At 48.3% G+C, this 60,948-nt stretch overlaps 6 protein-coding genes across 9 annotated transcripts in view; 5 read left to right on the forward strand and 1 right to left on the reverse strand.

Moving 5' to 3' along the window:
- The window catches only part of LOC308486321 (acrosin-like), a 14,814-nt gene extending 12,851 nt beyond the window's left edge, over positions 1 to 1,963 (forward strand). Inside the window, exon 5 of the mRNA XM_081023069.1 lies at positions 1,025 to 1,963. Coding sequence (XP_080879195.1) covers positions 1,025 to 1,807 — 783 coding nt within the window. The 3' untranslated portion in view covers positions 1,808 to 1,963. The remainder of the gene's footprint in view (positions 1 to 1,024) is intronic.
- Positions 1,964 to 5,765: 3,802 nt separating this feature from the next.
- On the forward strand, positions 5,766 to 14,353 carry LOC308457345 (acrosin-like). Its single transcript, XM_080971093.1, has 5 exons — positions 5,766 to 5,904; positions 8,717 to 8,920; positions 10,679 to 10,944; positions 11,401 to 11,549; positions 13,151 to 14,353. The coding sequence occupies exons 1-5, from the start codon at positions 5,780 to 5,782 to the stop codon at positions 13,859 to 13,861; spliced, it is 1,455 nt and encodes a 484-aa protein (XP_080827219.1). The 5' UTR covers positions 5,766 to 5,779; the 3' UTR covers positions 13,862 to 14,353.
- Positions 14,354 to 17,144: 2,791 nt separating this feature from the next.
- Positions 17,145 to 25,487, forward strand: LOC308486422 (acrosin-like). Its single transcript, XM_081023262.1, has 5 exons — positions 17,145 to 17,272; positions 21,172 to 21,375; positions 23,340 to 23,614; positions 24,582 to 24,721; positions 24,959 to 25,487. The coding sequence occupies exons 1-5, from the start codon at positions 17,196 to 17,198 to the stop codon at positions 25,472 to 25,474; spliced, it is 1,212 nt and encodes a 403-aa protein (XP_080879388.1). The 5' UTR covers positions 17,145 to 17,195; the 3' UTR covers positions 25,475 to 25,487.
- A 6,184-nt stretch (positions 25,488 to 31,671) lies between these two features.
- LOC308486353 (acrosin-like) lies at positions 31,672 to 41,220 on the reverse strand. Of its 3 annotated transcripts, none has more exons than XM_081023136.1 (5): positions 41,051 to 41,220; positions 36,960 to 37,163; positions 35,004 to 35,278; positions 33,542 to 33,681; positions 31,672 to 32,310 (listed from the first exon to the last, which is right to left on the reverse strand). In XM_081023136.1, the coding sequence occupies exons 2-5, from the start codon at positions 37,139 to 37,141 to the stop codon at positions 31,786 to 31,788; spliced, it is 1,122 nt and encodes a 373-aa protein (XP_080879262.1). In that variant the 5' UTR covers positions 37,142 to 37,163; positions 41,051 to 41,220; the 3' UTR covers positions 31,672 to 31,785. The 3 variants fall into 3 exon arrangements, with proteins under 3 accessions (XP_080879262.1, XP_080879261.1, XP_080879263.1); XM_081023135.1 differs by lacking the exon at positions 41,051 to 41,220 and adding an exon at positions 37,719 to 37,866; XM_081023137.1 differs by lacking the exon at positions 41,051 to 41,220 and adding an exon at positions 37,250 to 37,311.
- A 105-nt stretch (positions 41,221 to 41,325) lies between these two features.
- Positions 41,326 to 48,280, forward strand: LOC308486345 (acrosin-like). The gene is made up of 5 exons (XM_081023122.1): positions 41,326 to 41,480; positions 42,623 to 42,826; positions 43,507 to 43,766; positions 45,350 to 45,498; positions 47,530 to 48,280. Exons 1-5 carry the CDS (start codon positions 41,371 to 41,373, stop codon positions 48,070 to 48,072), a joined length of 1,266 nt encoding a protein of 421 aa, XP_080879248.1. The 5' UTR covers positions 41,326 to 41,370; the 3' UTR covers positions 48,073 to 48,280.
- A 1,289-nt stretch (positions 48,281 to 49,569) lies between these two features.
- LOC308486340 (acrosin-like) lies at positions 49,570 to 59,595 on the forward strand. 2 transcript variants are annotated; one of them, XR_013991026.1, is made up of 7 exons: positions 49,570 to 49,746; positions 49,785 to 50,015; positions 50,605 to 50,805; positions 52,903 to 53,177; positions 53,952 to 54,097; positions 54,358 to 54,485; positions 58,772 to 58,883. XR_013991026.1 is itself a non-coding variant. In XM_081023109.1 (5 exons), the coding sequence occupies exons 1-5, from the start codon at positions 49,906 to 49,908 to the stop codon at positions 59,327 to 59,329; spliced, it is 1,290 nt and encodes a 429-aa protein (XP_080879235.1). In that variant the 5' UTR covers positions 49,877 to 49,905; the 3' UTR covers positions 59,330 to 59,595. The 2 variants fall into 2 exon arrangements, 1 of the variants encoding a protein (XP_080879235.1); XM_081023109.1 differs by lacking the exons at positions 49,570 to 49,746; positions 54,358 to 54,485 and having other exon boundaries at positions 49,877 to 50,015; positions 58,772 to 59,595.
- Positions 59,596 to 60,948: the final 1,353 nt, after the last annotated feature.

Consider the following 60,948-nt stretch of genomic DNA (forward strand, 5'->3'; position numbering starts at 1 on the left):
GCCCCTTCGCCATGGCAAGGCAGTGATCCATGAAGGGGACTTATAATTATTACCTTACATTTAATATACTTTCTAATACTTTCTTACAACCTAGCACAGAGGGAAGATGAGGGACTTTCCTGGAGGTTTTTAAGCAGAGGTTGGGTAGCCATCTACCATGGATGCTTTAGCTGAGATTCCTGCATCATGAGGCTTGGACTAGATGACCCTTGGGCCCCTTCCAACTCGATAATTTGATGATTTGATGATTCATTGACATTTTTATTATATTAAAACAGGCATAGACAAACTCGGCCCTCCAGATGTTTTGGGACTACAACTCCCATCATTCCTAGCTAACAGGACCAGTAGTCAAGGATGATGGGAATTGTAGTCCCAAAACATCTGGAGGGCCGAGTTTGCCTATGCCTGTATTAAAGCATATTATTATTAAAACTAATATAATGTAATATATAAAAATAATATATTGAGGTAATATTGTTATATAAAAATAATAAGAACAGCATTTTTTTCTATGACTTCTTATTTTGTTATATACTTCCTTTCCTGCTGCATATCTAGGCACTGAACCACACTTTAAAGTGCCATGTCCAAGTGGGTTGTTTTAATTCCTGCTCCTTTCCTCAGGAAAAGCTGCTCTTTACCGCTGAATTGAAGAAAACAGCAATCTGCAGAAAAACCCAAACTGCTTTTTGTTCCGATTGAACACGAAAGAATGTGTTTTCCTGGGGAAAGTGGCAGGACAAACAAACGAAAAGCACTCAGACCTTGAGCTTGGAAGCGCAGACCTGTGTCTAGAAAGGTCAGTGTGGATGAGCCCTGAGTCAGACCACTGGCCATCAGTACTGTCTACACTGACCGGCAGCCATGGCCCTCCAGGTTTCTGGCAGGAGTCCCCCTGTCCACCTGGAGATGCCACTGGGGACTGAACCTGGGACCTTCCTCTGGCAGGGCAGGGGCTCTCTTCACTGAGCGGTTGGCCTTCCCCTTCCTCACACGGCTGTCCTCTCCCTTCCCACTGCAGGGTGACAGCGGCGGGCCCCTCATGTGCCGGGAGGATCGCTCCGAGCGCTACTGGGTGGTGGGGATCACCAGCTGGGGACTGGGCTGCGCCAGAGCCCAAAAGCCTGGCGTCTACACCTCCACGCAGCACTTCTTCGACTGGATCCAGAGCTACACAAGGCCAAACTCACAACCGCCCCCGGCGCCGACCGAGGAGGAAGAGCAGGCGCCTGAAGAAACTGAGCCGCCTCCGCCACTCGAGCCAAATCTGCACATGTCTGAGTCGGACTGGTCAGAGATATTAGCCCCGCCGCAAACAGAAACAGCACCCGAACCAAATCCTCAGCCGCCACCCCAGGAACCCAAACGACCGAGATTGCTTCGGTTTCCACAGCTGCCGCCCACATCTGAAGCACCACCCCAAAGGGCAGAGCCTGTAACAGACACCACAACCACGACCATGACCACCACTACCACCACTACCACCACTACCACCACCACTACCACCACTACCACCACCACTACCACCACGACACCCACCACTACCACCACTACCACCACCACGACACCCACCACTACCACAACACCCACCACTACTACCACAACACCCACCACTACTACCACAACACCCACAACTACTACCACAACACCCACAACTACTACCACAACACCCACAACAACGACCCCGTATGATTTCAGACCATTTATTCCAAAACGCAAAAAGAACAGAGAAATGATCACCAGCGTCAGCTACGGCGGCAGTTGGGGTAACTGGCCTGGCAAACGGGCGCCATTGCAAGCCTGACGTCGGCGTTTGTGACGCAGCCCGTCCTTTTATTAACTTTATAAGCGTTCAGTTACGCAAGCAAAGTGTTCCACAATGGAGCGTGTCGGTATATCCAATGTGTTGAAATCGTTGTGCTTAAAAATAAAGACATGCCACGCTTTGCTTGTGTTCGAATGGCGATTGCTCAGAGTCCCAATATTGCAAGCTTTGAAATTTCGGAATTGATGTTGCCTTCGCTGCTGTCAGCGTTGCTGCGGAAAAACCCACTGCCGTTTGCTCCGACTCAGCAGTAAAATGCAGGCTCTCCCAGAGAAAGTAGCAGGGCAGAAAATAAAAGCCACTGGGGCACAGACCTGGAATCCCTAGAAAGTGCAGTATGAAAGGGAGTGTGGATGAACCCCAAGAGAGGATTACTGGCCTATCTGCTTTTTGTCTGCATCTCCTCCCTCCACTTTTCCAGGCATGCTTTTGACCTCAGGCTTCATGGTCCATCATATTGGCAAAACCTATTGGTGTTTCGCAACTTTCTGACTAGTTGCAGGACCTTAGACAGACCTAGCAGAGTAAACGCAGAATCCATGGAAGCAATTGGCTGCAGACAGGATGGACGAAGCAGGAACCAGGAACTTGTAGTTAGGTGTTTATTATATACAGTGGACTATTTACAGGAACAGAACACAGATCTTTTGCTAGCTCTCTCTGACACGACTCCAGTTAGTAGGCCATCACTCCCTTGAGAGAGCTTGACCAATCATGGAGCTGTCCCCAAGCCTCTGTTATCACCAGGCAGACTTACTCCTTCACATAACCTTTTGGCTGTCTGCCAAACCTTAATTGACTCTGTGTGAGTAGCTGCATGTACACAGTTTCCCAACACATCTTTCCATTTATCTATAGGTATTTATGATATTTCTAGGCCATTATTCCAAAATGACTTGACCACATACAGGTCTTGTCAAATAACATACTTATTTATGAGAGCAGCCACAATTACAGACATATCAGGAGTCCAAGTTCCCAGCTTGATAACACAGTAAGCGTAGATAATTAAAAAGGAGGATTTATTGCAAAAACAAACAGCTCCGGATGGCTCTAACAAAGCCTCCACCATCATTACTCAAGGTGACTCTTCTGAAGACTCCTTCCGGTGTCGACAGAAGACATTGAACTTAGGAACTTTACGTCTCTTGTTTTGCTTCCTATCTAGCAGCCCTCCCATTCGCTGACTCTTCTGACTTAGTGGATCAGCTCCAACCTCTTCCTTTTCTGAGAGGCTATCTCTGAGTCTATTCGTGCCTATTTGTGCTTCCTGCGAGCTTTGGCTGTGTTCTAGCCTTCTCTCAACTACTGCCTTATCATCCTGCCTGTCAAGGTCAGGAAGAGCCGAAGTCTGCAGCTGCCAGCTCTCCCCTGCCTGACTAACATCTAAGCCTGTCTGTTACTGGCTGCTTTCTGCAGTTGGCTGCAAACCTTTGCTTGGAGCTGGCTCATTCCTGACAAGGCATCCCAAAACTTTTCCTCTCTTTTGTGACAAACTCAGATGCTTCAACTCCTACCAGCTGAAAAACAGGTATACAATTTCTCCTTCATGGAGCAGGATGATTGACACAACTCACTGCAATATTTTACAAAATTTAATTTCAAAATAGACAAACCCGTATTGCACAATTTCAGTACCACAAGCCTTTCTCTTTCTCTTTGGCATGTTCTTTTCTGGTAGTATTTAGGAATGCTTGGTTTTAATTACTCTGCTGTTGATTATAAAATCTAGAGGGTAGAACACAAAACAAGGAATTCCATCCACCTTTTCGTCTTGCACAGAACGCGGGTACAACATGATGAACATTTCGGGGTGGGGTATTGGGTGTTGCAGTCTCTTTTGACCAATAGTTCAGACATGGAAAGAACACACCAGATTCATGTTTGGCTCAGCTCAGTTTATTTAATTTATGCCCTCCTTTTCTACATGGGTTTCTAAAGCAGCTTAAAAACGGAGGAAACACAAGATAAAATAAAACCCACATTAAATCAACCAACAATCTGATAGTCTGAGATCTTGCCCACAATTCTGCTTGTCTTGCTGCTTTCACTGGGAAAAATCCATTGTTTACCACTGAATCAGAATAAACACAAATTGGGTTTTCTGTGGAGTGGCGTTCGTTCTGATTCAACACTGGGTTTTCCCAGGCAAAGAGCAGGGCAAATGAAAACCTCTTGGACCTGGACCTTGAAAACACAGGACAGGCCGAAGTGTGGATGAGGCCTCAGAGAGTTCCATGTTTTTGACAGAAGCGCTGCAACAAGATGTTCCTTGGACTTGGCCCTGATGTCTCACCAGAGGCTGTGCCAGAGAAAGGAGTACTCCTGGCAGAAGCAAACTGCCGTGTGACCCCATAACCCGTGCCATGGGCTGGCAGGACAGGGCTAGGATCTCATAGCTTAAGGATTATGATGATAATTAATAATAATAATTTATTATTTATAGCCCACCCATCTGGCTGGGTTTCCCCAGCCACTCTGAGCAGCTCCCAACAGAATATTAAAAACACAATAAAACATCAAACATTAAAAACTTCCCTAAACAGGGCTGCCTTCAGATGTCTTCTAAAAGTTAGGTAGTTTTTTATCTCCATGACATCTGGTGGGAGGGCGTTCCACAAGGCGGGCGCCACCACCAAGAAGGCCCTCTGCCTGGTTCCCTGTAGTTTCACTTCTCGCAGTGAGGGAACCACCAGAAGGCCCTTGGAGCTGGACCTCAGTGTCCAGGCTGAGTGATGGGGGTGGAGACGCTCCTTCAGGTCTACAGGGCCAAGGCCATTTAGGGCTTTAAAGGTCAGCATCAACACTTTGAATTCTGCTCGGAAACGTACTGGGGGCCACTGTAGGTCTTTCAGGACCGGTGTTATATGGTCCCGGCGGCCGCTTCCTGTTATCCTGGATTAGTTGTGATCCTGGATTAGATCCTGCTACATTCTGGATTAGTTGCAGTTTCCGGGTCACCTTCAAAGGTAGCTCCACATAAAGCACATGGCAGTAGTCCAAGTGGGAGATAACCACAGCATGCACCACTCTGGCGAGACAGTCTGCGGGCAGGTAGGGTCTCATCCTGCGTACCAGGTGGAGTTGGTAGACAGCTGCCCTGGATGCAGAACTGACCTGCGCCTCCATGGACAGCTGTGAGTCCAAAATGACTCCCAGGCTGTGCACCTGGTCCTTCAGGGGCACAGTTGCCCCATTCAGGACCAGGGAGTCCCCCACACCAGCCTGTCCCCTGTTCCCCAAAACAGTACTTCTATCTTGTCAGGATTCAGCCTCAATCTGTTAGCCGCCATCCGTCCTCTAACTACCTCCAGATTGCAAAGGAGTAACAGAGACTGGAGACTGCAGCAAATGGGGTGACAATGGGATAAGTGTTGCTACACCTCTTTGTAGCTCTTGCCCACCACATGAGCAGACAAAAAGCTATGTGCAAACTTGCTAAGCTTTGCAGATGGTCTAGAGTTGCCCTCATTGGCTTTGGCCACAGGAGACCCATGGAAAACCAATAAAAATTATTTCAAACACCAGAAACAACCCCTGTTGGATGAGGATTCCCACCCCCTGCCCAACCCATGATTTGAACAGAATATGTGGCACATACAGAACTGCCTTATACCTAGTCGGGCCAACGGTCCACCTAGTTTAGTATTGTCTGCACAGACTGGCAGCAGCTCTCCACATCTGGAGATGGCAGTGGGGATTGAACCTGGAGTCTTCTGCTCCTGAGCCCCATCCCTTCTTGAGGACAATACTCTTGGGTTACAACGGCTATCCTGCAAGAGGAGAGCCAGGGGTTGTTCTGCTGCGTTGCCCGGCCAACCCTGCCTCAGGCTGGCCCCTCACAGAACTTCCATGGGAGACCCTCTTCCATTCCGCTGAAAGAGAATGGCAGGCTCTTCCGCCTCGTGCTGATTGGCCGGGGCTCCAGAAGCGCATGGTTTGTGATGTCACATGAGCAAAGGGAGCAGGCGGCGGAAGCTGCCACCTGTCGAGACATGTAGGATGAAGTGGCTTCCTCTTCCTCTTTTGGTCCTTTCCGTATTCTTCTCTGAACATGCTCTAGGTGAACCTTGCAGGTAAGTGGCATCAGAATCCTGTGGGAAGGAGGGAGGGAGATGAGAGCCCCAGCCCTCCTGCTCAGACGGGCACCTGTTGTGGTGGACACCAACCCCTGCCTTTGGCTTTCGTATCAGGTCACACATATTGCAGCCACTGCAGCCACTTTCTCCCCTGCCTCTGTCCCTGGCTGGTCTTTCCTGGCCTCCTTAAATTTAGGGTTCACCCACACTTCCACTTTCCCCATGCCTAAAATGTAGGGGTCCAAGCAGTCTTCCTCCTCTCCCACTCCTTTCCCATGGAAAACCCGCTCTTTAGTGATAGATTGGAACAAATGGCAACCAGGGTGGAATCTGAATCACTCTTATTGCAGTTATTCGTATTGCACATAGGAAAGTAATTGGATGACTACAACACACTCTTCTTTGACTAAAAATTGCCCAGTCCAAAAATATGGTTCATAAGCTTTACTAATAGAACTTCTTCCAAAACAGACACAAAAACAAAGTAAGTTACATCCAAATAGTTTCATGATATCACATGCTTGACCAAGCACAGGCACAGCATCTTGGAACTATAAAATTACTTCTTCCAGAGCGGAAAACAAAGCCATGTCTCTCCCACAGCCCCCATTACAGCTGGAGGTTGTGTTTTCCTAGAGAGAACCACCTCCTCACGTCTTTTCTTCCAAGGTGCTTGAGAGAGAACAAGGATCCAACTCCCACGAAATGTAGGTTTGCAAGTGAATACTAATTGCATACACCCCGTGGGATCCAAAGGTTAAACACCTTTTGACAGAGTAGCAGAGATACATTCCAAGTTAATTATCAACCTGTTGGGTTCTCTGCAACTCCTTTGTTTAGCTGCAGTGGAAGTTTCCGTGCTCTGCATTTAGCAGCACGCATACAGAGTTATTTTCCATTTTAATGGAAATTTAATTAAACAATTTAATTAAACAACTATACTCAACGTACCTCTCCTCCGACTGTGTGCTCAAGAGCACCTTTCCCTAGGAAAAAGCAGTGTGACAAGAGTAAAGCCTCTTAGCCCCATGTTTTCTAATCATGGCAGAAGCGGAAGTGTGGATTAGTCCAGAGCAATCGGCAACCATCTTTTTTGTGAGTTGCCTTTTACCCCATGGGTTTCCCTGGGGGAAGGAGCAGGGCAAACAGAAGTGTGAATGAGCCCTAAGTAAGACATTTAAAGGTAAAGGTAAAGGGACCCCTGACCATTAGGTCCGCTCGTGGCCGACTCTGGGGTTGCAGCGCTCATCTTGCTTTACTGGCCGAGGGAGCCGCCGTACAGCTTCCGGGTCATGTGGCCAGCATGTCTAAGCCGCTTATGGCGAACCAGAGCAGCGCACGGAAACGCCGTTTACCTTCCCGCCGGAGCAGTACCTATTTATCTACTTGCACTTTGACGTGCTTTCGAACTGCTAGGTGGGCAGGAGCAGGGACCGAGCAACGGGAGCTCATTCCGTCGTGGGGATTCGAACCGCCGACCTTCTGATCGGCAAGTCCTAGGCTCTGTGGTTTAACCCATAGCGCCACCCACGTCAGACGTTTAGATCACTTTAAATGAAGTGAATCCCCTTTTTGACATCCTTCCTGTTGTTCCGCCAACCCCTGTGCCTTTCAGCTGTGTTCCAGCCAAGAACATGCCTGTAATCCTAACCACACTTACTTGGAAGTAAGCCCCATTGAACTCAATGGGACTTACTACTGAGTAGGTGTGATTAGACATGGGCTGCAGGGCACCAGGCAAACACATCTAGGGAGGTAGTTCCATAACTGAATCCTGCTTTCTGCTTTCCCACGGGCGTTTGGCCGGCCACCGTGAGAACATGATGCTGGACTGGAAGGGCCATTGGCCTGATCCTGCAGGCTCATCTTATGTTGCCACGTTCTTACAACTTGGGTGAGTTAGGGGCTTCCTCTGCATGTGAAGACAGATTCCAGCAGATGGAGCAGAAGAAACCAAGAGATGGAAGTGAGGGGCAGGTGGGGCTCATCCACCTGGGAAGGGAGCCCATAGAGGAGAAGAAAAACTCTGGTCCTAAACCAAAAGGCTCAGGAGTAAACCCTATACAAATCTGGAGTGGAGTTCCTAAGGTGGTTGGATGGCATCTTGTATGCCTCCTTCCGGCAACTCCTGCAGCCTATCTGGTGCCAAACATCTTGCTCTGCTCTCCTTTGGACCACATCAATGAGGCCAAAAGAGGGGTCTTGTCATCTGGGCAGCCCAGGACCTCCAGACACATTGCCCAGGCTTGATCCCTGGGAGGTCACTCCAAGCCAGTGTGGTGTAGTGGTTAAGAGCGTGGACTCATAATCTGGTGAACCAGGTTTGCTTCCCCACTCCTCCACATGCAGCTGCTGGGTGACCTTGGGCTAGGCACACTTCTCTGAAGTCTCTCGGCCTCACTCACCTCACAGAGTGTTTGTTGTGGGGGAGGAAGAGAAAGGAGATTGTGAGCCACTTTGAGACTCCTTCATGTAGTGATAAAGTGGGATATAAAATCCAAAACTCTTCCTCTTCTTCTTTGGTCCTGCTAAAGCAGAGGTGCACCCCATTGTCTCTTGAGACAGACCAATGTCAACAACAACTCAGGCGCCATTACAGAGAAGTCCTTTTCCCACAAAGTTGCCTGCCTCACATCCCAAGGTGGGGTTGCTTGGGAAAGGGCCTCTGGCGAAGGCTTGGCTTGGGCGGGTTCCTGTGGCAGAAGGCGGACTTTTCAGGGAGGGCCGCTCTGCTTTCCTGAGTCTTGTGTGCCTCTCACCTGTCACACATGGCATGTGTGGGCTGCCCGCGCTTTGTGTCCCTTTCCAGTGGAGTCTGCGGGAGACGTCCCTTGGCGCCCAGCCATGGTGGCTCAGTTCGGATTATCGGAGGCACGCAGGCTCTCCCCGGGACGTGGCCTTGGCTCGTCAGCATCCAGGTCCCATCCAACCAGGGCTACAGGCACACCTGCGGAGGCTCCCTCATCAGCTCTCGCTGGGTCCTTACTGCAGCGCACTGCTTCTTAGACAGAAGGTGAGCAGGGTACCAGGGGGCAGCTGCATGTGGCAAGGGTGGGGGACTTTGCTGTAGAGTCTCCAGATGTGCTGTCCCTGCAGATCATTCAGCCTGGCAGTTGTAATGCCGGCTGAGCTGTGGAGCTCATGTCAGGAACATGGCCCCCCAGAGTGCAGCGGAAGAGTCGGCCTCAGAAATTGAACTAAGTGAGCAAGGGGCTATCTCTGCAGATGAGAGCTGGCTGTCAGAGTCCAGAAAGGGCAGTCCGGCCCCCCTCCTTCCCAGGGAAGAGGCTGTTTGCTCTCAAGAAGAGGGAGAGTTGGAAGGCGGCCAGAGCGTTGCCAGGCAGCCAGCAGATAAGCCAGAGTCTGAGGCTGCATCATCTGGGAGTGGGGAGGAGGCAGTACTAGCAGTCCCTGTACTAGGAGACTGGAGGGGCTTAGAGAACAATGGAAGGGAAGGAGAAGAAAGGCAGGATTTTGGTGTCTTTCCTGTTGGGAGAGGGACGGTGATTCAGACTGATCAACTACTATTAATATGAACAGGTGGGAAGCCATGCTCTGGATGTGTTTTTCTTGTAAATAAACCTACATAATGTCAGAGAGACATTGTTGCTTATCAGGCTGCTTGCCTACCAGAGATTATTATAGCTCATTTCATCCTTTAAAAGATTTTTGCCCCTCACCACAGCCAAAAAAAGGGGGTCGGGGAGGCAACAAGCAGCAGAAAGATGGCTCCCTCCTGGCACAAAAGGAAAGGGGGTTGGGATGGAGGAGGAAAAAAGAAACGCAGGTTTCTAGCTACGAAGTTCTAGAATTTAAAAATTGGTACAGTGAGGTGTGTGCCAGAAAGCCCCAAGTTTATGACCTTCCTCAGCCAGGAATTAATGGGTGTTTCAGGATAGTTGTAGTCCAAAACATTTGGATGGCACCAGAGTGGCAAGTGCTGACACGATACAGATTTTGTCACCTCATTACAGTTCCCAGGGGAGGTGAAATTAGCATTAACCTAGTTTAAGTCTATGGGGTACCTAAGCTTAGTCTGAACCCTGTGGTTTTATGAACTGTTTTGTATCATTAATTCCACATGGGTATGGTGCATTGCAGTGATTGCTTATGATCTATTCTGCTAGCCACCCTGAAAGCATAGTTGCCCTACATGCACTGCTTGTACAGAGGTTAATAACCATAATAACAGCTAAAGTGATGGTCATTGTTATCGCTGGCATTATTATTTGGGTGCCACGCTCATGGTACTTATATCTCTCCATAAAATGCCCTGAAGAGTGCTGCAGGCAGCCAGGAATTTCCTTGTTCAAATCACAGAATCATAGAACTTGGAAAGGACCAGGAGGATCATCTAGTCCAAGCCCTGCAATGCAGGAATTGTTCATCCTCAAAACCATGATGCTGAGATTACGAGTCTCATGCTCTACTGACTGAGATAATAAATAGCACATACATTATATTATATAACAATTATATATGACATTATATTATATGAATATTTCCCCAGCTACCTAGAGGGCGGCAACACGAGAACAGGGCCTTTTCTGTGGTGGCTCCCCACTTGTGGGATGCTCTCCCCAGGGAGGCTCGCCTGGCGCCCTCACACCATCCTTGGAAACTCAGAGACACCTGCAATACCATTCAGTCTAACCGCTTTTCATGGGGTTCCTGAATCTCTCCCCAAAATCATATATGAATGGCACACGGTTTGAAGAGAACCTCTTTCTTCCCCCTTGGTGGGCCAGTTTTCCATCTTTCTCTGCTACAGGTTTCTCGATCAATGGAAGCTGGTGATGGGAGCCAACCAGCTTTCTGACCCTGGCCCCAATGCCCAGGCACGCACCATCAAGGACCTGATTGTACACCCGCAGTATATCCAACGGATAAACCTCAATGACATCGCCTTGATGGAGATGAGCGCGCCGTTCAACTGCAGCGACTACATCCAGCCGGCCTGCTTGCCTGACATGGACGTGGATGTGATGTCTCTGACGCATTGCTATGTCAGCGGCTGGGGAGTGACAGATGTGTCAAGTGAGAGTCCGGGGATGGGATGGACATCAAAGAGGGTCTCACAGGGGAAGCGTTGCCTGGCAACGCCTGGTGGGAGGACACCACATCTGCTACCCTATGTGTACATAACCAGAGACCAGCCACCTCTTGGATGTACTGGGAGTCCCTAAACTAAAAAAAATGTGATTCACCCAGCTCCTGGACCGGGTAGGGTGGGTGGGTGGCTATATTCCTACCTACCAAGGGATGCATCGAGATGGCCAAAGATGGCAGGACTGGGAAGTGGATATTGCTTCTCCAGAGGCTGTAGGACCTCCCAGCTGATAAGAGGGGCCAGTGGGAATCATAGCCCAAAACCACCTGGAGGGCACCGGGTTGGTGAGAGCTGGTTCAGAAAGTTCCCGGATCAGTTGTTTTGACTTGGAAGCCAGGTTGCGTCCCGAGGCGAGACGCTAAAGAGAGACTTCCTGCTTGCAGAGCCAGGCGTGACCTCGGACGTCCTGCAAGAGGCCAAAGTCAACCTCATCCCTTCCCACATCTGCAACAGCACCGGCTGGTACAATAAGCGCATCCACCTCAACAACATCTGCGCTGGGCACGAGCAAGGGGGCATTGACAGCTGCCAGGTATGCAGTGACGCAAAGCCAGAGGCTGCTTCTCCAGGGAGGGAGGCAAGTGGGGGGGAGGGGCAGGACGAGGGAAGCCCCCTCCTCTTGGAGGAATGGCCTAACTCTGTCCCACCCAGGAAAATCCCCTTTCCATCCCATATTCAGACAGCCCCCGTGGTTATCAATATGTTATTATCTTCCTACCTTTCCCTCCAAGGAGATCCAGGTGGCATACGTGGTTCTCTCCCTCCTCATTTAATCCCCACGACAACCCTGTAAGGTAGGTTGGGCCGAGAGGCAGTGACGGCCCCCTAAGCTCACCCAGTGAACTTCCTGGCTGAGTGGGGATTTGAACCCCGGTCTCTCCCAGGTCCTAGTCTGACCACTATGCCACACTGCAGCTCTCAGCAAGGAGGGCAAGGCAGGCAAATTATCTCATTCAGGGCTCTCTCTCACCTGCTCCAGAAGACGTGCTTGGCTGTCCCTCAGAATTCCCCATCCTTCAAGGTTTGCCTGTCCCAGCACAGAGTCCTCTTGCTCCCAGATTATTCATCTTTTTGGCATTGGGAACATAGGAAGCTGCCTTATCCCGAGTCAGAATATTGGTCCAGCGAATCTCCATTACATGCAGAAGGTCTCAGGTTTGGGCATCTCCAGCCAGCTTCTCTGCCTGGGAACTTATCCACAATTACCTTTCTTCAGCTCTTTCCAGGCACAGGTCTGTGCTTTAAAGCTCTGTGTCTGATCACCCCCTTTTGTTTATTTTTTTGCTCCAAAGCCCCATTCTGGAAAGCACAGCGAAAGCAAACACAATCCTTGGAAAACCCAAATTGATGTTTGCTTCAATAGAGTGCTAAAGAGCAGGTTTTCATGGGGCAAAAAAGACACTTAGGCTGGATCTACACTGACCCGTTTAACGTTCTTAGAACGTTATTAGATATGTCATTCTAAAATATCACAAGGCATACTTGTTAATTAAAGTGGTGGTTTTTTTACCTTGGTCTTTTTCATCAAAATGCAGTCTGCTGGTTCCTCTGCTGTGCCCTTTGGTGCCACACCTTAATAACACATTATGAATGTTAAAAGCGGAACATCATGGGTCCATATACATTATCAGAGTCATTCCTTAACCCTTCCTTAACATTTGAAACCATGAGTGTAGATCCACCCTCAGATTCAGAGCTTTAAAACATGGAAAGAGTGCCTGGAAAGAGCGGGGCAGAAAGGAAGAGTGAATGAGACCTCAGACCCTGGAAAGGTGCTGCCAATCAACATAGACAGTTCTGAGCTAATTGGAGCAACAGGCTGATTTAGTGTAAGGTGGCTTCCAGCGGTCGTATGGCTCTCTTTTGCTCTGCCCTTCCCAGAATTTCACCTCACTGCTGAAATAGAGCTGAGGCATGAGTGAAACAACCCCAGCGCGATATTCTCTGCCCATCCGCAGAAGCCCTGCTTTTTGTGTGACCCCGTCTCTCTTGCATGTGAGATGAGGGATGCCTCCATCCTTTGTGGTCGTCATGAGAGCTCCTTGGTGGTGCTGCTGGCGGATGTGCAACCCAGTTCTCCTGAGTGCAGCTGCACCCTCTTCACTCGTCTCCCGTCTTTTCCTCCTGCCTCAGGGTGACAGCGGAGGCCCCCTCATGTGCCGGGAAATGAGGTCTGAGCGCTTCTGGGTCATCGGAGTCACCAGCTGGGGGACGGGCTGTGCCAAGGCACAGAAGCCAGGCATCTACACGTCCACACAGCACTTCCTCGACTGGATAAAGTGGTCGACCAAGGAGGACTTCTTCCAGGGCGGCTTTGTGGGGAAACCTACAACGATGGCCCCACCCCCGCCCCCGCCACAGAGCTCAACGTCCCAGGTGTGGTGGCCCACGGGCCCCTACATCCACATGCCGCTTGAAACCTTTGCCAATCCTTGGAAGAAAACCACCAGGCAGCGGCCAGCCTCCCCCAATGAAATCCAGCAGTTTGAGAACTGGGCTTACACCCAGCCTGTCGTGACGACCCCCCCTCCCCTTTGGCAGCAACCGCCAGCCGAGACCGAACCCCCCCTGCAGCCCGTGCAAACCCAGCCGCCCTGGGGGTCCTACGGCTGGACCCAGACGTGGACCGTGGCTCCGACCCGGCCAGCATGGAATATGTGGGTGCTGACTAGGCCGCCCCCCAGAACCTACCCACCATTCACTGTGCAGCAATACCCTTCGTGGAACATACAGGTGACCCGGCCTCCCCCCAGGACCAGGCTCACGCAGAAGTGGACCTTTGGTAAGCCTTCTTGGGTGGCGACTTACTACTGGAACATTAGGAAGAACAGGCCAGTCAAGTAGCCGGACAGTCCATCCCGGCCCCTGGCCACTCAGCTGCCCTGCCCTCCCCTTTTCAAACTAACCCTGTACAAGCTGCTGCAGCCGTCAGCTCGGTTCCCCTTCCCTTACTGCACATGAAATCAGATCTCACAAGCCATCTTCCCGGGACAAAATAGTTATCTTTTAAGTACATAGAGATACAGACACACACACACACACACACATATGCGCTTTTTTTGGCCATGGAAATTGCTGGAGGGATGGGGCAGCAAAGGGATATAGGGGCAAAGCTTGTTTCTGAGATCAATCTGCTCCAGAGGAGCCAACGCCGCTGCCTGGACTCTGCCCCCCTGGGGCTCACTAGAGGGCCAAGGGGGTTCCCAAATGTACCCTTTCAGTGCCCTTGTGCATCCACACCAAAGCCTTTGTGGGAAGACCTTGTGGTTCCAGCTGTCTCCCGGCAGCTGTTCTGTAATGTGCAGGGCACATCTGCAATAAATTGGTGCTTTCTCAGCTTGCTCTCCCTGCTTATTCTATTGCTTGGTATGGGATTATGAGTGGGAGGAGCTGTCCGTTTCATTCCCTCATTTTTGCAGTCTCACATTCCTTTTTTTTTTTAAGTAATATTTATTGAAATTTTTCAAACATTAAAAAGTTTCAAAATTTAAACTTAAAAAATAAGAACAAAGAATAACCCTAATAAAAGAAAGAAGAACTACAAAAATACAAAAACAAAACACATGAAAAATACAAAATAGAAAACAGTTAACAAGAAGAAAAGAAGAAATCAATAATTTCATATCTTATACTTCATTTACTAGTTTCCTGACCTCCTCACACCTCCCTTTTTGTATTCCAGTTCAGATATTTAATTCAGCAAGTCCTTACCCTCTATCATTTGTCCTTGCTCAGCATCTTAACCTATTATAAATATATATTTTCCACCATTGTCAAACCATATTTACATATTCTTGTTAATCTTTTTACCAATACCGCTTGTTTTCAATCCAACATCCCTTTAACATTCATTGATTTTACAGTATTTCTGCAAGTAGTCTTTAAATTTTTTCCATTCTTCTTCCACCGCCTCTTCTCCCTGATCTCGGATTCTGCCAGTCATTTCTGCCAATTCCATGTACTCTATCACCTTCATCTGTTCCTTTCTCCACATGTCCATCTCAGTTTGAGAATTCTTCATTCGTGGCGGGTGGGGACACACACACACACACACAGCATTTTAGTGTGAATTTAATGTATATGTTGGCGCGGTTGCAGTGGGTCGTATATGGGGAGTTCAAGGGTCGTGGGGTGGCAGGTAACACTATGGCAATACGAGAAGTTTCTGAGCCAAGATGGGTGAGCTGGAGGTTTTCTGTCATCTCTCTTGGATGCTTTAGTTGAGATGGCAGCAGGAGCTTGGACTTAATGACCCTTCCAATCAGTGCTTTTTTCCTAGACATGGTACTCACCATGAAGTTGTTACCGCAAGTGCCACACTTTTTAGCAACAACAAGAAAGAGGTGCAGGCACGCACTGCATGCCCTTGAATTTTAAGTTATTATAAGTTTAGGTCAAGTCTGCTGCAACTGGATTTCTTATGGACAGTGGCAATCCTGATTCTATTGGATTTGTGAACATTATGCTCATTTGCCTTCAGTAGCAGTAAAGCTCTGCTGAGTGAAATACAATTGCCTCTGGTCTTTAATATATATATATATATGTGTGTGTGTGTGTGTGTGTGTGTGTGTGTGTGTGTGTGTATGTATATATATAAATCCTGCAAAATGTTAAAGTTGTTACTCTGCTAACTATACATTGGAATCTGCTCTGGATCCCTAAAGGTAAAGGTAAAGGGACCCCTGACCATTAGGTCCAGTCGTGGCCGACTCTGGGGTTGCGGTGCTCATCTCGCTTTATTGGCCAAGGGAGCCAGCGTAGAGCTTCCAGGTCATGTGGCCAGCATGACTAAGCCGCTTCTGGCGAACCAGAGCAGCGCACGGAAACGCCGTTTACCTTCCCGCTGGAGCGGTACCTATTTATCTACTTGCACTTTGACATGCTTTCAAATTGCTAGGTTGGCAGGAACAGGGACTGAGCAACGGGAGCTCACCCCGTTGTGGGGATTCGAACCACTGACCTTCTGATCGGCAAGTCCTAGGCTCTGTGGTTTAACCCACAGTGCTACCCGCATCCCTGCTCTGGATGAATACTAAGTAGAATTTCAATGGCAGTTTCTGAGCATCGTTTCTAACCTCAAGATACAAAGGTCTTTCAGATACTGTATATACTGTATATACAGTGATCTTGAGGTGGAAAATGCAATCAAAGAGAAGATGTTCTAGACTGGCTGCATATTTCTTCTAAACACAGCAAAGAGCTAACATTTATAGATACACTTAATGACTGTCCTAAAACAATTAGTAATGGAATTGACCAGAAGAACATAAACTCTGGGTTTTACCTTAAGTGACAGCCAGGATCTGGTTAGAGATGAAAGTGTTGCTGAACTAATTGGGAAGAGTGACCACAGTGCTGTCAAATTCAATTTATATATGTACTGGACAATTGCAAAGTAAGTTCATTGTAGTCACCTTTGACTTCAAAGAAAGGGACTTCCCAAAAATGAGGGATCTGGTAGAAAGGAAGGTGAAAGGCAAAAACCCTGCAGAACCCTTAGGGGTTCTTCAAAACCACAACAAGAGGACCTCAACTATAATGTATATTGCACTTGAGGAAAAAATACCACCCGGGCCAAGAGGATGCCAGTATGGCTAAAGAGCAGAGTCCAGGAATCAGGGAACGAGGCAGAGGGCCTTCTCGGTGGTGGCACCCTCCCTATGGAACACCCTCCCTTCATATGTCAAGGAGATAAAGAACTATACAGCTTTTAGAACACATCTGAAGGCAGCCCTGTATTGGGAAGCTTTTAATGTTTGCTGCTTTATTATGTTTTATATATTTTGTAAGTTGCCCAGAGTTGCTGGGGAAACCCAGCCAGATGGGTGGGGTATAAATAATAAAGTTGTTGTTGTTGTTAGGAAGCTATTAGGAAGCTATTACAGGCAGGAAGGCTTCCTTGAGGAGAAAACAAAGGAATGCAAACTTTGGCAAAAAAAGTGCAAGCTGAAAAGAAGGAATATTTAAAAATTGGTGCATCCTTATTTGGGCATCTTGCCCTGGTGCTTCTGTTAATATTAATTAAAAAAGAGAGAGAAGGAGGAGCATAAAGCAGCAATTATGTCAGGCTGCCCACATGCTCTCTGGACAGAACCTGGATTCATGTGTTTTATGATGTCATGAATTCTAAGACAAGGTGGTGGTGGTGGACCCCGTAGCCTTGGGAGCTGCCCAAAGGATGAGATGGTTGGTCCTCTCTGTTCTGGTCCTTGCTACATTCCAGACCACTCATAACGCCACTGTCAGCAACTGCGAGTAAGAGGCCAAAGGTGGCATTTTGTAAGGAAAGACAAAAGAGGGAAGAAGTTTTTTTATTGGTCTTCTGTCTGCCTGTCCATCTACCGGGGTTGCTCTCCTTCCATTTTGTCTTGAGGATCTTGTGATATTTGAGATTTCATCCAACCCTCTGGAGTAGACCCACTGAAAGCAACAAACACATTAATTTTGGTGAATTAATTGTGGTGTTTACCACCTATAGCCACGGCATCCAGAGAGATCTCCCAAGGTTATGTCATGTTGGAGGCAACCAAAATCTTGATCAAAGATTGGACTGTAGAGCAGTCCAAAGGGGAAGGTCCTAAAACACAAACTATTGCACATACGGTATTTATGTTGCGCCACTTGAAGCAACTGGATGCATACAAAACTGGCTACTTTTGGTATAAAACATTGTCCAGGCCCATATGTTTGATTCAGCGCTTTACTTGCAGAACTTTATTCAAAACAGGACAGAAACATCAGCAATGCATCTAAATAAATTTACAATTTCTTGTGCATGTCCAGCACAGGCTCAGCATCTTATAAGAAATAACTTTACTTCTTCCAGAAATCAAAACTGTGTCTCTCCCACTCTGACTGGGAACAAAGGACCAAAGACCAACTCCCCAAGATGGTGATTTCACATTGAATACCTTACTCATGTGACCTAAGGTTAAACACCCATGCACTAGCTAGCAGAGATCAATAGCAGTTAATTATCAACCCATTGAGGTGCTTGGATAGCGCTTCTTGCTCTTCAGTGGAATCTTCCTGTTAAACCCTTTCAGCATTCTCCATCTCAGTGTGAATTAAGCAATTCTACTTAACATAAACAGCCCTGGTCTTCTGCAAGGGTGTTTGCAGGTGGCCAGCCCTGGAGGGCACCATGTTGTCCAAAGTTCACTTAGCTCATGGGCAGTGAATGGGATCTCTGGAGCACAGGGATCTGGTCCCTTGGGTGTCTCCAGCTTTGTACCTCACTCTGCCAAGGAGGTCAAGAAAGAGATGCTTGTCTGCTGCAAGAAAGCATTTTGGGGAGAGGTATGGAAGTCAAGCGTGTCCGAGTCTCTTATGCCAGCTGCACAATCCACCCACGTCATGCACATAGAATCATAGAATCATAGAGTTGGAAGAGACCACAAGGGCCATCGAGTCCAACCCCCTGCCAAGCAGGAAACACCATCAGAGCACTGCTGACATATGGTTGTCAAGCCTCGGCTTAAAGACCTCCAAAGAAGGAGACTCCACCACACTCCTTGGCAGCAAATTCCACTGTCGGACAGCTCTTACTGTCAGGAAGTTCTTCCTAATGTTTAGGTGGAATCTTCTTGTAGTTTGGATCCATTGCTCCATGTCTGCTTCTCTGGAGCAGCAGAAAACAACCTTTTCCCCTCCTCTATGTGACATCCTTTTATATATTTGAACATGGCTATCATATCACCCCTTAACCTCCTCTTCTCCAGGCTAAACATGCCCAGCTCCCTTAGCCGTTCCTCATAAGGCACCGTTTCCAGGCCTTTGACCATTTTGGTTGCCCTGCTCTGGACACGTTCCAGTTGGTCAGTGTCCTTCTTGAACTGTGGTGCCCAGAACTGGACACAGTACTCCAGGTGAGGTCTGACCAGAGCAGAATACAGTGGCACTATTACTTCCCTTGATCTAGATGCTATACTCCTATTGATGCAGCCCAGAATTGCATTGGCTTTTTTAGCTGCCGCGTCACACTGTTGGCTCATGTCAAGTTTGTGGTCAACCAAGACTCCTAGATCCTTTTCACATGTACTGCTCTCAACCCATCTTGTATTTGTGCCTTTCATTTTTTTTGCTCAAGTGCAATACTTTACATTTCTCCCTGTTAAAATTCATCTTGTTTGTTTTTGCCCAGTTCTGTAATCTGTCAAGGTCGTTTTGAAGTGTGATCCTGTCCTCTGGGGTGTTAGCCACCCCTCCCAGTTTGGTGTCATCTGCAAATTTGATCAGGATGCCCTTGAGTCCATCATCCAAGTCATTGATAAAGATGTTGAATAAGACCGGGCCCAAGACAGAACCCTGTGGCACCCCACTAGTCACTCTTCTCCAGGATGAAGAGGAACCATTGATGAGCACCCTTTGGGTTCGGTCAGTCAGCCAGTTACAAATCCACTGAGTGGTAGCATAGTCAAGACCGCATTTTACCAGCTTCTTTACAAGAATATCATGGGGCACCTTGTCAAATGCCTTGCTGAAATCAAGGTAGGCTATATCCACTGCGTTCCCTTCATCTCCCAGGCTTGTAATTCTGTCAAAAAACGAGATCAGGTTAGTCTGACATGACTTATTTTTCAGAAATCCATGCTGACTATTGGTGATCACAGCATTCCTTTCTAGGTGCTCACAGACTGTTTCCTTAATGATCTGCTCCAGAATCTTCCCTGGTATTGATGTCAGACTGACTGGGTGGTAATTATTTGGGTCCTCTCTTTTTCCCTTTTTGAAAATAGGGACAACATTTGCCCTCCTCCAGTCTGCCGGGACTTCGCTTGTTCTCCAGGAATTCTCAAAGATGACTGCCAGTGGTTCTGAGATCACATCTGCCAGTTCTTTTAATACTCTTGGATGCAGTTCATCTGGCCCTGGAGACTTGAATACATCTAAACTAGCCAAGTATTCTTGTACTATCTCCTTAGTTATTCTGGGCTGTGTTTCCTTTGCTGAATCATTTGCTCCGAATTCTTCCGGTCGGGCATTGTTTTCTTTATCGGAGAAGACTGAGGCAAAGAAGGCATTGAGGAGTTCAGCCCTTTCTGTGTCCCCTGTTTGCATTTCACCATCTTCTCCTCTGAGTGACCCCACTGTTTCTTTGTTCTTCCTTTTGCTACCAACATACCCATAAAAGCCTTTTTTGTTGCTTTTAACCTCTCTAGCAAGCCTGAGTTCATTCTGTGCTTTAGCTTTTCTGACTTTGTGTCTACACCTGCTGGCTATTTGTTTGAATTCCTCTTTGGTGGTTTCCCCCCTTTTCCATTTTTTGTACACATCCTTTTTTAATCTTAACTCAGTTAAAAATTCTTTAGATAGCCACCCTGGCTTCTTTAGGCACCTTCCATGTTTCCGTCTCATTGGTATTGCCTGAAGTTGTGCTTTTACTATCTCCCTCTTAACAAACTCCCAGCCATCATGAACTCCCTTTCCTTTTAGTATTACTGTCCATGGGATCTCACCCAGCACTTCCCTAAGTTTTATGAAGTCACCTTTCTTAAAGTCAAGAAATTGAGTCCTAGTATGCTTGGCTGCTCCTTTCCGCTGTATAGTAAACTTCAGAAGAGCATGATCACTCGCGCCTAATGATCCTTCCACTTCTACCCCACTAACCAGGTCATCAACATTGGTTAGGACCAGATCTAAAATGGCTGTTCCTCTTGTTGCTTCTCCCACTTTCTGGACAATGAAGTTGTCTGCAAGGCCAGTGAGGAATCTGTTTGATCTTATGCTCTTGGCTGAGTTTGACATCCAACAAATATCCGGGTAATTGAAGTCCCCCATTACTACTATCTCCCTTCCTTTTGCATGCTTGGCTATCTGTTCCAGGAAGGCATCATCTATGTCCTCCGTTTGCCTTGGGGATCTATAGTAAACTCCCACAATGAGGTCACTGTTATTCTTCTCTCCCTTAATTTTGACCCAAATGCTTTCACTTTGGCTTTGAGGTTCTAAATCTTGGATCTCTTCACAGGTATACACATCCCTGACATATAACGCCACTCCTCCTCCTTTCTTGTCTGGTCTGTTTCTCTGAAATAGATTGTATCCCCCCATTATTACATTCCAATCGTGGGACTTATCCCACCAGGTTTCAGTGATGCCTATTATGTCATATTTAGTTTGCATGATCTGTTGATGCTCTCTATCTTTTTCAGTGGCATTTGCGGAAGACGACCCTTGGCAAGCAGCCATAAGTTGATGCATATTATGGGCGGCAGCGATGTTCTTCCAGGCACGTGGCCCTGGACGGTCAGCATCCAGACAAAAGGACAAGGGAAAGTCTACATCCATTCCTGTGGAGGTTCGCTCATCAGCCCCCAATGGGTCCTCAGTGCAGGTCACTGCTTCCCAAAAGGAAAGTAAGCAGAAGGGGAAGTCTGCTTAGCAGAAGGTCGTTCCTGGGGAGGGTTGTGGAATCTGCAAGCCCAGCACCCTGGGGGCATCTCAAGGAAGCAGAGTCCCTTCTTCTGCCTTCCAGGTGATACTTGGAGGAACTGCAGTTCGCCTGAACACAAAGCCGTCCTCTTGGGATGGTGGAGTCTACAGCCCAGGAACTGCCCTACCTGATCAGAACTAAGGTCCAGCTAGTCCAGCATCCCATTGGGAACCTCAGAGGGCTGGGTACTCAGAGGCGGAGCAAGGTGGGTGCGGTGGGTGCGGCTGGCACTCAGTGTCATCCCTGAGGGTGCGTGACATCACCACGCCGCCGCCCTGGGACGCTCGTGGTGGGCAGTGCACCCCACAGGACGCTCACCTCACCCCCCTGGGATGCCAGCCCCACCCCCATGGGTGGCTAGCCCCGCCCCCTGGGTGCACTCCGCTCCGGGTGCCAGAGCAGCTCGCTCCGCCACTGTGGGTACTCAGGCCGATCCGCCCCCTTTTGGTTCATAGGAATATAGGGCTCAGCCACAATTCCATTTGTCCTGTGACCTGTAGGCACAGATCTGAGAGGCTTATCCTTTCTCCCACTGCTTTCCCCAAGAAAACACACTGTTCATCACTGAATCAGAGGAAACACCAATCGGGTTTTCTGCAGATTCATGTTTGCTCCAATTTAGATGTAAACGGCAGGTTTCCCCAGGGAAAATGGCCAGGCACAGGAACGAGGACCCAGGACGTGGGCCAGCCCCCTTGTGCTAAAATTGTGCTTTTAATGGGGGTGTTGTTCTAACTCGGGTGGGTGTTGTTTATTGTTCTTAAGTGTTACATGTCAATTTGTATTTGTCTTTTTTGTTTTTGTTTTATAAAGCTGATTAATATTCTACAGTTTTTTAAAAAAATATGTTTGTAGGAATGGAGTCATTGTTTCGTTATTTTTTTGTTTTGACTATTGTGTTTTTACCTTGGATTTTTATCCTGTGAACCACCCTGAGATCTTGTGATCAAATCAAATAAAAAACAGTCAAATCAAATAAAAATAAAAAAACCCTCTCAGACCCATGTCTTGAAATCACGGGGAATCATAGAATCAAAGGGAACAAACGGAACAAACAGAAGTGGGCAGGAGCCTTCAGAGAGCATTGCTACCTTTGACTATGACGGAAGAGCATAACTATCCGAGAATTTGCCCAATCGTCTTTTAAAGCCATGTAGACTGGTGCCCCATTGCTGCCTCTCGTGGGGGCAAGTTCCCCATCTTAGCTATGTGTTGCATGCAGGAAGTCCTTTCGTCTCTCCTGAATCTCCATGGGGTGTCCACAACTTCTGGCGTTTCAGGAGAGGGAGGAAAACTTTTCTCTTTCAACTTTCTCCGCACCATGCATAGTTCCAGCAACCTCAGCCATGTCACCTCTTCCCCACACTTTCTCCAAACTAAAAAGTCCCAAGCGTGGCAGCCTTTCCTCCTAGGGGAGGATAATTGTGGTGGCCCTTTTCTGAACCTTCTCCAGCTCTGCAATATCATTTTGGAGGTGAGGTCAGCTTCACTGGATATCCAGGTGTTCCACCCTTGTGAGAGAGGGAGGGAGGATTTTTTCTCCATCCTTTCTCTGATATTCAGGGAGTCCAAGAACAGCCTCCCACCCTGCTCTGGTACCTAGAGCAGTGTGCATCCCAGGGGACATGACGTGCTCCCCATGGGGGGCATGGCCCACATCCTGGGAGTGTGGCACTCCCCCAGGGGCGTGGCATGCCACCCAGGGGCGTGGTGCACCACCCATGGGGGCGTGGCACGTGTCCTGGAAGCGTGGCGCATGTCCCGAGGGGTGCCACTGATCGGGGGTTGGCATTTTGTCACCCTCCCTTTGGAATGGCACCCCCAACCTCAGAACGCTCCTGCAGCCTCCCACAAGCCATATATCCCTGTTCTTGGTCCCACCTGCAGAGACCAGTACAAGCTTGTTCTTGGCTCCAGCTGGCTCACCAATCTGGGCCCTGAGACTGAGCAGCGCTTCATCAGGACGCTGGTGAAACACGAGAGGTACGACAACAAGCTGAAGCAAGGAGAGGTGGTGTATAGAGACATTGCCTTGTTGGAGATGGACGAGCCCGTCAACTGCAGCAACTACATCCAGCCTGCCTGCCTGCCTGACAAAAGCCTGCCGGTTTTGACGCTCGGCCATTGCTACGTCAGCGGCTGGGGCGGCCTGCTGCCAAAAAGTGAGAGCAACCTTGTGAAAAGCAGGAGGACTGGATCCCCTGAAGTGTTTGAAAGAAAGTCATCGCCTGCACCTTCACTGCCAGCCGGCATTTTCCAGGGTGGTTTAGGGCTCGTCTGCACTTCCGCTTATCCTGCTGTTTCCCCCCAGGGAAAACCTGCAATCGAATTATCCACAGATTGTTGTTTGCTCCTATTCAGCAGTCAAGAGTGGGTTTCCCTGGGGAAAGTAACAGGGCAAGCAGAAAACCACTCGGACTCATGCCAAGGGGGCACAAACCTCTTGGACTCATGCTTTCTAGGCAGGGGACGAGCGGAAGTGTGGACAAGCCCTTCCAGTGGGAGGAAAGTTAGTAAATAAAATGGAAGTGACCATGGCAAAAATTATAGCTCTGAATGAATAAATGCTTCTGGTTGGGCTGCACAAGGTTCCTTCTTTGCAGGAGAGGTTTTCTTTCGGGGTGTTCCATCCCTGTTTCACTTCCCCTTTCTTTTCCATGGAGGAGATTTTCCTCGTTCTTGCCTGTACCGGTAATTATTTTGCTTTAGAAATATACCGGGGTTGTTGTTTTTTGCTGTATTTATCACTTTTGGAATCTTCATGGTTGAAGGCTCAGGATATCTATTTATGAAATAAAAGCATGGTTAGCAGGGATTTTTGCAGCCATAACTCACTGGAACTCTGTTCCAGCACCTCTCAGGTGGGCGCCATTGCCATTATAAGAGACCAAGGAAGGCGTTTGTGGTGAGTCCTGGCACCTCGTTTCTAGGAAAATAGCACTGCTGGTCCGCGGACTGAGAGCAGCTAGCTGTTAGGCAGGTCTTAAGGCTTGTCCACACGTCTGCTTTCTAGGCATGGCTCTGAGGGTTTTCCCCCTTTCCTCTCTCCTTCCCCTGCCCCAGTTAGGATTCATGGGCAGGGCACCCCCTGGTCATCTCCATTCCCACCCCGCTACTTTCTGCTCACAGATTTCACTCCTCCTGACATCATGCAAGAAGCGCCAATGAATATCTTTAGCAGAAAAAAATGTGGGAACTGGTGGCGCAGGAAGATCCCTACACAGAACATATGTGCCGGACACGAAGAAGAAAAGATTGCAATCTGCAAGGTAGGTGAACCACGGTCAGGAGCCAAAGGCAGGATTTTGTGCTCACTTGATGAAGGGGGTGGCACCCAGTGGCAATGAATGAAATAAATAAATGAAATTAGTGCACTGTGCTGCCTCCTGACAGGATGGTTGAGCCTTGTATCCTTACCCTATTTGCCTCTTTTCAGTAGCCTCTGCCTCGGTCTCCACAGCATCATGCCTGCACCTCATTCCACCACCTTCTTTCCTCCCTCCCAGGGTGACAGCGGAGGCCCCCTGATGTGCAGGGAAGAGAGGTCTGAGCGCTACTGGGTGATTGGAGTTGCCAGTTTCGGACCGGTGTACTGCGGCACAGCGAAGGTGCCAAGCGTCTTCATCTCCACACAGTACTTTCTAGGCTGGATCGAAAGGAACTCTAAGCTGCAGCTCTCAGCTCCCAGACCCACCCCACTGCTGGCACAGGCCACAACAAGGCGCAAACCCAGGACTTCACCTACCACAGCCAAGCCAAAAAAGCACAGGCCTCCCTGGGTGAGGCCCCCACTATGGAGTGGGGGGCTTCCTCCCTGGGTAAAGACCACAACATCCTCCATCCCTCCCTGGATGAGGGAGAACTATGGGAGGCGCCCAAGGCCTGACCACAGGTCAGGGTATAGATATCAGCAGCCCTGGCCCCAGATGGCACCTCAAAGCCAGTTCGCAGATCTACCAGGGTACTACCCTGGCTCCGAAGACTACTACGATCTGCTTGTGCCCTCAGGAGAGCAGGATTGAGAGGGGCAGCTGGGGTAGGCATTATCAAGCAGAGGAGCAGGCTGGAGCTCACCATGATAGGCATCGGATATTCTATAGAATAATAAAATGAAGATGGTTTGAGCAAGTTGCTTGGGATTTGGCAATGGGTCTTTGTGTCTTTCACACCATCATCTCACCAAATCTCAGAGAGATGTGTTGGGAAATGGCCAAATCCGGAGCCATATTCTCTTACTTATGTTCATAATTCCTTCAGATCTTTCTTCCATTAAATGGAAGTGGTGGAAACGGAAAAGAAAACAAGAAAGAAGGGAAGGGAAGGATGAAGGATATTCTACATTTAAGAATTCCAAAATGTATAAAATGCATTATGTTCCTGTGAAAATAAAAACCTGCCCCCAATGTTACACAATATTTCTTAGTAATTGCCACTTTAATTAGAGTGAGAAAACAGAGCCATTTTTTAAAAAGCCCTACTGCACCCTTCTGACACAAAGCTCTGTCTTTCTTCACCTGCTCCAACCCACATCTTGTGCTCAAGACAACTTACACTATATTGAGAAAAATATCAAAATATTGTTACCAAAGATGGGTGCCTGCCTGTCCAAGACAGAAATGGCAGCCTTGAGTGAGTTTTTAGAGAAGAATCTGGTAAAGAGCTTCATCAGACCTTCCAAGGCACCAATGCTATTTATGAAGATGAAGGACACTACAGAACTTAGATTATGCATGGACTATAGGAAGACCAATGCCCTCATGGTTCCTAATCATTATACTCTACCAACTATTATAACCTGATCTGTGTGAGGGAGGGAGATGAGTGGAAAACAATGTTCTGCACTAGGTATGGCAGCTTCAAATACCTGGTCATGCCCTTTGGGCTTCAGTTAGGGACTGCAACATTCCAAGCCTTCATCAACCACATCCTCAGTGGCCTGCTGGATAAGTTCATGGTCGTTTACCTTGATGATCTTTTGAACTTCTCTGAAAGCCAGGAACAGCACATGAGACATGTGGCAGAGGTGCTGCAGAGGCTGAGAGAACACCTCCAGCGGCTTTATGCTAAGTTAGAAAAATGCCAATTCCACGTCTCTATGGTAGATTTTCTGCATTACCGCCTCACAGCAGAGGGGGTACACACTGATCCAGCTAAGGTGCAAAGCGTGGTGTCAAGGCAGGAACCCAAGATGAAGAAAGACCTTCAGAGATTCTTGAGGTTCGCCAACAACTACTGCAAGACTCACAGCACCTCTCACGGATTACTTGAGGTGCAAGAAGTGCTTCCATGGACAGCTGAGGCACAACAGACGTTTGAGCAGCTCAAAACCATATTTTCCTCAGAGGTGTACCTAGTTCATGCTACCCCTCACTGGCTGCTGATCGTGGAAACAGATGCCTCTGACAAAGCAGTGGGGGGGGTGCTGCTGCAAGAGGACCAAGATGGCAACCAAACCCTTGTGCCTTCCACTCTAGGAAGCTGACTTCTTCTGAGTAGAACTACACCATTTGGGAAAAGGAACTTTTGACTATCCGTGAAGCCCTTGAAGTGTGGAGACATTTCCTTGAGGGGGCACAACACCAGGTGGAGGTGCGCACTGGCCATCCAAATCTGGAGTAAGGGCAGACAATGAGACGTCTCAATCAATGGCAGGTTTGTTGGGGGCTGTTCTTTGCCAGCTTCGACTTTAGAGTACAGTATGTGTCCGGCAGTCAGAATCAAAGGGTGGATGCTATTTCCAGGAAGCTGGAGTACCAGGATGATGAGCCAGTTCCAGTGTATCAGCACATCTTGAAATCAGAGCAGTTACAGCTAGCAGCTGAGTCAGTTGTCGAAGTTTCCAAATTCCAATTGAAGACACAGGAGGATGCTTTTGCGAAGGGCAAGTTAGTAGTGCTGCGGGGAGATGCAGGTGACACTGAGGGGTTCATGGAAAAGGATTGGCTACTGTATAGAGGGGAAGCTCGCTATGTTCCAGAAGGAGAACTCTGAGCCAAGATCCTACGTCAGTGCCATGACAACACTACAGTGGGACACTTTGGGCAGCACAAAACGCTATAGCACGTGACGAGGCAATTCTGGTGGCCAAGATTGAGGGAGAAGGTCAAGGAATGCGTCCAAGCCTGTGAGGTTTGTCAGTGGGCAAAAAGACCCAGGGAAGCACCTGCAGTATTGCTTCAACCACTAACCACACCGCAAGGACCATGGGAAGCTGTAGCTATGGACTACATCACTGATCTGCCAGAGTCACTGCAGAAGACAGTGATCTGGGTGGGGGTAGACTTGTTCACAAAGATGGCTCACTTCATGCCCTGTAAGGGGCTGCTGACCACACAAGAGATGGCACAACTCTTTGTAGAAAATGTAATTAATTCGCATGGGCTCCCCCTTAAAGTGATTTCAGATTGGGGGACCCAATTCACCTTGCAGTTCTGGAAGAAGCTCATGCCATTACTCCAGGCAGAAGTGTACCTCACTCAGCCTGACACCCAGAGACTAATGGAAAGGGCTAACGCCATGTTAAGCAGGACCTCCGGTGTTATGTGAACTACCAGCAAGATGATTGGGTGTCCAAATTGCCCTTGGCAGTGTTTGCGTACAACAGTGCACTTCATGCGTTAACTCGGCAGACCCCCCTTTTATGCCAGTTACAGATACCATACACGTACTTTCCCATCACAGACCAACACCGTGTCAGTACCAGCAGCAGAGGACTTCATAGAAGACTTAACAGCCATCTGAAGTTTGCTAAGGAAATGCTTGGACTATGCTAAGGAGTTGTATAAGATAGCAGCAGATGCCCATAGACAACCAGGTAGTGAGTTAAAGGTGGGGGATCAGGTGTGGCTGTCTACACATGATTTGCCCTAGAGAGGTAGATGCAGGAAACTAGATCCTCAGCAGGTGGGGCCATTTGAAGTGTACTTTCAGACTCAGATTGCCAGTATCAATGAAGATACACACTGTATTCCAAAGATCCGTGCTGTCCCCAGTAGTGCTAGCACACACCTAACAAACTCTCAGGCAAGCACCCCCACTTCCTGTTCTGGTAGATGGAGAGGAGGAGTATGAAGTAGAGCAGATTCTAGACTCACGCATGACACGAAAGAGACTGCAATACTTGATTGCATGGAAGGGCTATAGGCCTGAAGAAAGATCGTGGGAATATGCAGAACATGTTCATGCCCTGGAATTACAAAGGGAGTTTCATAGGAGCCACACCAACAGACCAGTACTGAAGGGGTGGGGAGGAGGAAGAAAGGGAGGAGGAAAGCTCTGGATAGGGGTGTGATGTCAGGGACTGGACCAAACAGGAAGGCTGGGGAGTGTCCCCTCAGTCTGCTCGGCTCCACTTGGAAGAGGAGGGGGAGTGGGAAGCTTCACCCTCACCCTTTGTCTCCAGCAGTTTCTAGATGTCATGAACACAACTGTCCCAAGTAGAGAAACACAGCATGAGTTAGGAAGCAGTCAGACAGCTGGGAGCAGTCGTCCTTCCCCTGACATGGAATGGAATGTAGAGAAGGCGTTAGCAGAGAGTGGGAGGGAGAGAAGTCAGCTCGCTCAAGAAGCACAGGCAGCTTCAGAAAGCAGGAGGGGTAGCATTTCCTCACTGGAAGAGGTGGCAATAAATCCCCTGAGCCCAAAGAGTAGACGTATGGGAAAGGTATTACACAGGAAATAAACCCAGAAATGTAAGGGTCATAGGTTCAGGATATTCTGCAGAACCAGGAAGCACTCCTCAGAAGGGTCAACTGACTTGTAAGAGGTGGACGCTCGGTTAGACGTCCAAGGCTAATTGTTTGTATTGCAATAAATCTTCAAGCTAACTATGACTTGTGTGCTGTGTTATCAAGACTGCAGCCTTTTTTTATTAAAAAAAAAAAAACAAAGACTGCAGCCTGGGCTCCTGACACTAGATGAGAAGGGGACAGGGTCGAATTACTGCTGAATGAAGAATTGCCTAGTTACAAGATTGTAGAGGAGGAGGAGGAGGGAAGGAGCAGCAAGCAGAGACCTACTTGAAGAATCTGGGAGATCCTCCTTCCCCAAGGTCCTGTCAGTCCCTCTGAATTCAAGAACAGAGATTGCAGAGGAGTGTGACACCTGGGACTTTCCGTAGGTACTCAGGATGTTGTTGGGGACGGAAGAGGGGGGCTCAGAGTAGGCAACGTCTCCTTTGCATGGAGACATGGATTCTTTGTCTTGCTACCAGATGACTGAATAAAAACCATAAATACGAACATGCTTGTTCTTCTTGCTTTTGGTGCAACTGGGGAAGGAGAGGATTCTCCATGCCTGACACTACCTCTCTCTGCCAAGCGATAGCAAGAGCCCACGGGGTCCCAGACACTCACACAGTGTCTGTGCTCCTTTGGAGAACTGAAGACATGGTGGAGACTGTTGCAGCTTTAAGAAATATGATTTATTTACCTGGTCACACCTCTAGTCTACATGGAGGGAGTCCAGATCTTACGGCATACACATTTCCAGAGGCAGCAGCGTAGGCAACCGTCTGCCAGCCTGCCCAAGATGGATCTCAGCTCTTCTCCCTTCTTCTCTTTCCCAACAGACCTTGCTCAAATATCTTCCTTTTCCTGTCCCCTCAAACACACACCATCACCTTGGTCAGGTCTCTCTCCCCAAGTGAAAGGATTCTCTCCAATGGCCTATTGACACTTTTTGTCATGTTAACAGGTTTGCTGTTCCCTAAGTCAGTCAGGCTGGTTTGCATAAACCAGCCCAGAAATTTCCTGTCTGGCACAGCTCTGCAGATTGTCCCTTTAACCCATATCCCAACTAATCAAAATCCCAGCCTTTATTCATTCCTAGGATTTGGGGGTGGGGTGTCAGTTTGCATTTCTTAGTGCAGAAAGTATTGATCTGATGTGTAGAGATCTTTCCTATTCTACTTAATTCAAGAGGGTTTTGGTAGCTTCAGAAGATTCATGATGTTTGGGTTATTCCTTCATAAAAGTTGAGTACAGCTGGCTTAAACAGGTTTTTTATCTCTTCTTCAAGGTCATGCTGACTATAAGAGGAAGGACAGAAGGAGCCTAGGTTTCACTTTCTCTTTCTGTCTCTCTTCCTTCTAGTGTGGTGTTCTGTATACAGTGTTAAGGTTTGGACTTATAAGTTATTATAAGTTAAGTCTACAGCAACTGGATTTCTTATGGACAGTGAATGTATTGGATTTGTGACCATGATGCTCATTTGCTTTCCGTAGCAGTAAAGCTCTGCTGGATGAAATATTAATTGCCTCTGGTCTATTTTTTTGGAATCCTGCAAAGTGTTTAAGTTTTTACTCTGCTAACTATAGGTCAGAATTCTGCTCTGGATCAATATTGAGTAGAATTTATTGACAGGTTATGGGCCCAGAAAGTTCTTTTGATGTGCTGATGGGTTCCTGAGGCTGAGCAGAGTGCTGAGGAGATCTGGTTGTGCAGTGCCAGAGTGTTTGCTGTGAATGAGCAAAGGAGTAGCTGCACCAAAATGCTGGAGGGTGAGGAGGACCTGGAGAGTCTCCGTGCCTGGGCAGCGGCGGTGAAGCAGCTGGAGTGGATGCCGGCCGTGGTGATTTACGAGTTGGGTAGCTATTGTGGAACAGCCTTGCAGTGCCGAGAAGCTGGAAGAGGCTTGATTCCGGAGATGGTTGTCAGCGGTTGGTGCAGATGCAGCATTGGGAGGTATGGAGAACCTAGAGGGGCTGGGAGCTGGCAGCAGTTTTACTGGTATGCAGGGGACGTTTATATTTGCCTACTAACAGTGGTAAAATAAGCTGTAGTCCTATCTTAAAGGAGTAGGTGATTGATTAGGCCTGGGAGACTGGAAAGTGTCCTAATGGTTTTACAGCAGGTTATTTGCTGAGCCATGTTTCCTTTGGGTGAGCATCCCACATTGCAAACTTTTGCAGTAATAAATTAACTGCAATTTTTGGAGTATAAACTGTAAAATGTGAAATATGAAGTGTTTCTAATTTGTTGTAAAATACATTGTGGAATTCTTAAACGTGGAATATCCTTCATCCTTCCCTTCCCTTCTTTCTTGTTTTCTTTTTCTTTTTCTACCACTTCCATTTAATGGAAAGAAAGATCTGGAGGAATTATAAACATAAGTAGGAGAATATGGCTCTGGATTTGGCCATTTCCCAACACATCTCTCTGAGATTTGGTGAGATGATGGCACGAAAGACACAAAGACCCATTGCCAAATCCCAAGCAGCTTGCTCAAACCATCTTCATTTTATTATTCTATAGAATATCCTATGCTTATCATGGTGGCCTCTAGCCTGGCCCCTCTGCTTCATAATGCCTGCCCCCTGCCCCAGCTGCCCCTCTCAATCCTGCTCTCCAGAGGGCACAAGTAGATCGTAGTAGTCTTCGGAGCCAGGGTAGTACCCTGGTGGATCTGCGAACTGACTTCGAGGTGCCATCCGGGGCCCGGGCTGCTGCGGTCTGTACCTAGTCCTGCGGCCAGGCCTCCGGTTACCCCAAAAATAGTTCTCCCTCATCCAGGGAGGGAAGGAGGACCTTGTGGTCTGCACCTGGGGAGGAGGCCTCACACCCCACTGTGGGGGCCTCAGCCAGGGAGGCCTGTGGGGTCTTGGCCTGGCCGCTGTAGGTAAAGTCCTGGGCTTGCGCGTTGTTGTGGCCTGGGTCTGCGCCAGCAGCGGGGTGTGTGTGGGAACTGAGAGCTGCAGCTTAGAGGTCCTTTGGATCCAGTCCAGATAGTACTGCGTGGAAATGAAGACGCTTGGCACCTTCGCTGTGCCGCAGTACACCGGTCCGAAACTGGCGACTCCAATCACCCAGTAGCGCTCAGACCTCTCTTCCCTGCACATCAGGGGGCCTCCGCTGTCACCCTGGGAGGGGGGAAAGAAGGTGGTGGAATGAGGTGCAGGCATGATGCTGTGGAGATCAAGGCAGAGGCAAATGGGGTAAGGATACAAGGCTCAGCCATCCTGTCAGGGTCAGCACAGCACATCAATTTCACTTATTCCCCGTGGAGTACAGGGTCAAGTTTAAGGTTCTGGTTTTGACCTTTAAAGCCCTTTGTGGCCTAGGACCCACGCACCTACGGAACCACCTCTCCTGGTATGCCCCACGGAGGACTTTAAGGTCCACAAATGACAACACCTTGGAGGTCCCAAGTTGTAAGGTGGTTAGATTGCTCTCAACTAGGGCCAGGGCCTTTTCAGTACTGGCCCCAACTTGGTGGAACGCTCTGCCACAAGAGACCTGGGCCCTGCGGGACTTGACATCTTTCCTGCAAGACAGAGCTGTTCTGCCTGGCCTTTGGTTTGGACTCAGTCTGACCCTTATGTCTTCCCTCCCCTTACGGTTTTGATTTATGGGCTACTTTTAAAATGAGGCTGCTTTTTAAATTGCATTTTAACCTGTATTTTAAATTGGGTTGTTGTTTTGTTTTCCCCCCTATTATGTTTCCATTGTAATTTTACTGGTGTTAACCGCCCTGGGGAATAAATTATTATTATTATTATTATTATTATTATTATTATTATTAATTGCATCTAATTCCAGCCTTGCAGGGGTTGGACTAGATGACCGCCCCGAGGTACCTTCCAACTCTACAATTCTAAACGTATACCCTGCTTGATTGTACAACAGCAACCTCAAGGCGGTTCACGAGGAGAACAAAACAATAACGAGTAAAACCAACTCTTGAAAACATTCAGAAGATAAAACCAGCTACAAACTGAAAACGGATTGAAGCATATACCAACATCCTACATTTAAAGTGTGTGACTCCCTCCCCCACAAGAATCGTGGGAACTGTAGTTTACTCCTCATGGATATCTGATTCCAGGCACCCAAATTGCAGTTCCTCAATATTCTTTTTTTTTTTTCCGGTGGCGGGGGGGGGGGGGCAGCGGGAGTCCTGCACTTTGAATGTGCATTGACCGTGTGGTGTGTAGACAGCCTCGGAGAGCAGCCTCAGCTCAGCTTCCCAAGCGTTGAAACTTGGAGCATTGGTTGGCCACAAATGAGCTCTAATGTGGAGCCATAGAGTGATACCCTTCATCAGGTGAGCACAAAATCCTGACCTTGGCTCCTAACCATGGTTCACCCTACCCTGCAGATTGAAATGGTTCCTTCTTCGTGTCCGGCACAGACGTTCTGTGTAGGAATCATCCTGCCCCACCGCATCCCACATTGGATTCTACTGTAGAGACTCGTCGCCCCTTCTTGCATGATGTCAGGAGGGGTGGAATCTGTGAGCAGAAAGCAGCAGGGTGGGAATGGAGATAGACAGCTGGACGCCTGACCAGGGGGTGCCCTGCCCATGAATCCTAACTGGGGCAGGGAAAGGAGAGAGGAAAGGGGGAAACCCCTCAGAGCCATTCCCAGAAAGCAGACGTGTGGACAAGCCTTAAGACCTGCCTAACGGCTAGCTGCTCTCAGTCAGTGGACCAGCAGTGCTATTTTTCTAAAAACGAGGTGCCAGGACTCACCACAAACACCTTCCCTGGTCTCTTATAATGGCAATGGCACCCACCTGGGAGGTGCTGGAATGGAGTTTCAGTGAGTTCTGGCTGAAAAAATCCCTGCTAACCATGTTTTGATTTCATAAATAGTTGGTGTTGGTGTTGACCTTTAAAGCCCTAAACGGCCTCAGTCCAGTATACCTGAAGGAGTGTCTCCACCCCCATCGTTTAGCCTGGACACTGAGGTCCAGCTCCAAGGGCCTTCTGGCAGAAGTGAGGTTACAGGGAACCAGGCAGAGGGCCTTCTCGGTGGTGGCGGCGCCCGCCCTGTGGAATGCCCTCCCACCAGATGTCAAAGGAATAAACAACTATCTGACTTTTAGAAGACACCTGAGGGCAGCCCTGTTCAGTTAACTTTTTTAATGACTGGTGTTTTAACGTTTTTTAATCTGTTGGAAGCCACCCAGAGTGGCTGGGGAAGCCCAGCCAGTTGGGTGGGGTGCAAATTATTATTATTATTATTATTATTATTATTATTATTATTATTATTATTATATATCCTGAGCCCAGTATATTATTAAAGCAGAATAATTACAGGCAAGAATGGGGGGAAACTCATCCATGCAAGAGAGAGGGGATGTGAAACAGGGATGGAACACCCCGAAAGAAAACCTCTCCTGCAAAAGAAGGAACCTTGTGCAGCCCAACCAGAAGCGTTTATTCATTCAGAACTAGGTATATTATTTGCCACGGTCATTTCCATTTTATTTATTAACTTTCCTCCCACTGGAAGGGCTTGTCCACACTTCCGCTCGTCCCCTGCCTAGAAAGCATGAGTCCAAGAGGTTTGTGCCCCCTTGGCATGTGTCTGAGTGGTTTTCTGCTTGCCCTGTTACTTTCCCCAGGAAAACTCACTCTTGACTGCTGAATAGGAGCAAACAACAATCTGCAGAGAACTCGATTGCAGGTTTTCCCTGGGGGGAAACAGCAGGATAAGCGGAAGTGCAGACAAGTCCTAAACCACCCTGGAAAATGCCGGCTGGCAGTGAAGATACAGACGATGAATTTATTTCAAACAGTCCTCCTGCTTTTCACAAGGTTGCTCTCACCTTTTGGCAGCAGGCCGCCCCAGCCGCTGACGTAGCAATGGCCGAGCGTCAAAACCTCCATTCTTTCGTCAGGCAGGCAGGCTGGCTGGATGTAGTCGCTGCAGTTGACGGGCTCGTCCATCTCCAGCAAGGCGATGTCTGCGAACACCACCTCTCCTTGATTCAGCTGGTTGTCGTACTTCTCATGTTTCACCAGCCTCTTAATGAAGCGCTGCTCAGCCTCTGGGCCCAGCTTCTTGATCCGGTTGGAGCCAAGAACAAGCTTGTACTGGTCTCTGCAGGTGGGACCAAGAACAGGGATATATGGCTTGTGGGAGGCTATAGGGGAGTTCTGAGGTTTGGGGGGGTGGCACGCCCCGGGTGCCATTCCAAACGGAGGGTGACTAAATGCCAACCCCCGATTGGTGGCACCACCCGGGACATGCACCATGCCCCTGGGACATGTGCCACGCCCCCCATGGATGGTGCACCACACCCCTAGGTGGCATGCCACGCCCCTGGGTGGAGTTCCACACCCCCAGGATGCACGCCATGCCCCCCATGTGCAGCACATCACGTCCCCTGGGACACATGCTGCTCTGGGTACCGGAGCAGGTTGCTTCGCCTCTGGAAGGCTGTTCTTGGATTCCCTGAATGTCAGAGAAAGGATGGAGAAAAAATCCGCCCTCCCTCTCTCATGAGGCTGGAACACCTGGATATCCAGTGAAGCTGGCCTCACCTCCAAAAGCATATTGCAGAGCTGGAAAAGGTTCAGAAAAGGGCCACCAAAATTATCAGGGGTGTGGAGAGACTCGCCTATGAGGAAAGGCTTGGGACTTTTTAGTTTGGAGAAAATGTGGGTAAGAGGCGACGTGGTTGAAGCCTGAGAGGTTTTATTATTTATTTGATTTGACTTGATTTCATTTGTATATTGCCTTCATCACAAGATCCCAGGGCAGTTCACAGGATAAAAATCCAAGGTAAAAACACAAGTAAATAGTCAAAACAAAAAAATAACAAAACAATAACTCCGTTCCCACAAAAAAACTGTAGAATAATAATCAGCTTTATAAAACAAAAACAAAAAAGACAAATACAAAATACCAATTAACACAGAACACTTAAGAACAATAAACAACACCCACCCAAGTTAAAATATCATCCCCATTAAAAGCACAATTTTAGCACAAGGGGGCTGGCCCACGTCCTGGGTCCTCGTTCCTGTGCCTGGCCGCTTTCCCTGGGAAAACCTGCTGTTTACATCTAAATTGGAGCAAACATGAATTCATAGAAAACTCGATTGACCTTTGTTCTGATTCAGCGATGAACAGTGTGTTTTCCTGGGGAAAGCAGTGGGAGAAAGAAGAAGCCTCTCGGATCTCTGCCTACAGGTCTCAGGACAAATGGAATTGTGGATGAGCCCTATATTCCTATGAACCAAAAGGGGGTGGATCGGCCCAAGTGCTCACAGTGATGCAGCTAGCTGCTCTGGCACCCAGAGCGGAGTGCACCCAGGGGGAGGGGCTAGCCACCCACGGGGGCGGGATGGCATCCCAGGGGGGTGAAGTGAGCATCCTGCGGGGTGTGCGTCCTGGGGGTGCACTGCCCACCACGAGTGTCCCAGGGCGGCGGCGTGGTGATGTCACGCACCCTCAGGGATGACACTGAATGCCAGCCGCACCCACCGCACCCACCTTGCTCCGCCTCTGAGTACCCAGCCCTCTGAGGTTCCCAATGGGATGCTGGACTAGCTGGACCTTAGTTCTGATCAGGTAGGGCAGTTCCTGGGTTGTAGACTCCACCATCCCAAGAGGACGGCTCTGTGTTCAGGTGAACTGCAGTTCCTCCAAGTATCACCTGGAAGGCAGAAGAAGGGACTCTGCTTCCTTGAGATGCCCCCAGGGTGCTGGGCTTGCAGATTCCACAACCCTCCCCAGGAACGACCTTCTGCTAAGCAGATGTCCCCTTCTTGCTTACTTTGGTTTTGGGAAGCAGTGGACTGCGCTGAGGACCCATTGGGGGCCAATGAGCGAACCTCCACAGCTAGGAAAGTAGACATTCCCTCGTACTTTTGTCTGGATGCTGACCATCCAGGGCCAGGTCCCTGGAAGAACATCGCTGCCGCCCATAATACGCATCAACTTATGGCTGCTTGCCATGGGTCGTCTTCCGCAGATGCCACTGAAAAAGATAGAGAGCGTCAACAGATCATGTGCATGACGTGGGTGGATTGTGCAGCTCTTGAATATTGTGATCGCACATTTTACCTTTTTTACTGACACGGGCTCCTCATATATCATCTGGTATTTTGCAGGTCTTTTATATAGTTCCACAAATTTTATTTTTGGAAGAAAAAAATTCTACTATTATTATTATTATTATTTTAAAAAAATCCAGCCTTGTCAGTTTTATGTAATTCATGATAGTAACCTTGGGAGATCTGTTTGGATGCCATGGCTATAGGTGGTAATCAACAAGACTTGTCTCAGAGTACATCCACCAAAAGTAATGGACCTAACTTGTTTGTGTTCATTGCTTTCAATCGGTCTACTTCAGAGGGTTGGCTGAAATGCCACTAAATTTCATGAGACCCTCAAGGCAAAATGGAAGGAGAGCAACCCTGGTAGATGGACAGGCAGACAGAAGACCACCTGGGGTCTTTTTCCAGGAAAAAAACTTCTTCCCTATTTTGTCTTTCCTTACAAAATGCCACCCATCAACCCAATGGCCTCTTACTCGCAATTGCTGACGGTTGCGTTATGGGTGGGCTGGAATGCAGCAAGGACCAGAACAGAGAGGACCAACCATCTCATCCTTTGGGCAGCTCCCAAGGCTACAAGATCCACCACACCACCTTTCCTTAGAATTCATGACATCATAAAACACATGAATCCAGGTTCTGTCCAGAGAGCATGTGGGCAGCCTGACATCATCGCTGCTTTATGCTCCTCCTCCTCTCTTTTTTTGAGACAGACAAATGTTATTAATATTAACAGAAGCACCAGGGCAAGATGCCAAAACGAGGATAATAATAGTAACAACAATAATAATTTTATTATATATACCCCACCCATCTGGCTGGGTGTCCCAAGCCATTCTGGGCAACTTACAGAATATATAAAACATAATAAAGCAGCAAACATTAAAAGCTTCCCAATACAGGGCTGCCTTCAGATGTGTTCTAAAAGCTGTATAGTTCTTTATCTCCTTGACATCTGAAGAGAGGGTGTTCCATAGGGAGGGTGCCACCACTGAGAAGGCCCTCTGCCTTGTCCCTGATTCTTGGACTCTGCTCTTTAGCCATGCTGGCATCCTCTTGGCCCGGGTGGTATTTTTTCGTCAAGTGCAATATACATTATTGTTGAGATCCTCTTATTGTGGTTTTGAATAACCCCTAAGTGTTCTGCATGGTTTTTGCCTTTCACCTTCCTTTCTACCAGAACCCTCATTTTTGGGAAGTCCCTTTCTTTGAAGTCAAAGGTGACTACAATGAATTTACTTGGCAATTGTCCATTACATATATAAATTGAATTTGACAGCACTGTGGTCACTCTTCCCAAGTAGTTCAGCAACACTTTCATCTAACCAGATCCTGGCTGTCACTTGAGATAAAACCCAGAGTTTATGTTCTTCTGGTCAATTCTATTACTAACTGAACTAGGACAGTCATTTAGTGTATCTATAAATGTTAGCTCTTTGCTGTGTTTCGAAGACATATGCAGCCAGTCTACAATATCTCCTCTTTGATTGCATTCTCCATCAAAACACAGCCCAGAATAACTAAGGAGATAGTACAAGAATACTTGGCTAGTTTAGATGTATTCAAGTCTCCAGGGCCAGATGAACTGCATCCAAGAGTATTAAAAGAATCATAGAATCATAGAATCATAGAATCATAGAGTTGGAAGAGACCACAAGGGCCATCGAGTCCAACCCCCTGCCAAGCAGGAAACACCATCAGAGCACTCCTGACATATGGTTGTCAAGCCTCTGCTTAAAGACCTCCAAAGAAGGAGACTCCACCACACTCCTTGGCAGCAAATTCCACTGTCGAACAGCTCTTAATGTCAGGAAGTTCTTCCTAATGTTTAGGTGGAATCTTCTTTCTTGTAGTTTGGATCCATTGCTCCGTGTCCGCTTCTCTGGAGCAGCAGAAAACAACCTTTCTCCCTCCTCTATGTGACATCCTTTTATATATTTGAACATGGCTATCATATCACCCCTTAACCTCCTCTTCTCCAGGCTAAACATGCCCAGCTCTCTTAACCGTTCCTCATAAGGCATCGTTTCCAGGCCTTTGACCATTTTGGTTGCCCTCCTCTGGACACGTTCCAGTTTGTCAATGTCCTTCTTGAACTGTGGTGCCCAGAACTGGACACAGTACTCCAGGTGAGGTCTGACCAGAGCAGAATACAGTGGCACTATTACTTCCCTTGATCTAGATGCTATACTCCTATTGATGCAGCCCAGAATTGCATTGGCTTTTTTAGCTGCTGCGTCACACTGTTGGCTCATGTCAAGTTTGTGGTCAACCAAGACTCCTAGATCCTTTTCACATGTACTGCTCTCAAGCCAGGTGTCCCCCATCTTGTATTTGTGCCTCTCATTTTTTTTGCCCAAGTGCAATACTTTACATTTCTCCCTGTTAAAATTCATCTTGTTTGTTTTGGCCCAGTTCTCTAATCTGTCAAGGTTGTTTTGAAGTGTGATCCTGTCCTCTGGGGTGTTAGCCACCCCTCCCAATTTGGTGCAGCTTGTGCTTTAATCCATATCCCAGTTAATCAAAATCTTAGACTTTGTTCATTCCTAGGGTTTGGAGAGGGGGTGTCCCTAAACCTTTTCAGACAAACAGATGGCACTGCTACCAACCAATATCATTTTCTAAATATTACCTTAGGGAGGGGAGATGGCATTTTAACCTTAACAACATCCATTCTGGCTAGAAAATCCTGCATTCCTGGACTTTTTTTGTCTCCAAAAACATGACTGGGGGCTCATGCGCATTTCCACTTCCCTGCCACTTTCTGATGGGAAAACTTGCTCAACCACAGCAAACGGCAGTTGGGTTTCTGCAGATTTAGCACTAAAGAGTAGGTTTTCTGGGAGAAAGCGGTGGGACAAAGGCAAAGCTACTTGGACCTGTGCCTGGAAAACATTGGACAAGTTGGAAAACTGCCCAAGCCTGTGCTTTCTAGCAAGTGGAAGAAGCATGGACGAGCCCAGAGACTTATTCTAAGGACAACAGGGTCAGAATGTTGGGGTGAAGAGGCAATGAAACAACTCGCAACCAACAACATAAAGAAAACTCGCATGCTTGTACTTAGGCTTGACCAGCCTCGGGCTCTCCAGCAGCTTAGGACTACAAATCCCATGAGTCTCAGCTGGCAAGGCTGTGTCAATTGACGCTGATGGGAGCAGCAACCCAAAGCAACCGGAGAGAGCCAGATTAGCCAACGCTGCTGTAACTAAAGCAGGAGTGGGAAATCTCAGGCAGGGGGCCAAATGGGGTGCTCCAAGCCTTACTCACTGGCCCCCACTTGCTCCCAGCCACACCCGGTCTCCATAGACCATGCCCCACGTCAGCCCTGCTTCCCAACAACCTCGGTGCTTTCACCTGGATGGAAGGTATCCTTGGACTCTGATAATGCCCCTCACTTGAGCGGTAGAGAGGGTTGGGGTGTAGAATCCAAGGCAAGCTTTAGAATTGTTGCGCCACCAACTTTTGCCCTGGCCCCGCCCAACATGGGCAAGATTATTTGGAAGGGAATGTGGTCACTCCGGACAAAGAAGGTTCCCCACTCACCGACCCCTGAACTAATGTCCAAACCCATCTTAACTTCCTCTCTCCACAATTGGCCATTGAGTTTGCAGGCTCTGTAGACAGCTGCCTTCTGCTATGGATATTTTGAATTTTTCTGGGATTGTTGCATTGACGCCATTGTGATATTTTGTTAACGACCTTGGGATTTCTAAGGGAGGGTGGTGTAAAAATGTTTTAGTAAAATAAATGCTGCTAAGCCATGCTCCCTGCCTCCATACACAAATTGCCTCCATGCACAAATACACACAACTTAGATGAAGTCCTCCTCGTGACTTCCAGGTAGTTCTCGGCTTTCTGCCCAGGTTTCCCTGATGCCACAAATCATCCTCTCTCTTCCCTAACCCTGTATTGCAAGGGGTTGGACTAGATGGTCCTTCGGGTCCCTTCTGGCTTGACAATTCTTTGATTCCAGCTGTCCATTGCCGTTTCCTTCCCTTTCTCTTCCTGCTCGCCAAGTGCTGAGTTTCACACCGGCTTCTTCTGTTCTTGCACCTTTGCCAAAGCCAGCTGTGTGATGTCAGAACCCTGGGCACACCTGGTTTGTGACGTCATGGATTCCAGGAAAACATGGTGGAGGAATCAGCGCCCGGAGCTGGCAGAAGGATGAGCAGGTGGCTTCTCCTCATTCTGGCCCTCGCTGATTTCCGGCCCACCCATGCCGGAGACCCTACCTGCAAGTAAGTGCCAAAATGGACCAATGTAGCAAGGAGGTAGCACAGAGGCATCTCCCTCTGGATGTGGCCTCCATGGCAGTGGAGGCACAACTGAGCCCAAGTGGCCTTTTCCTCCCCAATCTATATCCCATGCGGTCCACTCAGTGTGCTGACATCTACTAAGGAAATTCAAACCCTGTTCTTGGAGAGGGCACAGGTGCTTGGCATCTTTTGCCTTTGACAGAAACGTTTGCAGATCCCTGGCATTTAGATCAACTGTGAGTTTCCCAGGTCACTAGGCAAAGTGAAATCTCCCACAGGTTTATTCTAGACTAAACAGGTATATTATACAATCATAAAACTGTGGAGTTGGAAAGGACCCCAAATGGCGTAGCATGGGGGGGCAGGCACAGGGGCAGCTGCCCTGGATGCAAAATTTGTTAAGGGCACAACATTTCAACACTCGGTGATGCTTCAGTACAGCTGTGTGCTTTTGTCACTGGGCTCAGCTGAAAACGGCTTCTCCATGTGAAGCAGGAAGCGATCTCTCCAGAATGACTCTTCTTATCTCTGCAGCTGTGATCTCCTGGGTGACACGCCTTACAGTTGTATGCACATGTGCACTCTGTCTGTTTCCTGCCCGCCCCACCCCCTCTGTGTGGCCCCGGGTGATGGAAACCCATGCTATGCCACTGATCTAATCCAAGCCCTTGCAATGTAGGAATCACAGCTAAAGAATTCTGGGCAGAGGCTATCTGACCTCTGTTTACAAAGGAAGGAGCGTCCACCACCTTCTGAGCTTATCAGGTCTACTCTTGAGCAGCTCTCAAGAAAGCTCTTCCTAGTGTATAGTCAGAATCGTCTTTCTTGCAGTTTGAATCCATTGGTTCGGATCCTCCCCTTTGGAGCAACAGAAAATAAGCTTGCTCTGTCTTCCATGTGGCGCTAAGCACCACAGTTTGTTGGCATTGCATTTTAAAAGAATACAACACACAGGACCCTCAGCAACTATCTATTGGGCATCAAAACAAGCAGGCAGCACATAGTGTGAAAAGCATAAGAAAGGAAGTAAATTCCTTGAGGGATGGAGCCTCCAAACTCCTTTTGGTTCTACAGAGGCAGCAATACATGTGCGGCTGAAAACTAATGGAAATGTTCCTTTCCAGGGGAGCCTGTGGAAGACGTCCGCTGGCGGTCAGTCAGTACTTGAGGAAGGCCATGAGTGGCACTGACGTCCTGCCAGGAACATGGCCCTGGCAAGTCAGCTTCCAGTACCCAAGCCAAGCTGGGCACTGGGTCCATTTCTGCGGAGGTTCGCTCATCAGCTCTCGCTGGGTCCTCAGTGCAGCCCACTGCTTGAAGATCAAGACGTAAGCCAAAGGAGCAGCTGCTCCTTGGGTAGGAGAACATGGCAGGGTCTACAAAGCAGGCGGCCTGGGGGCATCTCATGGAAGCAGAGTCCCATCTTCTGCCTCTGCCCAACATGGAGCATGAAGGTCTCTTTAGTTGTGATGGGTGAAAGCCACTGCTAGATCAGTCCTTGGGGGATCTGTCTCAGTTTTGACATTCTGAAAGCAAGCATCTAGTCCTTAGGGCTGCTGAAAGTGCAGTCCGACCAGGAAGAGTCCTCTCTCCTCCTGCAGCTTCCAGCAAATGGTTTTCAGAAGGATTGCAGCCTCCAACCGTGGAGGCAGAGCCGAGCCATCATGTGCTTTAAATGTATGGCATTTATGCAGCCCTTAGAGTGACCCAGGAGATGACCTTGCCAGACAATGAGCTGGTTCCTTCTACCCTTTTACAAACCCCTCCCTTTCCCCTTTCTAGCCCCTTTAATCCGATGCCCCTTCCCACCTGGGTCACAAAAGATGTGAAAAAGGGTCCCTGGCCAGACAGCTGGACCAAACTCCTTGGCTCTGACTTGCCTCTCCATCTTATTCCTCCATCAGCTGAGCTCTAGGCCTTTCACGGGAGCATCCAGACTTCTTAGGGTAACCTTTGTGCGCTCCAAGAACCTTGTCCCACCAGCAATGAACCTATTCTTCCCTTCCAGATTGAGAAAAGTCTTTAAGGTGGTGGTTGGCATCACCACGCTCTCACAGCCTGGTCCCGATGCCCAGCAGCGCCGGATAAAGAGGGTGGTGGACTACAAACTCTATGAGGACGACGAGTCACCTCGCTACAGCCTCTCCGTGGTGGAGCTGGTGGAGCCGGTCCGCTGCAGCGACTACGTCCAGCCGGCCTGTTTGCCTGACGACAGCGTGGTACTTTCGATGCTCACTCATTGCTATATCAGTGGCTGGGGCGACATGGGTGAGGAAAGTGAGAGCCCCAGGACCTCCCCACGAAAGCAGCCCCCTGTGAGGACTGACCCCACCCTGGAAGATCAGAGCGCAAATATGTCCCATGCCTTCAATGCCAAGTGTAACAAACACACAATAATCGCAACAACGGTTGTGAACAAATGTCTGGTCACAGAAGGTGGTGGACTCTCCTTCCTTGCCGAGGTTGGGTGGCCTTCTATTCCTGCATTGCAGGGGGGTTGGACTAGATGACCCAGGACCCTTCCAATTCTAGGATTGGAATGCCCATTTCCTTCTTTCAGGAGCTGTGTTCAAATCCCAAAGTCTTACCATCCTCCACCCAGCCCATGACAGGAAAACACCGTATAACAAGACCATATGCCCCTTCACGTATTTGGGGAAAACACTGCTGCTCATGGGAGGAGCTTCTGCTATCTTCTCTTCCCTCCTTGCTGCCTTGCTTGCACTGAGAAGGCCCTGGCCCTGGTGGAAGATAGTCTGACTTCCTTAGGGCCCGGGACCTCTAAACTATGGTTATTCATGGACCTTAAGGTCCTCTGCAGGGCAGACCAGGAGAGGCAGTCCCGTAAATATGCAGATGACCAAAAATAGCTTTAGCATGTATAATGAAACAAGAATCCAATGTCTCTATTCAGACCAGGTCTCTCCATAGTTATCAGTTTAGTAATAACTTGTAATTCAGCAACTTCTCTTTCAAGTCTATTTCTGAAATTCTTTTGTAATAAGACAGCTGCTTTGAGATCCTGTATTTAATGTCCTGGGAGACTGAAGTGTTCTCCTACTGGCTTCTCTGTCTTGTGATTCCTGATGTCAGATTTATGTCCATTTATCATTCGGCGTAGGGTTTGGCCTGTTTGTCCAAGACAGAGAGCTGAAGGGCACTGCTTGGCACTTGATGGCAGACACAATGTTAGAAGATGAGCAATTAAATAAGCCTAAAATGGTATATTTGATGTTGTTGGGTCCAGTGATGGTGTTGTCTGGATGTCTGTGGCAGCAAAGTTGGCATTTGGGTTTATTGCAGGCTCTGGTACCAGTGTCCATGTTAAGTCTGGTTGCTGTATTATTGTGGGTGAGGAGTTGTTTAAGATTGGGTGGCTGTCTGTAGGCAATGAAAGGTCTTCCTCCCAGACAATGACAGTTCTCTTTCTCAAGCTCTGGGAGGAAGACCTTATACTCAGAAAAATCTTAGTTGGTCTCTAAGGACAAAAAAAAAATATATTTATTTCAGCTGTGTCAGACCAACATGGCTACCTACCTGAATTTATTTACTGCTTAGGTTTATATCCCAAGTTTTCTACAAGGAGCTCAAGGTGGCAAACATAGGTCTCCACCCCTTTTCATCATCAGGACCAGCCCTGTTAGGTAGGTTAGCCTGAGAGTGAGAGACAGCAAAATAAATATTGTTGCATAATCCTCAGGCTATCTCTGAGGGCTTGGAGGGCAGTCATCTCAACAGCTGCCTTTGCTATGTGGCATTGATCGAAGGATCATAAATCAACATTCTCCGTAAATATCTCTCATTTAATTCCTGGATGCAACTGAACGCTTCTTCCTGCCTTCCACTCACAGAGCATAAAACATCTGGCATCCTGCAAGAATCAAAGGTGAAACTCCTTTCCCTACAAACCTGCGGCAGCAAGAGCTGGTGGAAGCGGAAGGTGGCCGATGAGATCCTGTGTGCTGGATACGAGGAAGAAGGAGGCAACAGCACCTGTGAGGTATGCAAGGGCCAAAGCCTTCCAGGGCTACTGCTGGAGAGGAGAAGAGAGAACTGGATTTGCTGCCCCCTGAGGAGGCTACAGCTTGCACCTCTGAGCACTGACTTTGCACACTGGTTGAGCTGAGCAGGCATGGTGCAAGTGCGATACAGAGCCAGGCAGACTGCAATTGTGTAGCCTCCAAAATCCCGGTGATGAAAACCAGGAGATGCAAGCCCAACCTTCCTCTCCCCATCAAATGTCCCCCTTGCAGGAGCAGATTCATGCGTGCGCCACAACACAAACTCACACCCCTCCTGTTACGGAAAAATCTAGGTGCAAGGCTGCTCAGTCCCCCAGCTCATCGGGCAGAGCCCGCGGGTCCCTGCGGAATAAAGGAAGGAGTTCAGCCACCAACCGGAGCAAATAGCTGTGGACCAAAGTTTATTGTGCAACAGGTTCAAGGAGGAATTTTGAACCCCGAGGATGGGGTGACAAGGACTTTTAAAAGTTTCCCACCCTATCCCAGAATACAGTTCATACATCATCATTGCTACATCACTGACATGTCACAAAACGGGAGGGGTAGACAGGGGTTACACTAGTTTAGCCTTGCCAAACATGTCCAGACAAGTCCTTGGTACAAGATTAGCATAAGGGCAAGACCCAGGTATAAGATTAGCATAGGGAAACACCTCTGAAGGCCCACCACCCAAAGTACAATAGAACTTCCTTTGCACGTCTGGCCCCTTGTCAAGTCTGGTGATGGGATTTGGCTTTCTGTGGCCAACAATCAACTCAGCAATTGTCACCTCTGGGAACTTCCTGGAGTCCTTTTTCAAGGGGAAAATAGCTTTGGAATGGAGGAAACTGGCGTTGATTTTATATTATTTTTAAAGGTAGGTAGCTTCCCTGAGCTGTCAAGTTGAAAAGATACATTCAGGCATAATATTTGTAACATTTAACACCTTGCAGGATGCCAGATACAGTGGTGCCCCGCAAGACGAATGCCTCGCAAGACGGAAAACTCACTAGGCGAAAGGGTTTTCCGTTTTGGAGGTGCTTCGCAAAACGAATCTCCTATGGGCTTGCTTCGCAAGACGAAAATGTCTTGCAAGTTCCTGTGGGTTTTTTTCCCCTCCCCCCCTTTTTCTAAGCCGCTAAGCCGCTTATCAGCTGATCCGATAAGCTGATAAACCGCTAAAAGCCGCTAAAAGCCGCTAATAGCACTAATAGCGCTAATCCGCTAATCCGTCAATGGGCTTGCTTCGCAAGACGAAAAAACCGCTAGACAAAGAGAATCACAAAACGGATTCTTTTCGTCTTGCGAGGCACCACTGTATTTTAAAGATGTGCCCACCCCCGTAATTTCCGTAACACCGCCCAATCCAGACCACCACCCACAAGCCCATTTTCTTCATTCCCCTCTGCACCCGACTTTGCAGGACTGCTCGCCACCCCCCATGCCAAGTCCCCTTTGTCAATGCCACCAATCTGCCCACCCCATCCCTCCCCTTTCCCAGCTGCTGAGGACCCCATTCAGCTCCAGCCCCACCTTCCTCCTTCACTCTTCATCTCCCCCATCTTCCTCTCTAGTGAATGCTCCATCCACCAGCCACCTCCCTCTCTTACAAATCACCCAATGCCCCACTTGAGCCGCCCGCCTCCCTCTCAGGAAGGCCATAGCTCAGCAGGAGAGCAAGCACCTGCCTTGCATGCAGGTCCCAGGATCAGGCCCTGCTGGCATCTCCAGATCTAGCTGGGAGAGAGCCCTGCCTGGAGTCCTGGAGAGCCACTGCTGCCAGTCAGTGTCGAGAATATTCCGCTGGATGGAATGAATGATCTGACCCAGCATTTCTCCATATTCCTGGTCCATCTTCTACAGACCCACAGCTCTCTACTGAGCTATGCTGAGGAACCAGCAGCTGGGTTTCGGTGGCGCTGTCCTTCTCCAAAAGTGGCCGGCTGCTCCTTAGGGCTTCCTTTCCCCCGAAAGCCCATCTGCCCACCTGCTGACCGCCTCCCACCATCCTTTGTTCTCCCCACACACAGACCGACGTTGGTGCCCCGCTCATGTGCCGGGAAGCAAGGTCCGAGCGCTACTGGGTGATTGGCGTCGCCAGCTTGGGGGCGCCCATCTGCGGCCAGGCAAAGCGGCCGGGCATCTACATCTCCACGCAGCACTACCTCCACTGGATTGAAAGGACCACCCGGGAGAGTCTCTCTGCGCCCAGCCGCCAACCACTCCTGGCACAGAGCCAGGCATCAGATGCAACCACACCGAGCCCAAAGCAGGACCGTAGGGCTTTGCCCATGCCCACTGGCAGGCCTTGGCCCAGGCCCACAAGACTGCACGCAGCTCCCTGCACCAGGCCCACCCGGCAGAGTCCTCCAACACCACCTGGGTGGCTGAGACACACAAGGTGGCACCCCAAGAAGGGAAGGCCCCCAGGCCAGGCCAGGCCTAGTGCCAAGCCAAACCGGGGGGCATCACCTCCAGGCTATGGGGATTTTTACAGCTGGGATCAGGGGTACATTAACCCCAGGCCTCAAGCACAGCCACCAGTTCTGCTGCCAGGGCAGCTGCCGCCATGAGGGGAGCATGGCATAAAGTCAAAGCAGCCAGGACAGCATTGGTATGTATAATGTACCTATGAAGATATGTGAATGAAGGCAAATTGATGAGACTTTTTGGAATTTGGGAAGTGGGCACCAATGGGTTTTGTGCCATCGCTGGACCCAATAGGTTTTGTGCTGTCGCCGGACCCAGATTTGTTGAAAAAAGACCCAATCCAAGACCATTCTTTGCCGTTTGTTCTTTGTGTCCCCTTTCTTTGAGCGGTTTAAAATATCTGATGCAATTGCAGCAAGGTTTCTCTTTCAACTTTTTTTGCAAACCGTTGGCGTCCATACCCAGTTAGGGGGTGTCACATTTAAATCTCCCGCTCTGTGATCTAAGAAAACCATCCATCTATGCATGTCTCTTCCTGGAAACCAAGGTTTCCATACAGCACAAATGTAAGAAGGGCTGCTGTTCCCCCCAGTGCTAGTCCTACTCAGAGGAAAGCTACTGAAATTAATGGGCCTAAGTCACGTTGGCACTGGGCAACAGAATCATAGAGCGGTAGAATTGGAAGGGATCCCCAGGTGTCATCTAGTCCAACCCCCTGCAGTGCAGGGATCTCAGCTAAAGCATCCGTGACAGATGGCAACCAAGTTTTCTGGAAATTTATTCTTGATTAGTCCCCCTTCAGTGTCCAGCTGCGGTTTGCCAATAGAGCCAAATACAGACTTGTTTTAGGAGCTGGATGAGGCCCACAGAAGGCCCACGTATCCCTGGTCGAGGGATCCCACGCCTGCCCACTGGCTTATAGGATTCAGGACCAGCTTTCAGCAACAAAGATAAGCAGTGGGTCTTTCCCCCCACCCCATCCCCTTGACCTGTTGCACTGGGTAGATGAAGCAGGCAAGGAGTTTCTTTGGTGTAACCCCTTTGACCTCAGTGGAGTTTACTGGTGAACAGACATAAGAACCTAAGAAGAGGCTGCTGGATCCGGCCCATGGCCCATCTGGTCCAGCATCCTGTTCTCACAGCGCATACCCCTCAACCGTCACACTTTGAGCAGGACGTCCCAGAATTACAAAAGCCCTTCCAGCTTCTGTTTGGATCCCAGGATGTCCCAATTTTCGGAAATTGCGCCTGGATGCTATTTTCAACAGACAAATCACAGCTATGTCTTCTAAAATTGTATAGTTACTTATCTCTTTGGCCCGGGGTGTGTGTCCCCCATAACTCCTTACCTTTCTCTGATGAAAAAAGGGACATCCTAAGGAAAAGTGGGACATTCCGGGATCAAATCAAAACCTGTGTCAGATCCTGTAAATCCAGGACTGTCCTTGGAAAATGGGGGTCCAAGAGGGTCTGCTGTTGTACACAATTTGAGTGTGCATGGGTAATGCAGGGCGAAAGGGGCACATGGAACAGAAAGGAGCCCTTTGCACACACAACTTGTCTCTAGAACATAGGCTTTAGAGCACAGTGCCAGTGCTTCTCTTTCTAGGACTATAATGGGTGCCTTGCCTTGGCACTCTGGCACTCTCATAGGCACAAGGAAGGGCACCCTGTGCTTCAAAGAATGGATGTTGCAGTTGGCCAACGCCTGCAGGGATAAGCATGACAGGATGCCCACTCCATGGGGCAGAAAGTCGGGTGCAAGCCTTACTCTTTCCATGCTTCTGGGCACATAAACATTTTTCTCAAACGGAAGGGTTGTTAGAGAAGAGAAGAGAAGAGAAGAGAAGAGAAGAGAAGAGAAGAGAAGAGAAGAGAAGAGAAGAGAAGAGAAGAGAACTTGTGATGATGTCAGACTCTCCACCTGCTGATCTGACAGATCTTCCGTTTTGTGATGTCATGGATTCCAGGGAAACATGGAAGAAGCAGCAGCACCCGGAGCCGGCAGAAGGATGGGGTGGTGGCTCCTCCCTGTTCTGGCACTCGCTACTTTCTGCCCCACTCATGCCGAGGAAACCACCTGCGAGTAAGTGGGGGGAGAGGCCAGACATGGTGAGGAGGCAGGAGGGGGAATCCCATCCACCAACTCCTTCTGGATGTGGTCTTGAAGAGGACCATGGCTGACCCATGGCTGCTCTCACTCCCCTTCATTGTGGTGGGTCAAAACTATGATGTAAAGACAGAGTCTGTTCTCAGAGGGCATGTTCCTCCCTCCCTCAGAATACTAGAATCCATCTGGGTCACACAAGGAAGCAGAATGGGGGACAGACAAAAGGAAATATTTCTTTTCTAGAAAGAGGACAGAGGGAGGGTGGGAGAGAGAGGTAGAAAATAGCTTACTAATTTGGATTTGCTGAACAGTCCATTTTTGCCTTTGGCCCCACCCACCACTGAGATGTGGCCCTCAGAGGACAATGTGGCCCCTGGCCTGGAAAAAGTTCCCTCCTCCCTGGGAGTGATGGGCATTTGGGAGGCATCCAGAAGTGCAGCTGGACACCTCCAGTTTCATCCCTCTCTTCCCAAGATGGCCGAGAGGAGGGGCAAAGTGGGGGGAGGTGGTATATATGCAATGTCTCTGATCCTCTTTAGATGGCAATCTGTGTCTTGCTTTCCAGCGGAGTCTGCGGAAGGCGTCCCATGGCGGGCACCCATACCCTCCTCCGGATTGTGGGTGGCAGCAACGTTCTCCCTGGAACGTGGCCCTGGATGGTCAGCTTCCAAGTCGTTACACGGAAAGGATACGTCAGTTTCTGTGGAGGCTCCCTGATCAGCCCTCGATGGGTCCTCAGCGCAGCCCACTGTTTTCAGAAACCAAAGTAAGCAAAGGGTTCCCAAGAAGTGTTGTCACGGGGTCTGCAAACCTGGCACCCAGGGCGGGGGCATCTCATGGGAGCAGAGTCTCACCTTCTGCCTTCAGACTGGTGGCTGCTGTCAGCATCGCAGGGCATCAAAACTCAGAGTCATCCTCTTAAGACAATGGAATCGGAAGCCCAGGAAAAGCCCTGCTGGATCAGAACTCAAGGTCCAGTTAGTCTATTGCAGGCATGTCCAACAGGTCAATCGCAATTGACTGATCTTGGTCGATCGTGGGCTGAAACAAAGCAGCCTCGAACAAAGCAGCAGCTGTTGCTGCTGCCACCATTCTCATGCAAGCCTGAGCTCCTCCTTCTCCAGCCGAGCCTTCTTCCTCCAAAGTCAGCTTGCCTCCCTTCCCCACCACCCGCTCTGTGCTTTGGGGGTGGGGGAGAAAGGGCTGCTTTGGAAGCGGGGAGAGAGAATGCCCTGTGTGCTTCTACTATCTCCTCTGATCCATGTAAAGTAATGTAAAAACACACTGTATTTTTCACTCTATAGGACGCACCAGACCATAGGACCTTGTTTTAGAGGCGGAGAACAGGGGGAAAAAATCCTCCCCCTCTCTGCTCAACGCCCCTTCAGCGAAGTGGCAGGAGAAACAGAGCCCCTTCCATTTCTCCTCCTGCTTCGTTGAAGGGGAAAACTTGACAGCGCCTCTCCAGCAAAGCGAAGCCTGGAGAGCAAGAGGGATTGCTGTGCACCGACCCCTCTCGCTCTCCAGGCTTCAGTGAAGGCAACCCGAAGCCTTCGGAGCGCAGCAGGAGTTTCCACTGCGCTTCGGAGACTTCAGGCGGCTTCAGCGAAAGCAACGTGAAGCCTCCAGAGCGTGGCAGGAGCACTCCCTCTGCGCTTCGGAGGCTTCACGTTGCTATCGCTGAAGCCAAGTAGCCTGCATTCGCTCCATAAGACGCACACACATTTCCCATTAATTTTTGAAGGGGAAAAGGTGCGTCTTATAGAGCGAAACATACGGTAGTTTGACTTTTCTCACTTGTTTAGTTACTAGTGCATCTGGTAACTATTTGGGTCTGTCATTATGATATCCAAACATAACTACTGCATTTGTGAAATAGAGATTCATTTATTTATTTATTTCATAAACTTAAATGACTTCGGAGGGTGGTAAATCACTGCCAGTTTTTGATAGTGGATAGTAGATCACAACCGACTTGAAGTTGGACATGCCTGGTCCAGCGGTTCTCCTGCAAAACTTGAAAGGACAATGGGACTAAGCTGGCCCCCTACTCTTTGATTCATGTTTCCGGGACTCATCCTATAGGTTCTTTCAACTATGAAGTGTTACTGAAGTTTTCAGTTTCAGGCCCACAAATCTGCAAACTGGACAGGCCTTTCTGGAGTTCTTTTGAGAAACTTTTGCTCCAGAATTTGCCACTCCAGAGTTTAACGAAAACAGCAGAGGTAGATGAAAAGTCAAATTTATTACACTTAAAAAAAGGAGAGTAATTGGCATATTTACTAGAGGTTTTAAACAGAATTAATGAATAGCAATGTTTGTAAGAATGCATGCGTTGGGGTAAAGCGTCCTTTAAAATGCAATATTTCATGAAAAGAGTGTACATAAGCAATTGGTTTGGGGGCAAATTGCTCTGCAAAAATGTGTACATTAAGAGAAATTTACAGTAAAACAGTGATGAATTTTTATGAGGACTTTTAGAAACATGGTAGGAACCAAAACCAACACCCCAAATGTAATTTCCAAAGATTTCCCCCCACCCCTTCAGCAAAGTCATGGATCAAACCAACTCTTCATCGCTCCACTCATAACATCACCCCAGTTTGATCAGGGACCACCGATGAGTAAGTTGTTTGCGTTTGGTTTTCCAGATCCACCTGGTGGCATTATGCGAGAAGGGAGATGTGCAGGTCAGAACCAAATTGGGGAAGGGGAATGAGGCAAAGGGCGGTGAGGCCTGCCTGCTCCCCTCTCTCCTCAGACCCAGCTGTGCTCCCTGTACTCCAACATCCAGTCAACTTCGGCTGACCTTCATTTTGTTCAGAAGCACAGTCCCCTACCCTGTGCGTATTCTTTGTTCCAGGGACATACCATGGATAAGACTGTCGATTGGTGCCAACCGCATCTCCAGCCCCGGCCCCGATGCCCAGAGGCGCTCGATCAAGAGGCTGGTGAACCACAAGCTCTACAGGCGTGATTCCGGCAACAAAATACACAACGACATTTCCTTGGTGGAGCTGAACGAGCCAGTCAACTGCACGGACTATATTCAGCCAGCCTGCTTGCCGGATGACAGCGTGGTGGTTTCCTTGCTCAAGCACTGCTATGTCAGCGGTTTTGGAACCATGGACCCGAAAAGTGAGATCTGCAGGGAAACCAGGCCCCCAGAAGGAGTGGCCTGGCTGTGTGCCTAAAGTAAATTTGCGGACCACACCTTCCCTGCCGATCAGTTTCGCCAAAGAAACATAATAGCAATGGTACTCATGGTGGAAAATTCAACTCCTGCGTTGTAGGGGGTTGTGCTGGATGCCCCTTGGGGGTCCCTTCCCATTCTAGGATTCAAAGTTGGTAGTTACACTTGGGTTGTGTACATCAGAAGCCCTGAGTCTTAGGGGTGAGGCAGGTGTGTGTGTTTTTCACAGGGCAGAAAAGGATGGAGATGGTTGGTTTTGAGAGCCATTCCACTTCACGGCTTCTGGGCAGATCGCCTTCTCCAGACATAGATGCTTGCCCCCAGAACTCAGCTCAGTAATGATGGCTTTGCACGCAGAAAATTGAGTTTCAATCTCTAGGTAGGGCTGGTGGAAACTCCTGTCTATCTCTGCTGTCGCTCAGTGTACGCAATACTAGGACAGATGGAGAGATAGGGAGGGAGGGATGTGGTTTCAGGAGGAAACGGAGAGTTTTGGGGTCTCTAAGGGCCCCTAGAAACCAGGAGCTCACCCTACACTGCAGCCTGACATACCCTTGTCTCTGATCTCACTCCCAGTCCATCAACTAGGTTTTAGGGGGGGTGATATTGCTGCACCTGCCTTCATGTCTCTCTCCATTAGTCCTGGGGGTGCAAGTTGTGTGGAGAGTGAAATCTGAACTGAGACTCCCCCTTCCCCTACTTTCCCTTTCTGCTCTCAGCGGGGGAAAAGCCCGATATCATGCTGGAAGGTTCTGTTGACATCATCCCCACGGCGACTTGCAGCAGCCCAGTCTGGTGGTCCAAGCTGATCCTCGAGGAGAACATCTGCGCTGGACGCTTGGAAGGAGGCGTAGCTACTTGCAAGGTGGGTGAAGCTATGACAAAACCAAGGCTACGGGTTTGGCTTGGGAGAGAAACCTTCCGGTGCTCCTGGAACAGCAGAGCCCTTGCTCTGAACATGCAAAACTTCCCTGCAATTCAGCCTCCAGCATCACAGGCATCAGCCGTGAGAGAAGGAAAAGGCCACTCCAAGGACAAATCTTTGGAGAGCTGCAACTGGCATGAGCAGAAAATGCAGGGCGAGATTCACCAGAGGAAAACTTGGCATAACCCCTTTGCCCTCAGCATCCCTCCAAGCTCTGCTCAAGAGGTCACCACCCTTAGCATCTGGACTCAGAAGGCGTCACAACCCAAGTAGTAGCCGTTGCCTCACTGGTGGATATGAGTCCTTTAATGCCCAAACCACCAAAAAGGTCAGCTCAATTTTACGTTAGATATGTCAGTTTCTGTTTGCCACTGTGCAGCTGCTTAGAGTCACAAGGCTCTGTTTACATTCCAGAGACAGTCCAGGCTGTTGGAAGTCTCACGGGAGATGGGAGACGGGATGTGACGTTAGTGGTTTCCTGTTCCTTTGTTCCTTTGTTTGAGTTGCTCTCTGCTCTCACAGAGAGAGGATGTATTTTTCTTTGCTCTCTGCGTAGCTTAGTAATAAAGCACAGCATGTAGCCATAAATCTCATCACTTCTGTATGCTGCTGGAATCTCTGCTGGATGCAAATGTGCCTGAGGCCTCCTCAAAGGCTCAGGTCGTTAATTATTTGTCGGGAGGAAAATGAGCTTTATCAGCTTGGCCGAGCGGAGATCCCGACAAGATATTTGCCAAAAGAGAAAATCCCACAGTGGAAGGGTGTCACCAACCGTGGCCACATTTCTGGAGATACTGCAAGAGACTGACGGTGGTGTTTTAGTGGTGAGCATAGCTGCACTCCAAACAGCTGACCTTGGTTTGGTTTTCGGCAGACACAAAAAGCCCTTCTTTTTCCTGGTTGGTTCGATGTGGTGCTGAGAAATCTTTTTTTTTTTTAATAAATTTTTATTAAAGTTTCCATATTTTTTGTAACAACAAAAACAAAACAATACAATAGACACAACCAACAAAGAACAAGTACAATTTCAAAATCTTATTTTCATATAATTTACTTCCCCGACTTCCTCATACCTCCGCTTTCTGTATTCCAATTTCTAATCATTTATTCAGCAAATTCTTCCCTTATTTTATCTTTAAATTTAATCTTACTCATTTTCCTTAGCTTATCCGTTACCGCTAGTAACTGCTTATTTTCTAATCCAACATCATTTTAACACTCATTAATTTTACAGTACTTCTTTAAATAGTCCTTAAATTTTTTCCAATCTTCTTCCGCTGTTTCTCTTCCCTGGTTTCGGATTCTGCTCGTCATTTCTGCCAAACCCATGTAGTCAATCACCTTCATCTGCCATTCTTCCAAGGTGGGTAGATCTTATGTCTTCCAGTACTTTGCGATGAGTATTCTTGCTGCTGTTGTCGCATACATAAAAAAATTTTTGTCCTTATTTAACACCCCCTGGTCGACAATACCCAAGAGAAAGGCCTCTGGTTTCTTCGGGAAAGTATATTTAAATACCTTTTTCAATTCGTTATATATCATTTCCCAGAAAGCCTTAATCTTTGGGCATGTCCACCAAAGGTGAAAAAAAGTGCCTTCATTTTCTTTACATTTCCAACACTTATTGTCCGGCAAATGATAGATTTTTGCAAGCTTGACTGGGGTCATGTACCACCTGTAAATCATTTTCATAACATTTTCTCTTAAGGCATTACATGCCGTAAATTTCATCCCGATGGTCCACAACCTTTCCCAATCAGCAAACATAATATTATACGGTCTGCAAATAAAAACATCCTAAAGATCCCAGGCCACAGAGAGGTTAGGTTGGCCTCAACTAGAGCCAGGGCTTTCTCGGCCGCGGCTCCAACCTGGTGGAACGCTCTGTCACAAGAGACTAGGGCCCTGCAGGACCTGACATCCTTCCGCAGGGCCTGCAAGACAGAGCTGTTCCACCAGGCCTTTGGTCAGGGCGCAGCCTGACCCCCTCCTCTGGCAATCTGCACAAAATTTTGCTTGATGGTTGCCATTAATTTGATTTTAATTTGATTTAATTAATTTTAGAATGAATGTTTTAGAATGTTGGACTATTTTGACTGTTGTTAGCCGCCCTGAGCCCAGCTTCGGCTGGGGAGGGCGGGATATAAATAAAATTTATTATTATTATTATTATTATTATTATTATTATTATTATTATTATTCCCAATGTCCTGAGCCCACTTAATCATTGCTGATTTAACCGTTTCATCCTGTGTATTCCATTTCAGCAGTAAGTTATACATTTTTGACAAATTTTTAGTACTGGGTTCTAACAACTCACTCTCCAGTTTTGATTTTTCCACCTGGAAGCCAATTTTCCTGTCCATCTTAAAAAGCTCCATTATTTGATAGTAGTGAAGCCAATCTCTCACGCTCCCTTTTAGTTTCTCAAAACTCTGCAGTTTCGGTCTGTCCCCTTCATATTCTAAAATTTCCCAATATCTCGGCCATTTAGACTCCATATTAAGCTTCTTAACAGCTTTTGCTTCCATTGGCGACAACCACCTTGGGGTTTTATTTTCCAACAGGTCTTTATATCTAGTCCAGACATTAAACAGTGCTTTCCTGACAATATGGTTTTTAAAACCTTTATGAGCTTTAACCTTGTCATACCACAAGTATGCATGCCACCCAAAGGTATTATTGAAACCTTCTAAATCCAAAATGTCTGTATTCTCAAGAAGTAGCCAGTCCTTCAGCCAGCAGAATGCTGCCGCTTCATAGTAAAGTTTAAAGTCTGGCAGGGCAAATCCCCCCCTTTCCTTTGCATCAGTTAAAATCTTAAATTTTATTCTGGGCTTTTTGCCCTGCCAGACGAATTTAGATATGTCTTTCTGCCACTTCTTGAAACAATCCATCTTGTCTATAATTTGCAGCGTTTGAAACAAAAATAACATTCTTGGCAATACATTCATCTTTATGACCGCAATTCGACCCAACAAGGAAAGCTTCAAGTTTGTCCAAGTTTCTAAATCTTTTTTCACTTCTGTCCAAATTTTCTCATAATTGTCTTTAAATAAATTCACATTTTTAGCTGTCATATTTATTCCCAAATACTTCACTTTCTTAACCACAGTTAACCCTGTCTCATTCTGAAACCTTTCTTTTTCAAAAGATGTTAAATTTTTCTCCAATACCTTTGTTTTAGATTTATTCAGTTTGAATCCTGCCACCTGACCAAACTCTTGTATTAATTCCAAAACCCTTTTTGTACTAGCTTCAGGCTCCTGTAATGTAAGTACCAAGTCATCTACAAATGCTCTCAATTTGTATTGTTTAGCTCCGACCTGAATCCCCTTCACCAACTGGTCCCTTCTAATCATATTTAACAGAACCTCCAGGACTGATATAAAAAGTAGCGGAGAGATTGGGCACCCCTGACGTGTTCCTTTTTCTATCTTGAACTCTTCTGTAACCACATTATTTACAATTAGTTTTGCTTTTTGTTCAGAATAAATTGCACCTATACCATTTTCGAACCCTTGGCCTACCCCCATCCCCCGGAGATTCTTCATCATAAAGCTCCAAGAAATATTGTCAAAGGCTTTCTCGGCATCTACAAATATCAGAACTGCCTTAGTGTTTATGTTCACTTCCAACTTTTCCAAAATGTCAACTATATTCCTTACATTGTCCGACAAATGCCTTCTCGGGAGAAAGCCCGCTTGGTCCCCATGAATCTCCTCCATCAAAACTCTTTTCAGTCTCTTCGCTAAAATGTCAGCAAAAATTTTGTAATCCACATTTAATAACGAGATGGGTCGGTAGTTCTTAAGTTGAGTCTTTTCAGTCTCTGTCTTTGGTATAAGTGTAATATAGGCCTCTCTCCAGAGAGAGGTGCTGAGAAATCTAAGGTTGCTGGTTCGATCCCCATATGGGACAGCTCCAAAGAGTTGGACTAGAGAAGGGGTAGGCAACCTAAGGCCCGGGGGCCGGATGCGGCCCAATCGCCTTTTCAATTCAGCCCACGGATGGTCCGGCAATCAGCATTTTTCTACATGAGTAGAATGTGTGCTTTATTTATAATGCATCTCTGGGTTATTTGTGGGTCATAGGAATTCGTTCATTTTTATTTTAATATAGTCTGGCCCACCACATGGTCTGAGGGACGGTGGACCAGCCCATGGCTGAAAAAGGTTGCTGACCCCTGGACTAAATGATTATCAGGGACCCTTCCATCTCTGCGATTCTATGACCCTCAATATGCAGAGCAGCGGCTCTGTATCTGAGCTACAGCCTTCCCTTAGATTAGATGAGCTTCCTTGGAAGTTCACCTAGGCCAACCATCGGCTCAATGGATGGTCCAGGGTGCAGGATGCAACTCTGTGATGCTTCCAGCTCTTTGATTTTGCAGCTCCCAACACCTTCCAAAGCGCCAGTCCTTACACATTGCTTCATCCTGCCAACAGCAACAGATTATCTGCACAAGCAAAAGTGCTGTTACAGGTCCAACACCACAGCCGGAGTTTTCATATGACATCTTCACAAACCTTTCCTCTTACAAAGCTACACTTCTGAACCATCTGGCTGTCAGCACGCTCCTCCTCACAGGAGCCTTTTCTCTCCCGCTTGCAGGGCGACAGCGGTGGCCCCCTCATGTGCCGGGAGCAGAGGTCTGAACGCTACTGGTTGGTTGGAATCACCAGCTGGGGACCGTCCTTCTGCGGCCAGGAAAAGAGGCCAGGGGTCTACACCTCCACACAGTTCTACCTCGACTGGATCAGGAAGACGACCAAGGAGGACTTTTCCCTACCCAGCCACACACCGCTAATGGCAGTGCCCCAGGCTACGCCACGGCCGCACCCACCTCCAAGGCCACAGCCCCAACCAGGACAAAATGGGAATTTGCTACATCCCAGGCCCCCTCCAACAGCCTGGTACACGAACAGGCCTTGGCCACCCCCCAAGACCCGCCCTCAGCGTGGTCCTGCGCTCTGGTATACGAACAGACCTAACTCCCGCCGTACACGGTATAGGCGGCCAGTAAGGTGGCGTCTGAGGACAAGGGCCCCAGCTTTGCACGCGCAGATTTACAGGCCGTGGGTCATGATTCACACACCCCCACCATGGATTGAGTTCCAGGCGCAGAAGCCACCCGGGAGCCAAGTTTCGTACAATGGAAATGGTCCCTAGCTCAGCCGCTGGAAGAGTAGCAGTCGAGGGCTGATAAGAACTGCTAGGCTTGGGTGGCAATGCCAGGGGTGCCCATGGGCATGGTGGGTGGCCTGCCTCTGCCGGATCTCAGAGCCCACAACCCGTCCTTTGCTGGTCCTGGCTTGAATATGAAGTTGCATCCAAATGGGGACTTAATGCTGCGAACAGCTTGTTGGTGACACTTTTTAATAAAATCAAAATATCAAAGTTCTCAAAATGAATAAAACCACGAATGAATGGATAAACAGGTGAGTGTTGGTGTGCTGCTTTTTGCAACCCAAAGCAACAGCTCTCCTGAATCATGCTTGGGAGGCTGTAAGGTGAATTATTTGTGTCACTTGCTGTGATCTGCTTCTGATATTTCAGCTGCAGATCCAGGCTGTTCCCTGGAAGCTGCAATGCTCTATTGGCTAAGGCAGGCCTACCTGCACCAGGTGAAAGGGGTTCCTGAAGCCATGGTGCTCCCTGGAGTTGCAGCCAAACCTCATTTTCCAGCCACAGGTGCATGCATGAAAGCTCCAGGTCCAAACAGTTGTGTTTCTGCCCCAGCTCTTCCCTGGGCAAAATCTGCATTTTACCACTGAATTGGAGGCAATTGTTTCCACCAATTCAGCAATAAAATGAGGGAGAACCAGGACAAAAAACAACAACCCAAAAACCCTGCTTGGACACGGAGCTTTAAAGCCCGACCGTAATGCATCGCCAAAGGAAGTCAGGAGGTGGCCTGAATGTCCTTGAGCCAGTCACTGCCCCTCAGCTTAAGCCTACTTCAAAAGGCTGTTTTGTGGGTTAAGGGTGGAAAGGGAGAATCATGTCTGCCACCATGAGCAACATGGGGGTGGGCGGGAGTGGGATAGAAATGCAATAAATAAAGATATTGTTATGTTCTGAGCTTGGATCCTAGAGCAATAGGCAGGTAGGGTATGTGAGATAAGAAATGAGTCTGGTGCGCTTCTGCTGCCACAGCTTGCAGGACTTGTAGCAGAGTAAACACAGCATATGCTCTTGTGTGCAAGCATGCAGGAAAAAAGAGTCTGTACGCGGCTTCTCCTCTAATCTAAGAAGCTTTATTTATGTACAGCAGCAATAAATCAGAATCTCTGGAGACGGCATCATGTCTCCCTTCGTCTCAGTCAAAACCGAAAGCAGACTGAACATAGAACAAAGAACAGATCCCCAGATGGAGACCACCCCCCCCCCAGTGGGCAGGATGCAGACTCTGAGCTGTTTAACCCTGTAAGCTCCTCACACCCCCTCTCGTCCTGCACTGCTGGGGGCATGTAAGCATACCACTTACCCCAAAAGCAACCCTGCACAGAACTCACTCTGTCTCTGGAAGCTCAAAGGTTTAGTAAACCCATCTGCCAGATTCTGCTGGCTTGGACAGTACTTCAGATTCACCAAGCCTGTCTGGACACTCTGACACACATTTTGGAAACGTATGTCGAAATGTTTGGTTCTGGACTTGAACTGTCCAGACTCTGCCAACTTCAGACAGGGTTGATTGTCTTCCCAAACAGTGATGGGCTAACAACAATCCCCACAGATTTCTTGGACCAAACAAGTGTAAAACTCTAGTTCCCTACAAAGCTCTGACA

Source organism: Podarcis pityusensis (genome assembly GCF_964106645.2).
Source record: "Podarcis pityusensis genome assembly, chromosome: 10".
In the NCBI taxonomy this organism is placed as follows: Eukaryota; Metazoa; Chordata; class Lepidosauria; order Squamata; family Lacertidae; genus Podarcis; species Podarcis pityusensis.

What these genes read in the sequence shown, in the direction of transcription:
- LOC308486353 (XM_081023135.1), bottom strand. Translation starts at nt 37,795, where the DNA reads ATGAGATGGTTGGTCCTCTCTGTTCTGGTCCTTGCTGCATTCCAGCCC. An exon ending in GCAACCGTCAGCAATTGCGA is followed by an intron (nt 37,164 to 37,718) that starts GTAAGAGGCCAT and finishes TATCTTTTTCAG; the next exon opens with TGGCATCTGCGGAAGACGAC. An exon ending in CACTGCTTCCCAAAACCAAA is followed by an intron (nt 35,279 to 36,959) that starts GTAAGCAAGAAG and finishes TCCCACCTGCAG; the next exon opens with AGACCAGTACAAGCTTGTTC.
- LOC308486422 (XM_081023262.1), top strand. Translation starts at nt 17,196, where the DNA reads ATGAGATGGTTGGTCCTCTCTGTTCTGGTCCTTGCTACATTCCAGACC. An exon ending in GGGCGGCCTGCTGCCAAAAA is followed by an intron (nt 23,615 to 24,581) that starts GTGAGAGCAACC and finishes TTCTGCTCACAG; the next exon opens with ATTTCACTCCTCCTGACATC. An exon ending in AAAAGATTGCAATCTGCAAG is followed by an intron (nt 24,722 to 24,958) that starts GTAGGTGAACCA and finishes CCTCCCTCCCAG; the next exon opens with GGTGACAGCGGAGGCCCCCT.
- LOC308486345 (XM_081023122.1), top strand. Translation starts at nt 41,371, where the DNA reads ATGGTGGAGGAATCAGCGCCCGGAGCTGGCAGAAGGATGAGCAGGTGG. An exon ending in GCCGGAGACCCTACCTGCAA is followed by an intron (nt 41,481 to 42,622) that starts GTAAGTGCCAAA and finishes GTTCCTTTCCAG; the next exon opens with GGGAGCCTGTGGAAGACGTC. An exon ending in CAGTGGCTGGGGCGACATGG is followed by an intron (nt 43,767 to 45,349) that starts GTGAGGAAAGTG and finishes TTCCACTCACAG; the next exon opens with AGCATAAAACATCTGGCATC.
- LOC308486340 (XM_081023109.1), top strand. Translation starts at nt 49,906, where the DNA reads ATGGAAGAAGCAGCAGCACCCGGAGCCGGCAGAAGGATGGGGTGGTGG. An exon ending in GCCGAGGAAACCACCTGCGA is followed by an intron (nt 50,016 to 50,604) that starts GTAAGTGGGGGG and finishes CTTGCTTTCCAG; the next exon opens with CGGAGTCTGCGGAAGGCGTC. An exon ending in CACTGTTTTCAGAAACCAAA is followed by an intron (nt 50,806 to 52,902) that starts GTAAGCAAAGGG and finishes TCTTTGTTCCAG; the next exon opens with GGACATACCATGGATAAGAC.
- LOC308457345 (XM_080971093.1), top strand. Translation starts at nt 5,780, where the DNA reads ATGAGCAAAGGGAGCAGGCGGCGGAAGCTGCCACCTGTCGAGACATGT. An exon ending in GCTCTAGGTGAACCTTGCAG is followed by an intron (nt 5,905 to 8,716) that starts GTAAGTGGCATC and finishes GTCCCTTTCCAG; the next exon opens with TGGAGTCTGCGGGAGACGTC. An exon ending in CACTGCTTCTTAGACAGAAG is followed by an intron (nt 8,921 to 10,678) that starts GTGAGCAGGGTA and finishes TCTCTGCTACAG; the next exon opens with GTTTCTCGATCAATGGAAGC.